The 72,089-nt window shown below is 35.4% G+C and overlaps 1 protein-coding gene across 1 annotated transcript; it reads left to right on the top strand.

Moving 5' to 3' along the window:
- Positions 1-32,301: 32,301 nt before the first annotated feature.
- LOC145242305 (uncharacterized) lies at positions 32,302-45,250 on the top strand. The gene is made up of 2 exons (XM_080105312.1): positions 32,302-32,442; positions 42,154-45,250. Exon 2 carries the CDS (start codon positions 42,826-42,828, stop codon positions 44,068-44,070), a length of 1,245 nt encoding a protein of 414 aa, XP_079961438.1. The 5' UTR covers positions 32,302-32,442; positions 42,154-42,825; the 3' UTR covers positions 44,071-45,250.
- The last annotated feature ends 26,839 nt before the right edge of the window (positions 45,251-72,089 follow it).

The raw sequence follows: 72,089 nt of genomic DNA, 5'->3' as shown, positions 1-72,089 counted from the left end.
TTGTCCAAACTTGTTTTCCACACGCACGCACGTATATACACAACTACGTATATACACCCCAGGCACGCACGCAAGCACACATACGCATTAACCACACATACGTACACACATACGAGCGTGAGGTCACTTCCTTTTTTTTCTCCAAACGCATGCGCAGAAAACCAAGGTCCCACGCGCAGCCCCTTTTTCTTCCTCTTTCATCGGGTGGTTTTTGAGCTGACCAGTCGCACCAGATTTCGCTTCCCGACTACCAGTGGCCACTCCTCGTCAAAACATGTGCGCGGACGGTTAGCGACCTGCATACGTTCGCCCTTTCTTTCTCCCCCGTTTTCATAAAGCAGCAGTCGCTTTATGTGTGCCTTTTCATTTCCTCCTCACGTTTGGATTTTTCATCTTTTGAAATGAACATTAGCTTTTTATTTTTCTACGAAAAATAAACGTGTTCAAATTTATTCAACAAGCGTTTTCATTCCTTCATTTTCTGTTTGTTTCATTGTATATTTTTGCAGCGGTTTGGTGTATTATTATATACTAACCCGTTACACTGCTTTAAATTGCCCCACCCATTTTGGAGAGCCTGGCCCCCACACACATACACATTAAAAACCAAACTCATACAAATGGTCACCCATCTGGTACTGGCAAGCCTCAGCGTTAATAATACATTGAAATTTTCGTCACTGAAAAATACGTTTTTTGGGGGTCTGTTTGGATTTCCATAGTTTGCTTTTTATTAAGTACAAACGTAAACATTGTCTAGATCGACGCGAAGTAACTGGTTGCCTATATGAATAAGTGGAATTATTTCAAATCCAGGTACTTATATTATAATATTTTTGCATATTCTCATAGAAAATCACCCTAAATCTTAGTTAGACAACAAATAAATAAATTAATTCTTTCAAAAACCTTTTTTTTTTTTTTTAATATTTATGTACGTTTTTTGTGCAAGACAAAAAATGGCAATTGTTAACTTTTTGTGAAAATTTAACATTTAAAATTTAATTAAAAATAGTAGAAAAAATTTTACATTATTCTGTTTTCCATATGATAAAATTCAGGGTTTTATCTTTCTGGAAAAAAAAAGTTACTCAGAAATAATGGATTTTAATAAATGTAATTTCGTTTTAGAAAACAACAACAACTTGATTTTTCGGCCATTTTTGGCGGTGTCTATAATAATGTCTTTGCTTAAAATGAAATATTTTTTTAAAAATTGATCTGTTGACCCTATCTTATTCTTAACAAACACAAAATAGAAAAATACAAAAACAAAACTAAAGCTAATATATAACAAATAAATGTTACTAAATGCAAGATACGTTACTCTTTTCTCAAATTGAATAAGTTTTTTTTTAGTGTGTTTGAACTTATTTTAAAGCATTTATTTACTTGAAAATACCATTAGTATCGAGTCTTTAATTAGAACAATAAAAAAAATGGCTGATATTAAACGGTCATCTCAGAAGTTTCGATGATTGCTCAAAAATCGATAATTAAACAAAATACTGGTAGAACATTACATTTTCGTACGATTGGTAACATTTATGGAATGGGTTTCGAAAACAAAAAAGGAGAGAGAGAGAGAGAGAGAAGAAGAAAAACAGCCATAAAATAAAGCCATATGATCCTAAAAAGAAAACTGACGAAACTCCTTTTTCAATAACACCATAATGCGCACTGGCAAATTTCTGTAATCTCGAAAGGAAAACTAACTGGACTCTTCTTCATTCTTAACCACAATTAATTCATAGCAACTCACAGCTTTAATGTTTTCTCTCAGTTTTCAAACACTCTACTCTCTGTCCTCTCCAATTCGTTCTTCTTAAAGCAGCTATTCCTCTCATATGCAAATTCAGGCCAGATATAAAAAGAATCTATGTACAATCTCAAATCCTTTTTCTTTGTCTGATTCCACCTGACAAGACAAACAGATGTGCTGCAACTTATGTGAATAGTGTCCCCCCACCCCTCTTTATATCATTATGGCATAAATAGCAAGGAGATGGTGATCACCATCAACGAGTACTTCAGCATAAGATCAAACGGTAATCTTCCTTGTTTCCAATGTTTTAATTAACATTGTTATCATTATCATCCAATTGTCTCTTCTGGTTTTGAAGGCAAAGTTGCTGTTCTTAATCTAAAGGGTAGTAGAGACTCAGGGTCATCCTTGAATAGTACAGCATTTTCATTATGTTTTTTTGTTGTTGTTTTTTGTTCAGGTGGATGATGCAAAAAAGAAGCAGATATCAGTTACACATGTTATGCTGCCCGGAAACCAACACACAGTTTTCAGTCATAAAGAAGACAAAGAATAGAGAAGTACTACAACCTGCTTGTTATTTTTTTGTACAATGACATTTATTTCCCCCTTCTCTTGTTGTCGCTGTCACATCTCTCACGTATTCATCTTCTTGAATGCCATCTATGCCTCTAAAGTGATCTTGAATGTGCTCCACATCTCTTACACGATCTCTGCTTTTTCTAGTCTCTAAATATGAAGAATATGAGAAATCTTATTCTGAAGTTTAATAAATCCCTTTATTGGTCATCTTTGTTAGTAAGTATTAGGAAGTGGATTGTATAGAGAAAGGGTTGGCCGTTAAAAGTGTTCCTGTGTGGAGACATAGATTAAACATTACACAGGCTTCTTTAATAAGAAAGAAAGTTTGTGTGTGTTGAAGTTATAATCCATAGACATGATGGATTATTTGTCTCCTGGAAGTTAGTAGCAGAAGCATAGATGATTAGAGACAGTATTGTAGAATGAGTTCGTGTGAGGATTGTATGTGGAGATAGATATATTATCCGGTTTGCATTCACCCTAACCCGTGGAATATCATGCATGTGATGCAGCTAAAGATCTCACTGAATTAACATTGAATTTACATAGCATTTAATCAACATAGCATTGAATTAAGGTACATTAAATTAATATAAAATTGAATTAATATAACATTGAATTAACATAACATTAAATAAACATAACATGGAATTAACATAATATTTAATTAACATAATATTTAATTAACATAATATTTAATTAACATAACATTGAATTAACAAAATATTGAATTAACATAACATTGAATTAACATAACATTGAATAAACATAATATTTAATAAACATAATATTAAATTAAAATAATATTGAATAAACATAACATTGAATTAACATAATATTGAATTAACATAATATTGAATAAACATAACATTAAATTAACATAACATTAAATTAACATAAGATTGACTTAACATTAAATTAATATAACATTAAATTAATATACCATTGAATTAACATAACATTGCATTAGCATAATATTAAATTAAAACACATTTAATAAACATAACATTGAATTTACATGAAATTGAATTAACATAACATTAAATTAAAATAACATTAAATTAACATAACATTGAATTAACATAACATTGAATTCCCTTCACATTAAATTAAAATAACATTAAATTAACATAACATTAAATTAACATAACATTGAATTAACTTAACATTGAATTAACATAAAATTAAATTAACATAACATAAAATTTACATAACATTAAATTAACATAACATTAAATAACCATTATATTAAATTAACATAACATTAAATTAACTTAACATTAAATTAACATAACATTGAATTAACATAACATTAAATTAACATAACATTAAATTTACATAACATTAAATAAACATAACATTAAATCACCATTGAATTAACTTAATATAACATACAATTAACATTGAATTAAATTAAAATAACATTAAATTAACATTGAATTAAATCACCATAACATTAGATTAACATAACATTAAATTAACATAACATTAAATTAACATAACATTAAATTAACATAACATTAAATAAACATAACATTAAATAAACATAACATGTAATTAACATAACATTGAATTAACATAACATTAACATAACATTTAATTAACATAATATTGAATTAACATAACATTAAATTAATATAACATTAAATTAATATAACATTGAATTAACATAACATTAAATTAACATAACATTAAATTAACATAACATTGAATAAACATAACATTGAATTAGCATAATATTAAATTAACATAACATTACATAAACATAACATTGAATTTACATAACATTGAATTACCATAACATTAAATTAAAATAACATTAAATTAACATAACATTGAATTAACATAACATTGAATTAACTTTACATTAAATTAACATAACATTAAATTAATATAACATTAAATTAGCATAACATTAAATTAACATAACATTGAATTAACTTAACATTGAATTAACATAAAATTAAATTAACATAACATAAAATTTACATAACATTAAATTAACATAACATTAAATTAACATTATATTAAATTAACATAACATTAAATTAACTTAACATAAAATTAACATAACATTAAATTAACATACCATTAAATTTACATAACATTAAATTTACATAATATTAAATAGACATAACATTAAATTAACATTGAATTAACTTAATATAACATTAAATTAACATTGAATTAAATTAACATAACATTAACATAACATTAAATAAACATAACATTGAATTAACATAACATTAAATTAACATAACATCAAATTGACATAGCATTGAATTAACGTAACATTGAATTAACATAACATTAAATTAAAATAACATTAAATTAACATAACATTAAATAAACATAACATTGAATAAACATAACATTGAATTAACATAACATTAAATTAACATAACATTGAATTAACATAACATTAATATAACATTTAATTAACATAATATTGAATTAACATAACATTAAATCAACATAACATTAAATTAATATAACATTGAATTAACATAATCTTGAATTAACATAACATTGAATTAAAATAACATTGAATAAACATAATATTTAATTAACATAATATTGCATTAACATAACATTAAATTAACATAACATTGAATTAACATAACATTAAACAACCATAACAATGAATTAACATAATATTTAATTAACATAATATTTAATTAACATAACATTGAATTAATATAATATTTACTTAACATAATATTGAATTAACATAACATTGAATTAACATAACATTGAATTAAAATAACATTTAATAAACATAATATTTAATTAACATAATATTAAATTAAAATAATATTGAATAAACATAACATTGAATTAACATAATATTAAATTAACATAACATTAAATTAACATACCATTAAATTAACATAAGATTGATTTCATATAACATTAAATTAATATAACATTGAATTAACATAACATTAAATTAACACAGCATTAAATTAACATAACATTGAATTAACATAACATTGAATTAACGTAATATTAAATTAACATAACATTAAATTAACATACCATTAAATTTACATAACATTGAATTAACATAACATTAAATTAACATAACATTGAATTAACATAACCTTGAATTAACTTCACATTAAAACATAACATTAAATTAACATAAAATTAAATTAACATAACATTAAATTAACATAACATTGAATTAACTTAACATTGAATTAACATAACATTAAATTAACATAACATTAAATTAACATAACATTAAATTAACATAACATTAAATAAACATAACATTAAATTAACATAACATTAAATTAACTTTACATTGAATTAACAAAATATTGAATAAACATAACAGTAAATTAACATTATATTGAATTAACATAATATTGATTTAACATAATATTGAGTAAACATAACATTGAATTAACATAACATTGAATTAACATAACATTTAATTAATATAACATTAAATTAACATAATATTGAATAAACATAACATTAAATTAACATAACATTAAATTAACATAACATTAAATTACCATAACATTGAATTAACATAATATTGAATTAACATAATATTGCATTAACATAACATTAAATTAACATAACATTGAATTAACATAATATTGAATAAACATAATATTGAATTAACATAATATTTAATTAACATAACATTAAATTAACATAACATTAAATTAATATAAAATTGAATTAACATAACATTAAATCAATATATCATTAAATTAACATAACATTAAATTAACATAACATTGAATTAACATAACATTGAATTAACATAACATTAAATTAACATAACATTGAATTAACACAACAGTGAATTAACATAACATTAAATTAACATAACATTAAAATATATAATATCAAATTAACATTACATTAAATTAAGATAACATTAAAATACATAATATGGAATTAACATAATATTGAATTAACATAACATTAAAATACATAATATTAAATTAACATAACATTGAATTAACATAACATTAAATTAACATAACATTAAAATACATAATATTGAATTAACATAATATTGAATTAATATAACATTGAAATAACATCACATTGTGCTCCTTGCTCTCTCCACATAAATTAATAAAGAATGAACTAAACAGATTCACCAAAGTTCCGTTGGTTTATTCTATTTTGACTCGATCTTAGTTTTTGATCGCAAGTTCAAGGCTGCTTCTTGGTCTACAAAAATTGTCAATGAAAGCCATGTTGATATTTTGCTCATTCAATGTTTACACATTTTAACTGTGCATTTCTCGAGATTTGATGGGTAAAATAAATTAACTTTTTACTTGACATGTCTCCTCCTAATAAGGTAACATTTTTAATGCCTCACATCATCTGCAAACCATATTTTGTGACATTACCAATTATCTGAACATTTATTGAATTAAAATAAAGTTAAGGAAATTCTGAAATGAATAAGAATCCTCATTATATCAAAATCGATGACGTTTTAAAATTTATAAATAAATTTACAATTTTGTATTACTTTAGTGTATTTGGTTTTTCTTTTACTTAAAGTTACATGAAAGTTTTACATTTTTGGACCGGGTCTTTTTGAATTGTCTCCCTTTTAAAGGAGTTTTTTAAAAATGAAAACAAAATTATTGCCCCCCCCCCCCCGCAAAAAAAAAAACAGCAATCCGCAGGTGCCGTTTTTTATGTTAAATTTCTCAGCACAAATAGATCATGCAACTGAGTGGGCAAAAAAAAAAAAAAAAAAAAAAAAATGGTTTTGACTCATTTCTCATATATTGTCTTCAAAATAATTTTTGTTACCAATAGTATCGATTATCATTTTAAGTAAAAATTATGGGCATTTTGCAGTATAGAAACAAAACGAAAACAATGTACCACAAAAATAGAATAAATACAAATATTTAACAAATAAATCTTACCAAAGGCAAGATAAGTTACTCTTCTATCTACCTGAATAAGTTTTTTTGTGTTTTAATTTATTTTAAAGCGTTTATTTCCTTTGAGATGTTTTTTTTTTACACAGGCATCACATTATCAAGGCCAAGAGGCCACTCGAGGATAAGGGTTAAAGAGTGTACAGTAGAAATTGGACAATATAGTAATCATTAGTAATGGAAATTCGGTAAATTTGTTAACTTATATGGAACGGCTCATCAAGAACTTATTTACGTTAGACTTGAAGACAACCATATTGTAGTCAGCCGGAAAGCAGGAAAACGGAAGACAATTTCACAGGCGTTCAGTTTTAAGAAAGAAGCTTTGCTCATGGAATCTATGTTTAGGTTTAGGCACAGATAAAGAGTGGGGGGAATTATTGATAGTGTGTACAGCTAGACGAGTGTTTCTTGTGAAAGTTTGGCGAGGGGGGACCATAGATTGGAGCTCAGCCGAACACTTTCCATGAAAATAACTATAAAGCAGAGATAAACTCGCAACATCTCTTCTGTGAGAAAGAGGTTGCAGGGAAGAGAAAAGGACACCTCCTACGAGGCTACAAAGTCTATTTTGAACTCTATCAAGGCAGGACAAGTCCTTTCTATCAGCTCCTGTCCAGATGTGGCAACAGTATTCCATCCTTGGACGTATCTGGCTCTTATATAGATAGAGAATTACATCAGCAGTGAGATATCTACTGGATCGATAAAAAGATCCTACCATTTTTCCAGCGGCCTTGGCAACAGATTTGATGTAAGTTTTCCATTTAAGATCAGTAACGGTCAAGCCCAGAAGCTTGTCAAAACTTGAGGCCTCCTGAAAACGAGAGCCATTCATTTCAATTGATGCCAGATGTGGATCAGAATGTTGATGATGTAAAGAGAGAAGCTTGGTTTTAGATGCATTAAAAGTAACCAGCCACTTCTTTCCCCATTGTACCACATGCTCAAGATCAGAGGAGAGAGAATCGGAGAGAACTTGGTCGTTTACTGTCTTAGATAAATGGTAGTGTCATCAGTATAAATGTCTACAAATGATGTAAGGATGTGATTTGGAAGATCATTAATGTAGATCAGGAAAAGAGTTGGGCCCAGGATGGACCCCTGAGGCACTCCAGAATTAATACTGTGAGCTTCTGATTTTTGCCCCTCAACTACTACTACCTATCAGAAAAAAATGATTTAATAATTGAGAAGACATTTCCAGCTATACCATAGCTAGAGATCTTGTGAAGTAAACCTTTATGCCATACCCTATCAAAGGCCTTAGATATGTCAAGAGCAATTGCCCTAGAAAGGTTGGCTCTATCAAGAGATTTGCTAATCCTATGAGATATAACTGTAAGCACATCTGCTGTAGATCTAGCAGAACGGAAACCATATTGAGTGTCACTAAGAAGGTTATTTTTGTTGAGATGGTTGATTACTTCTGTATTTAACACAGATTCCAGCAACTTACTCCTGACGCACAGGAGACTTATTGGCCTGTACTGAGAGGGGGATGAGCGATCATCTGAATTCTTAAATACAGGGCATACTGATGAAATTTTCCAGGGTGATGGGAAGCTATTCTCCTTAAGACAACGTTTAAGCAGTTTTGTAAGTATGGGCGCTAGTTCAGGTTGAAGTTTTTTGAGTACTATAATTGGAATACCGTCAGAACTGGTTGCTTTACTGGAATCAAGGTTTTTGATTAGCTTGGCAACATCATGTACAGATATATGTATATCACATAGCGTGTTTTCTGATACAGGAGGAAATATTGGGGGTTGGCAGCCTTGGTCGCAAAGGGTAGAATTAGCTGCAAAGTTCTTGACAAAGAGTTTGGCTTTGTCTGATGCTGACGAGATTAACTTAGGTCCATTGATGATAGTTGGGATAGAGCACATGCTTCTCTTCAGGATTCTGTTTGCTATTTGCCAAAACTGGTGGGAACCAAGCCGCTGCTCAGCTGCTCTGGACTTGACGGACTGAGTATACAACTCTCTTGCATTCTTTATTACTTTCTTACAATGGTTGCTGGCAGTCCTGAAAGTGGCTTTAGTTTCCATACATCTATTACGTTGGAAGCAGTGGAAAAAGTGATTTCTTTGTGCAATGGCAGAAGCACATTCTGGAGAGAACCATGGCTGGCTGTTAGGTTTTTGCTGGAACTTTTTCGAGTGTATGAAACGGTCTATACCTACAATTAACCATTCCGTCAGGTCTGATACTATAGAGGATACATCCTTTTTAAAATGGAATGCAGAGGTAGATCCAATATAATTATATTTTTATATAATATATGTCAAGTTCGAACAAAAAACATGTCCGGCAGCAAATGGTCATCTGGCCAATCTGTATAATTACTCAAAAATTGAAAATTAAACAAAAAACTGGTAGAAAGCAACCGAATCATTCATAAATATAATGTTCTATTGGAATATGAACAGAATATCAAACAAAACCATGTATTTAATCCATGTGGATAGCCTGCTCTCATTCTGTCAGCCAGAAAATTGTAATTTACAACTGAATTTTACCAACTACTATACCCACGTGCAACACTCTTTTCATAAAAACAAAAATCAATAATTTCAAGCCTTGTGCCATACTCACAAAATCCTCACTTCACTAATCCTTTATTATGAACTTTCCGCACAAGAAAACATTTATGTTGAAACAATTTAAATTAATATTCCTAACATGCAAATAAGTGTTTTTTATTTTGTATTAATACAGCGATTTCGTGTTCTTTGTTGAGTGGCGTCTTTTCCTGAATTAATTGTTATTTCTTTATCATGGGGTATAAGATGGTAACTCTTTCTATGGAGTGACACCCTGTGTAAATTTACCTGTAATGGTGCCACTAAAATGCATTCCCGAAAATCGATCCCTTACTTTATTTATAGGTTGTCTCGTATATTTATGGGTCATATCGGGGGGGGGGGGCTCAAGTTAAGCAAGCTGCATCCTATTTCGTATGGTGGACGACCTCACTTGTCATTACTCCTCTCATAAATCTATCTCATGTTGGTAGCAAAGGTTTTACCAAGTTGAAGTTTTGTGTTTAAGATTTTTCCAATTTCTGAAATAGCACTCACAAAACATAAAGCTAAAGGAGGACAACAGAAAATCTTGTCTTCATGGTGAGAATTCTGAAAAGAATGCTTTGAAAGACTATTTCAAAACACTTTATTATCAGATTAAACCATATTATTAAATTCAAGGTGGAACGATAAAATTGTCGCCCTAGAAAAAACATGATTCTATTTCCGTTTGATGAAAACCGGTTTTCTTTTTTCTTGTTAGTTGTCCAGTTGTGTACAAATCGCAAGAGTGATAGGAGCCTTCTATCATGTCTGAAAGTGACACAATGTTTAACAAGCGAAATAGGAGATGCATTGCTGTATAACTCATGCTCTCTACCGATCCAAGTTATGACATTAGGACCATTGCCACGACCCTCACAATGCAAATCCAGACGGTCCAAAGCTTGAGGGCGGACATAGGATGATAAAAAAAAAGTGTCCAGTCACGGTTATTGTCTTTGGTATGGTTTCAAATGAGAGCCACATCATACCACCTCACATCTTTGAAGTCGGCTTGAAAGGCAACATGAAAGTGTACCTGGATGTGCTGAAGAGTGTTGTGATCCCCTAGTACAATTAGGTGGCTGTGGGCAGACCCTGGGTGTGACAGCAGGACTTTGCGCCAGCTCACATGTCAAAAAAGACCCAGCTTTGGCTTGAGAAGGAGTGCTACGACTTTGTACCCTTCTCTCTCTGCCCCTCCCTCCTCCCCCAACCTGAACCTGCTAGGCTACACCGTTTGGTAATATGTTTAGAAAATCATCAACATGACCTCCCACAACACCAAAGTAAACCTGATCACTGCCATCCACCAAGTATTCGACGAGCTCCTGTCAGCACATGTGGAAAAGGCATGCCTCCAGTTCTGGACCCGTATCAAGGCAGTGATTGAAACTGAAGGTGGCTACATTGAATAGATTTCAGCTTTACTACGAAATCAAGTTACCCGAATTAATTTTTTCAAGAAAAGGTTTTAAAATAAATCTGTAGTTTTGTTTTCTTTTGGGCGACAGTTTTATCGTTCTACGCTGCATTGTTTTTACAAAAATTACATTTTCTTTCTAGTAAACTGCATCCTACCTAGAAGATTAGATAGCATCACTCATCTCATGAATCTGTCACATGTTGTACTAAGCACCATACTTTGAGAAAATGCTTCAGCTATCAAGCTAAACCATGTATTTGCAGATCACCGGTCATAGCAGAAGAGTTCCAAGAAGAATTTCTATAACAACTTGAAACCTACTCATATTGATATGTCTGGGAGTAGACCCAAAAACTAAATCAAGAGTGGAAACCCTCAGAGCAGCTAAAATGCATTCCCGGAAATCGATCCCATACTTTATTTATAGCTTGTCTCGTATATTTATGGGTCATATCAGGGTGGGGGCTCCGTCAGCCAAGCTGATAGCAAATGTATTGCTCAGCTTTCCTTTGGACCAAATCAGCAAGGCTGAGAGGGGAGTCGTCATATTTGGGCAGTTTAGGATCTTCATACAAATTACAAAAGTTTTAGATCTGAAGTGTCTATTTCAGTGTTGTTGATTGCAGCATCAAAAATCATACAGGAGACAGCAGTTACGAATAATAACTAGGAACAATTAGTGTAACTCAAGCAGTATGGATTGTCTTGCGGACCAATGGCACAGTGGTTAGAGTACTTGGAAAAATCAATTGTAAAAGTGATATACTCCTGAAGATTCAATTCTCAGTGTGGGTGACCAAAAAATACAATTGTGAATTACTTAGGACCCAATCATGGCTGAGGGAACAAGAGCGATTTATCTTACAACTAAGAAAGTCGACACAGGCAAGAAGTAACAGTGATGGCAAAGAAGAGCAGACAAATTAAGATGAATGGCATAAAAATAGAAGTTACGTCATAAATACAAATGGAAATAATGTAAATGAACAAGAAGAAATCGATATCTCTGGAGCAGGAAGGCTGGAAGGACTTGACTGTGAGAAACTAGAAAAAGTTGACAGCAGGAAAAACATTTCTGGGACCTGGACAGAAGGAAGGGCTCGATCAACAGGAGCAGGGAAATGGAAAAAGTGGACAGCAGGAAGAGCATTTTCCGAACCTTAACAAAAAGAAAGGCTGGAAACAGGGAAATTGGATCTTGAACAGCATGGGATTACATCACATTGAGATTGTAGTGAATGTCCCTGTGATTTCTCAGTTAGGTGTGGTCTGTGTGAGCATGGCCAAGGGCTTGATCTCCAGGAACAAGGAACAGGAACTGCAATGGTTGCATGAATGAGTTGAAGACTGATGCAGGAAATGCTGGAAGGAGCTGGAGTAGCAACTGCTGAAAAATGTTGAAGCAGCAACTACTGGCAGGAGCTTGTGGTATAGGAGCCAATGGAAAGAGCTGGTGTACATACTGCAGGAATAGGCTGGAAACAGATTATCTGAAAGTAGCTGAAGCAGGAACTGCTGGAAAGAGTTGAAGCTGATGGAAAGAAGCAGGAGCAGGATCCACTGGCAATGATCATGGAGCCAGTGCTGCAAGGAGGAGCATGAAGCAGGGACTGCTGGAAGGAGCTGGAGTAGAAGACACTGGAAGGAGCTGGAACTAGAGGGAGGAACAGGTGCAGGAGTTATTTGAAAGGCACTAAAGCAAGAGCTGTTGGAATCAGAGTAGGAACTGGAGTTGCAGGAGAAGGAACGAGCAAGAACTGGAGAGTCAACTGAAGTTAGATGGAATAGTAAGATGTGAAAGTTTGATCGCAAATTTGAGCTGCTCTGAAAAGTGCATTTTGATTGCTGATACTGCTGGTGTCTTCTTCTATCAAAGCAACTATTGTTGTTACTTGAAGTTGTCAACTCATTTCACAATCCGCTTAATCTCTGATAAACTCTTTCGCGGAATACTAAACTGCAAACTGTGTTAAACAACTCTGATTACTAGTTATATTAACTTTTGACTAGAAATCCTTAACACATGTGTGATAGTATGAACAGTTACCTCCCTTTAGCGAACTCTCTAAGGAACAGAGTTCTAAATATAGAACCACTTCCGTTTAGGCGGGTTTTTCAGAATAATAAAAAATGGAGCTCATATCATGACTCCTATGACTGCATCTCATGCGTTGTCGTCCTTCCTTCCATAAACATGATAATATTTCATGGTGGCAGCAATGGTTATTTTTGCGATGCCCTGCTGAACAGATGAATGTGTTTAAAACACGAGCGACCTAAAAAAAAAATAAACCAGAATAAAAAAAAAAAACAATACGAACAGCGCTATGCTACAAACTGTGAGTAAACTTTATTTTCGTCTTTCAAATGTAAAACTTTTGTGAGAGGATAAAAAAAAAAATTAAACTAAAAAAATATATATAACTAACACCGTGAAATAAAAATTAAAAAAATTGGATTAATATCGTTGGGATCTAAACATAAAAACAATGGCTACAAACAAGCCGTCTATGTGTCGGACATCCGCGGACCTAACTGAAACATTTAGATTATTTAAGTAGCATTGTAACCTTTATTTCTCAGTCAAAAATATCCCGTTGGAAAAACAGGTTGACCACATTCGGGAGAAGGCCTTAAAAGGTACAACATTTGGTCATTCAATAACGAGGCTGACAGAAATAATCCAGAAATAATTTGAAAACAAATTCGAAGAAAGACTGCAGCCACAATTAAATTTACACATTGCTTGTTTTTATCTGCGTCAGTATAAACAATGGAAGTCAGAAAGTTTTGATGATTTTCGAGCTCGATGTAAATTGCACGCATTAAAGTGCAAATTCAGGCATAGCCAGGAAAAAGATGAACAACTCATCGAGCAGGTCATATCTTGAACAAAGCACCCAGATCTCCAAAAACAACTTCTCGCGAAGGGTGAAAATCTAACACTGCAGGAAGCTATAAACTGTGGCAGGACACATGAAGCTTCCATAGACCATATGAGACAGCTAGCTGAACTAGACGAATGGAAAAAGCAAGAAATAGATACAGTGCAATGCCAGCGTTGTAAACGATGCGGAGGCTCTCACCCAAGCAGAAAATGTCCGGCATAGGGTACCATATGTTCAGCTTGTAGGTGAAAAACTCATTGGGCCAAAGTCTGCATGAAAAAAAAAAATGAAAATACAGCAAGATATGTGCCGACACGAACAACATGGAAAGAAAAAATAATAAACCAGGACGCACAGAAGTACAAAAGAACCAGTACAAGCACCAGAACCACAACAACCAGATGCACTCGGTAAATGCCTCTCAGAGGGACAATGAAGGGATGTTTAACAAGTTTGAACAAATGTCTTTTGACTATCCAAGAACAAAGCAACAATCGAACAGAGATTTTCACACACCTTGTAATTAAGCTTCCCAACCTCCCAGGCAATCATTTTCTTAAATCTAAGGTTGATAGAGGAGCTGAAGGCAACATACTTGCATTACATACTTTCCGGAAGATGTTCCAACACCTGATAAGTGCAGCAGGATAGCTACTCTCTGGTGCAACAAAGGATGAACCAACTATTTTAACAGCATATAATGGTTCTCACATTACACAGCATTTTAAAATATTAAAATATTAATTAAAATATATTGTTCACACAAAGGAAAATGGAAGACCCTCAGGTTCTTTATTGTGACGACAGAAGGGCCTACTATCATAGGGCTACCTTCGACATCTTAAACTGGTAACTCTACACTGTGTGATCCAGAAAACTCCAGTTTCAATAAGATCAATACAGGATCTGGTAAATATGTACCCAGACTGTTTTGACAATATCGGCAATTTTGAGGGTGAATATCATATTGTCCTGAAACCAGACAACCACCCTGTTATACATGCACAGAAGAAATGTCCCATACATATAAGAGAAGAAATCCAGACAGAGTTGGAGAATATGGTGAAACAAGGTGTTATACAAAAAGTAACTGAACTAACAGAATGGCTCAGCAGCTTGGTCTATGTACATAAGGGCAATGGAAAACTCTGTCTGTGTTTAGATCCGAAAGATTTAAACAAGGCTATAATGAGATGCCATTACAAGACCCCTATAATGGAAGAACTTGCACATAAACTCTCTGGTGCCAAATATTTTTCTAAATTGAATGTTAAAAATAGATATTGGTCCATTAAACTTGATGCAACCTCACAACTGCTGACTACCTTCAACTCCCCTTTTGGAAGATTTTTTTCCAACGGATGCCTTTTTGTCTAGTGATGTCTCAGAATGTGTTTATGGATATGATCCTGAAAAAAGTGTCCTGGAACTCTAGGACTGATTGATGATGCCATTGTCTTTGGAAAAACCCAACAAGAGCATGACAAAAACCTTCACAACTTAATGAGAATTGCACAGAAGGAAGGACTTTGTTTCAACCGTGGAAAGTGTGCCATCAATGAGAGACAGATTCAATGTTTTGGTGCAATCTACGACCAGAATGGTATGCACTCTGATCCCGGCAAGGTAACAGAAATAAAAATGTTACCTAGTCCATTGAACACCACTGACCTGCAGAGGGTGCTGGGAATAATCACATACATGGCACCTTTCGTTCCACACCTGTCAGATCTCACAGCACCTTTAAGAGATCTCCTAACAAAAGAAGTGGAGTACCAGTGGACAGAAAGTCACTAGAAATCCCTCAAGCAAATCAAGGATCTCATTTGCAAAGATATGCTGCTCTCATACTTTGACCTTTCAAAGCAAACTGTTATCCGAGTCGATGCATCAAGTAGAGGACTTGGTGCCGCTGTCCTTCAAAAAGGTAAACCTATAGCATTTTCATCCAAATCTTTAACAGAGACTGAGCAACGCTATGCCAACATAGAGCGGGAGCTCCTTGCAGTTGTTTTTGGCTGTGAACGATCCCGGACTTATATCTATGGAAGTGCATTCCAGGTGGAAAGTGATCATAAGCCTCTGGAATTGATCAACTTAAAAAATTTGGTTGCAGCTCCACCTCACCTCCAACGCATGCTGTTATGTTTGCAGGGATATGACATGACAATCGTATATCGTCCTGGGAAAGATATGGCACTGGTGGATGGATTCTCAAGGCTACCAAAAAAAAAAAAAAAGCTAAAGAAGCTATTAACTTGGACTTGAGGGTAGAGTTTGTTCAATTTTCAATCCAAAAACTGGCTCAGTTAAACCAACCAACAAATGAGGATGCCACACTATGTGAATTGAGGGAGATTATTTTAAGAGGCTGGCTTGATACACTCAGAGGTGGGCAAAAATATGAGACCTTATTGGCTCTATTGGGATGAATTGTCCATTGAAAATGGCATATTATTAAAATCAAACCAAATAATAATACCAAATTAATGCAACAAGAGGTATTACAGAAAATACATTATGGACACCGGGGGATGGAGAAATGTAAACTCTGAGTAAAAAAGTTTTATTTTCTGGCACAACATTAACAAAGACATAGACAACATGGTACAACAATGTACCATTTGTCAGCGGCACCAAAAAGCGCAGAGTGGTGAACCCCTGATGCCCAACGAGATACCGGTGAGGCCAGGGCAGATAGTGGCCACTGACTTATTTCACATTGACAGTCTTAACTTTATGCTCATTGTGGACTATTATTCCAAGTTTCCATTTGTGAGATTGTTAAAGGAGTTCTCCAGTCATGAAGTCATCAAACATACAAAGCAAATATTTGAAGAACAAGGAATTCCGAAGAGATAAGTGACAATGGTCCACACTTCATCTCTATTTCAAGCAATTCGCAAAAGAATGGGGCTTTGAACATCACATGTCTTCACCCAGGTTTCCGCAATCAAATAGCTTTGCAGAGCGTTGTGTCCAGGCAGTAAAATCTGCATTCAAAAAAGTTGCTTCAAGTGGTTGTGACTTGGATATGGTATTACTATGCCTGCGTTCGACTCCCCTAGATCATGCCATTCCATCACCAGGGGAACTCCTATACCAAAGGAAGCTAGCTGGGAACATCCCAGTGAAAGGCACCAACCAGAACGCTAACAAGAAGAAGATAATGGCATGACTGTATCAGAGGCAAGAAAATCAGATGTACCACAATCAACATGCAAAAGATCTGCAGAGACTGCACATCAGACAACCTGTACGTGTGTTAAATAAAGAAGCAGATGAGTGGTCCCCTACACTTGTCACACAAATAGGCCGAGAACCAAGGTCGTACATAGTACAGACCCCTTCCGTAAAAACTCTGTGTCGAAATCGTCAGCACCTTTGAGTAGACCCCTCCGGAAACACATCACGTCCAGAAGTACACTCCACTGAGGTTTCTCAGGAGCCTGCTATAGACTGTTCATTCAGTATAGAAACAAACAGCACACAAAGGCAACAGTCACCTATTAAACAAATACCCTATGGGGTAACAGACTCAGACAACCATACAACCAACAGATCTGAACGTATTATCACACCCCCAAAAAGATTTAGAGATGAAACAATTACTGATTGACTTTTCTTATTTATCTTTGATTTTTTCTCATCGGTTTATAATGATTTTCCTTTTTCTATCTTTTTATCGAATTATTGAAAGAAGGGGGATATGTTATAGTTTTAACAGTTATCTCCCCTTAACAAACTCTCTATGGAACAGAGTTTTAAATATAGAACCACTTCCGTTTAGGCGGTTTTTTTCAGAAGAATAAAAAATGGAACTCATATTATGACTCCTATAACTGCATCTCATGCGTTGTCGTCCTTCCTTCCATAAAAATGATAATATTTCAGCATAGGCTTTGTCTCAAAATGACTGATAAGCAAAAATGGCTCACCTTCTCAGCCACTCCCAGCTGACTACTCATCTAGCAATTACCTTTTCATTTTGGAGAATCATTTCTTCAATTTTCTGAGGTCTTGGCTCTGGGGACTCTAGAACAATTTATGGTATTACAGAGGTAACAGCCAAGAAATCAACTTATACAAAAAATAACTTTTAACAAATATAATAAAAGTTAATTTTTCGGTATTTCTGCATTATGTGGGCAGCCACTATGTTTTTTTTGGTACGTTTTACTAAACTATCAGCAGAGGTAGCGCCCTTGGGTCAAAGAACAGGGGATGATAATTCGTATTTTGGGTGAATTTCATTTAAATTATTAATTTGTTATTGGCACTTCAAAGTTGCTTTAATTCTAAAAAATGTTTTATTTAAATTATTTGTTAAAGTTATAAGTCTTCAAATTGCATATTCTCAAGAGATTCTTTATCAAGAAACACATAAGACTGGTTATTGTAGGCACCTTCCCTATGTTTTTAGATAGAGTGATCTGGTTCTCGATTGATTAACTGTCGGATATATACTCGAGAGTCAAAACAATGATAAGAATATTCTCTTGTCATAGTCCTACATATATATATATATATATATATATATATATATATATATATATATATATATATATTTATTTTTTTTACTATAATAATTAATTAAATACCTACAGACACTAGTGTTTCATCCTTTCGGGATTCTTCAGCGCAGGGTGTCACGATTACTACCAGTCGAACAATTTGAACCCCGCGACACGAGACATCTCTGGCTCGATTAGCGGAGGCCGTATCCATTCGGCTACCATTAACCATGTGAAATAGCGTTGAATTTTAAACATTTTAATTTAAATGTTCATTACGTCAGACAGACAGTGATCAAATCGTTATACGATGATCTACGCATCAGAGCTAAATTGACCGACTTTTAATTCAACTGAAAGTGCTCAACGATAAGAAACGAATTTCTTAAAGGGGCTGTCATAATTATTTTTTTTACTATAATAATTAATTAAATACCTACAGACACTAGTGTTTCATCCTTTCGGGATTCTTCAGTGCAGGGTGTCACGATTACTACCAGTCGAACAATTCGAACCCCGCGACACGAGACATCTCTGGCTCGATTAGCGGAGGCCGTATCCATTCGGCTACCATTAACCGTGTGAAATAGCGTTGAATTTTAAACATTTTAATTTAAATGTTCATTACGTCAGACAGACAGTGATCAAATCGTTATACGATGATCTACGCATAAGAGCTAAATTGACCGACTTTTAATTCAACTGAAAGTGCTCAACGATAAGAAACGAATTTCTTAAAGGGGCTGTCATAATTATTTTTTTTACTATAATAATTAATTAAATACCTACAGACACTAGTGTTTCATCCTTTCGGGATTCTTCAGTGCAGGGTGTCACGATTACTACCAGTCGAACGATTCGAACCCCGCGACACGAGACATCTCTGGCTCGATTAGCGGAGGCCGTATCGATTCGGCTACCATTAACCGTGTGAAATAGCGTTGAATTTTAAACATTTTACATATGTATATACATATATATATATACATATATATATATATATATATACATATATATACATATATATACATATATACATATATATACATATACATATATATATATATATATATATACATATATATATACATATACATATATACATATATATACACATATATACATATATATATACATATATATATATACATATATATATACATATATATATATACATATATATATACATTTTTTTTTTTTTTTTTTTTTTTTACACAGTGATCACCACTTATCAAGGCCCGGAAGCCACTCAGGGATAAGGGTTATTGCAAGTACATTACGTTAGTGTGGAGATTTGATGGAGTGTTTACTTAAGGGGGCGGTTCATTAGGAATTTGTTAACATTAGACTTGAAGACATCCAAGTTGTAGTCCGGAGGGAAGCAGGCAGACGGAACAGAGTTCCACAGGCGTGCAGTTCCAAGAAAGAAGCTTTGTTCATGGAATCCGCGTTTTGATTTAGGCACAGATATAGAGTGGGAGAAATTTTTCACAGTGGATTCAGCTAGACGGGTGTTTTTCGTGAAAGATTGGCGAGGGGGGACCAGGGATTGGAGTTCAGACGAGCACCTGCCATGAAAATAACGATAAAACAAGGATAGGCTCGCAACATCTCTTCTGTGGGAGAGGGGTTGCAGGGTAGAGAAAAGGGCATCCCCCACTAAGCCATGAAGTCTATTTTGTACTCTGTCAAGGCATGATAGGCTGTTTTTGGCAGCTCCTTCCCAGATATGGCAACAGTATTCTATCCTTGGACGTACTTGGCTTTTATATAGATAGAGAATTGCATCAGTAGTGAGATATCTTCTGGAGCGGTAGAAGGATCCCACCATCTTTCCAGCGACCTTGGCAATAGACTTGATGTACGTGTTCCATTTCAGATCAGGAGCAAAGGTCAAACCCAGAAGCTTGTCAAAACACGGGGCCTCACCCAGACGTGAGCCATCCATCACAATTGATGCCAGATGGGGATCAGCGCGTTGATGATGTAAGGATAGGAGTTTGGTTTTGGATGCATTAAAGGTAACTAGCCACATCTTCCCCCACTGAACCACGCACTCGAGATCAGAGGAGAGAGAATCAGAGAGAACTTTGTCATTTACAGCCTTTGATGTGTTGCCGTAGATGGTCGTGTCATCAGCATAGATGTCAACGAATGATTTAAGTATGTGTTTAGGGAGGTCATTGATGTAGATCAGAAAGAGAGTTGGGCCTAGGATTGACCCCTGAGGGACCCCAGCATTTATATTGCAGGCCTCCGATTTTTGTCCATCTACCACTACTCTTATGAGCCTATCGGAGAGAAATGATTTAATGATTGAGAAAACATTTCCAGTTATACCGTAGCTGGAAATCTTGTGAAGTAGACCCTTATGCCATACCTTGTCGAAGGTCTTTGATATGTCAAGAGCAATTGCCCTAGAAAGGGAGCCTTTGTCAAGAGATTCACTAATCCTGTGGGATATAACTGTCAGCACATCTGCGGTAGATCTTGCAGAGCGGAAACCATATTGTGTGTCACTAAGAAGGTTATTCCTGCTGAGGTGGTTGACTATTTCTCTATTTAATATTGATTCCAGCAACTTACTCATAACACAGAGGAGACTTATTGGTCTGTACTGAGAGGGAGATGACTTATCACCTGAATTCTTAAATACAGGGCAAACTGATGAGGTCTTCCAGGGGGTCGGAAAGCACTTCTCCTTAAGGCAGCGCTTAAATAGTTTCGTAAGTATGGGAGCAAGTTCTGGTTGAAGCTTTTTTAACATTATAATTGGGATGCCATCAGGGCCAGTTGCTTTACTGGAATCTAGGTTTTTTATTAGCTTGGCGACCTCATGCACGGATATTTGTATGTTACCTAGCTTGTTCTGTGTTATAGGAGGAAATATGGGGAGTTGATGGCCTTCGTCGTATAGGGTAGAATTAGCTGCAAAGTTCTTTGCAAATAGTTTGGCCTTGTCTGACGCTGACGAGATGACCTCTGGTCCATTGATAATGGTTGGGATAGAACGCACACTTCTGTTCAGGATCCTATTTGTTATTTGCCAAAACTGGTGGGAACCAAGCCGCTGATCAGCTACCTTGGATTTAACAGACTGGGCATATAGCTCTCTTGCATTTTTTATTACTCTTTTACAGTGGTTGCTAGCAGTCCTGAAAGCAGCTTTAGTCTCAGTGCATCTATTACGTTGGTAGCTATGGAAAAAGTGATTTCTGTGCGCGATAGCAGCAGCACATTCTGGGGAGAACCATGGCTGGCTGTTATGTTTTTTGTTGGAATTTTTTAGATGGTATGAATATATATATATATATACATATACATATATATACATATATATACACACACATATATATATATATATATATAGCGGCCAAAAACATGGTTCCATGAAAGAGTGTTAAAAAGGCCAAATTTACCCTTAAGACCAATCTGTCAAACCTTAAAAAGGCCAAAATTTAAATATGGCGGCTTCGAATGTCGTACATTTAGTTTTGAAAAAAATAATGAAAATGAAATTGTTTTTCTGGTTTTATTTCAGCCTTTGCGTCTAATAATGTGTTTTACATAAGAATAAATAGTTTGTTTTTGTCTATCAAATAATTTACGCCGCTAACTACACATTTACCCATTTTAATATATTTTGGATTGTCTTCCCTTTTCGCCAGTATCACTTTTCCGTAAAAAAAAAAAAAAAAAAAAAAATACTTTACGTACACTTGTACCGGACTTTTTTTCTTTCTTTTTTTTTTTTTTTTTAAATAACAATACGTTTCAATAAATTCGTTAGTTTCAAATAATAGTTGGGTAAAATATGTCGCCTCATCTGAAATCGAAAAGTACAAACCGGTGTTGATATCCCCACCCACGGAACGAAAACTATTGCTCATTAATTTTTAGGCCGCATTTTTTTTTTTTTTTTTTTTTGCAGGGAGGGATAAATAATAATTTGCATTCAACATGTTGAATTAACACTACTCTTTATAAATGGACTTTTTAAAATTTTGTAAATATTTTTTACAAATAATGAAATTAAACTTTTTTTTGTGCTTATTTGGTTCTCCACGGGAGCAAAATGTGACACAAGCTCATTTTTAAAGGGGGGTGCCAGTTATCCCCAAAAAAGGGGTATTCAGGCACTCAGGCAGTAGGCAAAAATACAAATTGCCTTAGAATAGAAGGGTTTTTTTTTATATTGACTAAGGACAATTGGAATGTTTTTCTTTTAATTAAAAAAAAAAAAGTTCACTGTTTACAATGTAATAAAATATTACTAACAAATAAAACTTTCTATACTTGATGTTTTATTGTAATTTAATTGTTATTAATCAAAAACAATTAAATTACAATGGAATAAGCGATTACTAACAAATAATACGTTCAAACTGTTTCTTTATTATTAATAAAAATTCTCCAAAGCGGCTTAAAATAATTGGAGATATTTTTATTTCATTTTATTTTTTATTTATGTTTATTTTTTAATTAACATCAACTTGCAATTTTCGATTTCAGTTACGGTGGCCCTGATGAAGTGGACATTTTCTATTTTAGTGATATTTGCAACAAAATATGACGAAAGCTACTAAAGAATTTACATATAATCACTTTGGCTACCTCTCCTTGACCTTTTGGCTAGGAGCAAAGCGTAGTCTCTGCTATGATTCTATACTCCTTCTGTTCTCTCCACGATCAGTGAGGAAGAAATCTTCACAAACTGAGGCAATTTACGTTTTTTGTTCCAACCCAGGATGCCACTCTTTAGACAGTCTTGCAGTTAAGTCCCGACAATGTTTGACAACTCTAGAAAGGTCAAATCAGTATTTTACATCGTCAAATCGCGAATACGGATTATTAGTTTTGAAATAAAAATTTTGGGTTTGTATTACTGTACACATAGATTCAAAAAAGTTGTCAAAAAATAAATATATAACAAATAAATGTTATCAAAGGCAAGATAAGTTACTTTTCTACCAAACTGGATATATTTTTCGTGTTTTTATTCAATGTAACATGTTTATTCTGCTCGAAAATCATACAGTGTTTACCGATGTATTGGAACATTCAAGATGGCGTCTGATTCTCTCTTTAACACGGTAAGTTTGGGAAAAGGTGTTATAGGACCTAGGAATTTAGGTCTCGGTTTCCACGTGAGTCCTTAACACGTTTTTGTTTTATTTATTTAGTCGGGCGATTATTTCTGCACGTGCTGATAATCCCCCTGTTTACTAATTGTTATATTTCTCAGGAAATTCCATTCATTGTTTTTGTTCGCCGTAGAATGCCGTGCAAAATATGCGAATTCCAGTAACCTGATTTCTCGTTTTGTCAACAATTACGATCGTTCGACTTTTTCTATTTACACTGCGAATTCTTTATTTTCTTTAATTCATACTAGTGGACTATCGACATTCGATGTCCACCTTTCAAGTTAATAAAAAGGGATTTTATTTTAACCTTTATGTATCGGTTGGTCCTAGCCAACCGCTACATAACATATTATTGTCTTAACAGAAAAACGAACAAAATAAAATCTGAAATAATGAACCACGTAACAAAAAATAAATTTATATATAAAATAAAGCAACTTTGAAAATTAAACATTTCTTAAAAAGTGTATTGTTGTCTTATGCTTTTAATAATTCGTGGAAATGCGTGTCCTTTCTCACGCCGTCTCCACAACTCTTCCATTAGATGGGAATGGAACAAATTTTCATATTTTTTTAATATTAATTATATGGTAATCTGGAAGAAAGAGAGAGCCTATTTCCTACATTTAACTATAGGTGGCGTTACTGTCTGTCCACCCAGTTATGGAAGCACAAAATGTATATAATGGCATGCTTGAAATAAAAATAACTGTTTTTGTTATATTTTAATTTTAAACATGTTTTTTGAGGGGGGGGGGAAACATATTTAAGTATTATTTTTTTTTCAAACATATTTACGTTTTTTTGTTTGTTTTTGCAAGCATATTTAAGTTTTATTTTTCCAAACATTTACGTTTTGTTGCTTGTTTATTTTCAAACATTTACTTTTTTTTTGTATTTACGTTTTTTCTGGGTTTTTTTTTTTTGCAAACATGAACTAAATGTTTTTGCTATATTTTTCTTTTAAACATATTTATAGGATTATCAGACAATTATGTTACATGTATACGTATTTGTTTATTAGTCACATGTGTACTTATCGCAGTTTCTGTTTCTGTTATTTTCAGATCTTGATCATTGTTTAATCAACGAATAAAGATTGACAAGTAGAGCAGATTCTTATTTATGATCAAGATACAGTGACAATCGCAACGATGCCTGCAGTACGGTGTCCAATCCCTGATTGTGATTGCATCACTGACGACCTGGATCTAGCTATCGTCACAGCACTCATCACAGCCCACAGTGCCATTCACAGATCTGCTCCGACTGTTACTGCAACAATGGAGAAAGTCAAGCAACCCACTGTAACCGCCGCTGGCACAAGCGAGGACTAGGCATACTTTCTATCCCGCTGGACAGAATACATGACTGCAACAAAACTGAATGGTCAAAACAAAGTTATACAGCTGCTCCAGTGTTGTGATGAACCTCTTCGCAAAGACCTCACCAAGACAACAGGTGGCAAACTAGCTGAAAAATCGATGGACGATATCTTGGCTGCCATTCGTAAGCTGGCTGTTCGTGAAGAAAACACAATAGTAGCCCGTGTAACATTGCATAATATGTGACAAGACCGTGACGAGTCAGTCAGAAACTTTGGCGCACGTCTCAGGGGACAAGCGGACATTTGTAAATTTGTTATTGACTATCCTAACTGTGATGCAAAAGTGAATTACACAGACGTAATTATGCGGGACGTTCTCACACGAGGTGTTGTAGACCCTGACATTCAATTAGACCTGCTTGGTGATAAGAATCAAAACATGTCCCTAGAGGAAGTATTCCAGTTCATCGAAGCTAAGGAAGCAGGAAAACGATCAGCATCAAGGCTACTTGATTCACATTCGGTTGAGGTGGCTTGTTCATTTAGAAAATCAAAGCCACCGCCAAGCACAGACAATCAAGTAACGTGATCTTGCTGTGGTAAACATGGCCATGGCGAGATAAGTGTTGCACAAATCTGTAAGACTCGGTGTCCTGCTTATGGTCATTGGTGTGAACTTTGCCATCGAGAACATCACCTTGAAAGTGTCTGCTGCAGCAAGAACTACCCAAAACGTTAAGCACAACCAAAGCCATGAAACTATGACAAAGAAAGTGCAGTGATTGACTCATTGTGCACGTTAAACTCTTCTAAGTCACAGAATGACAACACGAACACTACTGACACTCACAAGCAGAAGAGACAACAGCAAAGTGTCCCACTAGATCATCACGTTTACGACAGCATGACAGACACATGGGTATGAAGAAACTCAAAGCCTCAACCATTTGTGAACATCACTGTGCAAGCCCTTCCTGAGGACTATTCAGCCTTCAGAATTGAGCTGTCAGCTCTGTCAGTGTCTGCAAATATACCTGCTATGGCAGACACAGGATGCCAGAGCTGCCTCACCGGTCTGGAAGTGGTTCATCGCCTTGGATTGTCTGAATCGGACCTTATTCCAGTGACAATGCGTATGTGCATAGCAAATAATGATGGAATCAAGATCTTCGGAGCCATGATACTGAGATATTCATACACAGTCAATGGTACTAAAGTGGAGACAAGGCAAATGACCTATGAAACAGACTCGTCAGACAAACACTGTTTCTTAGCAGAGAAGCTTGTGTGAATCTTAGAATCATTGGCAACAACTTTCCTAGAGTATGGCTTCCACAACACCATGCAGCAGCCGTGCAAGGAGAGAACAAAGCACGATGTGGTTGTCCTCTTCGCCAATGACCACCCCCTCCTCCGAGTGCTCCACCATTCCCACCAATAGAAGAGAATCGCTGAAAACTACAAGAGTACCTGCTTGATTACTACAGGTCTAGCACATTCAACACATGTGAACATCAGCCGCTGCCTCTGATGGATGGACCACCAATAAAACTTATGGTCGACCCCAACTCTGAGCCTCTCGTTTACTATACACCAGTGCCTGTCCCGCTACACTGGCGAGACGCAGTTAAAAAAGGCCTCGATCAAGATGTACGATTAGGTGTTCTGGAACGAGTCCCCATCGGAGAACCTGTCACATGGTGTCATCGATTGGTGATATGTGCAAAAAAGAATGGCCAGCCTAGACGTACAGTGGACTTTCAGGCGCTCAATGCTCATGCCACCCGTGAGACAGATCACATACCGTCCCCATTTTTTTAAGCTCGATCGGTGCCTAATTGCAAGAAAAAGACAGTCTTTGATGCTTGGAATGGCTACCACAGTGTCCCTCTATGCAAAGAAGATCGACATCTGACTACATTCATAACACCATGGGAGAGATACCGATACAAAACGGCGCCACAGGGTTACATAGCTTCAGGTGATGGCTACACAAGATGGTATGACGAGATCATGACTGATGTTCCAAACAAGACAAAGTGTGTTGATGATGCCTTACTGTGGGCTGACGACCTACAGGAGAGCTTCTATCAAGCCGTGAACTGGCTTGATGTTTGCGGAAGAAATGGGATAACGCTCAACCCAAAAAAGTTTTTCTTTGGAGCAGATGTGGTTGAATTCGCAAGCTTTGAAATCACTCTCAATGACGTCAGACCCTGTTGTAGATATTTACAAGCCATCATGGACTTCCCAACCCCGAAGGACATCACTGATGTGCGATCATGGTTTGGCTTAGTGAACCAAGTCTCATACGCATTCAGCATGGCAGAGCACATGTTACCGTTTCGTGATCTTCTGAAGCCAGGCACTCCCTTCCAATGGAACGAACACCTCCAAACACTATTCGATGAGTCAAAAGCTCAGATTGTGGAAGAAATTGAAGAAGGTGTCTACATCTTTGACCCCGATAGAACCACATGTTTGGCAACAGACTGGTCCAAATCGGGAATAGGATTCTGGCTACTACAAAAACACTGTGCATGTATCAAGAGTGAACCATTCTGCTGCCCAACTGGATGGAAGATAACACTCGTGGGCTGCAGATTCACCCACCCAGCCGAGTCCCGCTATGCACCTATTGAGGATGAAGCACTGGCAGTGGCAGATTCCCTAGACAAAGCTAAGTATTTTGTGCTAAGCTGCAGAGACTTGATCATCGCTGTTGACCATAAACCTCTACTCAGGATATTTAGTGATCGATCTCTTGAAGACATCTCAAACACCCGCCTGAGAAATTTGAAAGAAAAGACACTAAGGTACAGATTCCGAATGATCCCCATACCTGGAGTCAAACATTGTGCCACAGACTGTCTCTCACACCATCCAACATGTGACGCAGAGAAGCTTGTCCTACCCGATGATATAGCACAAGTTCACAATCACAAACATGCCGGGAACAGTCATCAGACTGAACCCAACCTCCAGCACCACCAGATAAGCGGCATAGATGAAGGCGTAGTCTCAGCTGCAGTCACATCCCTGAACGCACTCGACCTAAAAGTCAGTGACCTGGGATAGAGTCCGTACAGCCACAGCCAGCGACCCAGGTATGCTGCAGCTGAGTAACCTCATAGAGCAAGGCATACAGGAGCACCACCATGAGGTACCAGAACCACTGAGGTAGTACTTCCAGTACCGTGAGGGCTTATCAACTGTTGATGGGGTCATCTTGTACAAGGATCGTGTAGTGATCCCTCCTTCACTCAGGCAAGAAATACTAGATGCCCTGCATTCTGCTCATCAGGGAGTCATATCCATGACAGCTAGAGCCGAAACATCTGTATTCTGGCCAGGAATCACTCCGGACATATCTACTCTTCGTTCAAGCTGCCAACAATGCAACCGTAATGCGCCATCAAATCCAAGTGCTCCACCAGTTCCATCAATGAGCCCGGATTATCCATTCCAGTGCATTTGTGCAGATTTTTTCACCTACAAGGGGCATCATTACCTGGTAGTTGTGGACAGATATTCAAATTGGCCAATTGTGGAATAATCAGCTGTTGGAGCCAGTGGACTCGTGACCTGCCTCAGATGGATCTTTGTGACGTACGGAATTCCTGATGAACTCGCATCTGATGGCGGCCCGGAATTCACAGCCACAACCACATGACAGTTCCTCAGTGACTGGGGTGTGCATCACAGACTATCTTCAGTAGCATTTCCTCACAGCAACTGCAGAGCAGAGGTAGGCGTCAAGACAGTAAAGCGCCTTCTGATGAACAACACAACTTCGTCTGGTAACATTGACACCGACTCGTTCCAAGTACAGGAATACATCAGATAGAGACACAAAACTCTCTCCAGCCATGTGCATATTTGGCCGACCAATTAGGGATTTCATCTCTATTTCACCTGGGAGATACAAGCCTCATCCAACATGGCAAAGCACATCTCTTGCTCGTGAAGATGCATTACGAAACTGGCATATGCAAAGTGCTGAGAGATTATCTGAGTACACCCACAAACTACCGCCATTGTCGGTCGGAGACCATGTTCACCTCCAAAACCAAATTGGGCCATTTCCCTGCAAGTGGGGCAAGACAGGGGTGGTTGTCGATGTTCGTCAGTTCGTGCACATTGATGGTTCGAGATGGGTTACTCTGCGGAACAGGAAATTCTTACGCAAATATATTCCAATGCAGGTTAAACTAAAGAGACTCACCATAGACTCAGATGTAGGACTACGCCAACCATCAGCTTACATGCCACAACTGCTGTAGTTCCGGGCACAGCTCCAAGACCTAGCATATCTACGCCTGTGAAACATGTCAGTAGGCTACCCAACAGGCCACCTCTGCCTGCAAACTCTCCAACCATGGCACCATCGTGTGAGACGCCTTCTTTTTTTTTTTTTTTTACACAGTGATCACCACTTATCAAGGCCCGGAAGCCACTCAGGGATAAGGGTTATTGCAAGTACATTACGTTAGTGTGAATATTTGATGAAGTGTTTACTTAAGGGGGCGGTTCATTAGGAATTTGAAAACGTTGGACTTGAAGATATTCAAGTTGTAGTCCGGTGGGAAGCAGGCAGACGGAACAGAGTTCCACAGGCGTGCAGTTCTAAGAAAGAAGCTTTGTTCATGGAATCCACGTTTTGATTTAGGCATAGATATAGAATGGGGGAAATTTTTCACAGTGGATTCAGCTAGACGGGTGTTTTTCGTGAAAGATTGACGAGGGGGGACCAGAGATTGGAATTCAGACGAGCACCTGCCATGGAAATAACGATAAAACAAGGATAGGCTCACAACGTCTCTTCTGTGGGAGAGAAGTTGCAGGGTAGAGAAAAGGACATACCTCACTAAGCCACGAAGTCTATTTTGTACTCTGTCAAGGCAGGATAGGCTGTTTTTAGCAGCTCCTGCCCAGATATGGCAACAGTATTCCATCCTTGGATGTACTTGGCTTTTATATAGATAGAGAATTGCATCAGTAGTGAGATATCTTCTGGAGCGGTAGAAGGATCCCACCATCTTTCCAGCGACCTTAGCAACAGACTTGATGTACGTGTTCCATTTCAGATCAGGAGTAAAGGTCAAACCCAGAAGCTTGTCAAAACATGGGTCCTCACCCAGACGAGAGCCATCCATCCCAATTGATGCCAGATGGGGATCAGAGCGTTGATGATATAAGGATAGGAGTTTGGTTTTGGATGCATTAAAGGTAACCAGCCACGACTTCCCCCACTGAACCACGCGCTCGAGATCAGAGGAGAGAAAATCAGAGAGAACTTTGTCATTTACAGCCTTTGATGTGTTGCCGTAGATGGTCGTGTGATCAGCATAGATGTGAACAAATGATTTAAGTATGTGTTTAGGGAGGTCATTGATGTAGATCAGGAAGAGAGGTGGGCCCAGGATTGACTCCTGCACATATGGAGGTCATTGATGTAGATCAGGAAAAGAGTTGGGCCGAGGATTGACCTCTGCACATATTCCGATGCGCCAGAGTAACCGTCTACTTACATACACAGAGCCAGAAACCCCAGATGTCAGGCCACTAGACCTTCCTCTTGAACCCCCTCGGGTTGAAACGATCATGTCCCATCATCAACAGTTGAGGCTACACCTACTCCGCCGAGACGCTCCAGCCGTGTGAAACATGCCCCAGAGTGGCAAAAGGACTTTGTTATGTGAAAAAACACATAAATGACATCCATGCACTCTTAGTGCACATCAGTTGATTCCTAAGTGCAGTGGAATCAACCAGGACTTCCTATTATCTACCCATTTACACTATACCCAACATTTCCATATGTTTCTTTGTTTTCAAGTTTTATATAAGTCTTTTTCAATCAGTAAGTCTAGCATATCACACCAACATACATATGGCTTCCTTACTAAAAGACTTGGAGGGGAGATATAGGATCATCAGACAATTATGGTACATGTATACATATTTGTATATTAGTCACATGTGTACTTATCGCAGTTTCTGTTTCTGTTATTTTCAGATATTGATCATTGTTTAATCAACGAATGAAGATTGACAAATAGAGCAGACTCTTATTTAATATTTAGCCGTTTTTCTGGAGTATTTTGTACGCTCTTATAATAAAAAAAAATCAAGGTTTTTTTCTTTTATCTTTTTTTATGGACCCCCCTTTTTTTTCTTAATTTTTCTGCACTTATTTTACCTTCTCCACGAGTATTTATATATATATATATATATATATATATATATATTTATATATATATATATATATATATATATATATATATATTTATATATATATATATATATATATATATATATATATATATATATATATATATATATATATTTATATATATATATATATATATTTATATATATATATATATATATATATATATATATATATATATATATATATATATATATGCGCGTGATCAAAGAAAGAGCCCACACACACAAAAAAACGTAAATATGTTTGAAAAAAAAAAACTTAAATATGTTTGCAAAGACAAACAAAAAACAACGTAAATATGTTTTAAAAAAAAATAAAACTCAAATATGTTTGCAAAAACAAAACAAAAACGTAAATATGTTTGAAAAAAAAAAAAAACTTAAATATTTTTGCAAAAACAGACAATGTTTGCACCCCCCCAAAAAAAAAACATGTTTAAAATTAAAATATAACAAAAACAGTTATTTTTATTTCAAGGGTGCCATTATATACATTTTGTGCTTCCATAACTGGGTGGACAGACAGTAACGCCACCTATAGTTAAACGGAGGAAACAGGCTCTCTCTTTCTTCCAGATTACCAATTATATAATATATTTTATATTAATTACATATTTTTTTATTTTAAAACTTTAAGAAATTTTATTTTAAAACTAATAATTCGTAATATTAGTGATTTTGATGGTGTAAAATACTGCGATGTGACCCTTCTAGTGTTGTCGAACTTTGCCGGGACTTAACTGCAAGACTGTCACTCTTTATATAGTTGGATTTTTATTCAGGTACTGCGTCAACCGTGACCTTTACATAAAGGTCACGGTATAACTCAACCTTTTGGGGAGACAAGTAAATGGTTACTTAATTTATATAATCGATTATCTCCCTTGTCTTTATACAAAATTATCTCCCTTGTTTATTCTTCCCTTATCACAAAAACGCAGTAGAATTTATCTCTTGACGCCTAAACTTAAAATCCTAACTTCACTTAACATCTGATTAGTTTAATTTTATTATTGCAAAGAAAACAAATAGGACGGAAGAAATACGTAAAGGTAAGTCCAATCATTACCGAAGTTGTGTTTAGTGTTTTTTTTTTAATGACTAAATTTTAAGTTTAAGTTTTAATAAGCATTTCGTTGTAAATACAATCTCAGAATAGCAACGATAGCTTAACGTCAGAAAACATAAGGCGATAAATAAAAATGTAATGGCTTTAAAATAGTTGTATGCATTTTGTTTTCATATTATTGAATGAAGAACGATTTGGAGTTAAAATCAATATATTATTACGCAGTAAAGAGAAAAAAAGGTACTAATACGTTTTTCGTCGAAAACTGAAAATGGCTGTATAAAACAAAGTAAAATCTTGTATTAAATTATAAAAATAATTTATTTACAAAATTTCTTTATTTCACAATTTGTATTATCTCAATAAAAACGTTGGTACTCATGCACTTATTGATCCGTGCGGCTGAAATAATAACGTTATTAATTAAAAAAAGCCTCCTTAATATGGGGAGGGGAGGGTGTTTTGTACCTATTCTGTACTTTAACCTTACAATTGAATAAAAAAAAAAACATATAATAAAACTTTAATTAAACTTGTAAATACGATTTAAAAAATAGCGCGGATCAGCCAAAACATTAAACAAATTATGTTCTTGTGCAGAATACGGAGCGTGCTGAAATAATGATGTTATAATTTAGGAACTTATTTTTAACATTTGCAGAAGGGAGTTTTTGTCAACTATTCTATACTTTCACCTAAAACTTTAATAAACAAAAGATACTGTAAAAATTGAATTTCACTCGAAACTTCGATATTTATGTAGCGAAGGTACCTTATTTTCGTTGGCAACGACCGGCAGAACCCATAAGCAGCCGGAAGATGCTGAACCAAAATATCGTGAAAACGGTGACAAAATTGAAACGTTCAGTCCCTATCCCTCCTATACAAAAAACAAATGTAATTTTTAATAGATAATTTTTTAAATCTCTCAAGAAGAAAGGAATAAAAACCATTGAACCTATGGTAATTTTCAAGAATAACTAATAATTTAAATGTTTTTAGCGATAATACAAAAAAAAACAAAAAAAAAACAAATATGATAGCACTAAATATCAAAGACTGTTTTTGTTTTTTTTTATGAATTTGGTCTTTTTCACAAATTTTCATTTTTTTATTTTACTTTCTTTCCACCTTGACACTCACTTTTAAAATGACGATTTTATGAAGTTTCGGGTATGCTGAAAATGAATATCACATTTAAATTTTGTGCAGATAAGTAGTTTACTGGATATTAAGACCTTTATTATCCAATGTAATTTCATGGGTGGCCATGTTTTTCCCAGCTGAAAAGTATGGTACTTATGCACTTATGTTACCGTAACATACTGAAATAATAACATTATTATTTAAAAAGCCATTCTTAACATGAGGAGGGGGTGTTTGTAACTATTCTATACTTTCACCGAACGATTTAATAAACAAATATATAATAAAACTTTAATTTAGCTTGAAAATACTATTAAAAAAAAAAATAGCATGTTAAGCACCAAAAGTAATAAGGCGTATGCATTGTTTAATAACCCCTCCTCCCCATGTTAAGAATGGCAAACGCCATTGACATTTATTAATGCAGTGGAAAATAATGTCTTAATATACAGAAAATTACTTGTCTGCACAAAATTTAAATGTGATATTCGTTTTCAGAATACCTAAAAACCTTTAAAAGTCGTAATTTTCAGGGTGATTGTTAAACTGGAAAGTAAAAATTTATCCAAATTTTATTGCGAATATTAAAAATGAGGTAAAAAAAAAAAATGATCAGAAATTGTTTGTGAGATGAAAGTTTATATTTTTGGTTTAGTGTAATTTTCCCGATATTTATGCAAAGAAAGTACCGTGCTGAAATAATGATATTATTATTTAGAAATCCATTCTTAACATGAGGAGGGGGAGAATGTTTTGTAACTCTTCTATACTTTCACCTAACAAGGTACTTATGTCAAGAAGGTACTATGTTTTTGTCAGCAATGTCTGATTTTGTCAACAAACTGATTTAATTTGTTGTATCTGTTTACTTGAATTTCATTAGCTAAATGGTTTGGATTATCCTGGCGGTTTACAATATCTGCTGAAAATGCCAATGAAACTTCGGCTTCAGAAGGCTACCTTCTCTGCATAAGTAAATCCTATCGGAAAATAGCACAATTCATATTCTGCATAAATACCAAACAATTAAATTATGTATGAAAATATGGTGAAAGTGCACTGGGGGACCACCCGAAGACTTACTTTTAAGAAGTTGATTACGGGGAGGTTGAAAATAAAAAATATCTTTTAGAATAAACATCCGCCAACCTCCCGCTATTAAGAATGGCTTTCAGACCCCCTCCCCAACCTCCGCATGTTAAGAACAGCTTTCAGAATAAACACCCTGTGGAGGTTGGACAACCAGTGCACATTGACCAAAATTATTTCTTTCACAAGACTCTTTTATAAATAATTTCTATAAAAACAAATAACTTTTATTTTAATAATTCTTGTGTAATTTTGTAACTTATTTAAATTGTTTTCATCACTTAATTTGCATATTTCAACACATTAAGATCAACTGATTAAACTGAATCATAAGTTTTCCAAAAAAATGTAATTAGATATATTTTTGTTTGTCTTGTCATTTTGTTAATATGAAACGCAAGAGGAGGATCAGCCAATCATTAAAAAAATTAAGAATAAAAGATTGACACATTATTTGTGCAGTAGAAGAAAGGGGTGGAGAAGCAAAAACAAATAGATAACAAATAACTGTTACTAAACACAATAAAATTTACTTTTCTACTTGATTGTATAATTTTCACATGTGTTTATTGATTGTAAGATTTATTATTTATGCGTTTTTGTTCTTCTTAAAAATTCCTTTATATTAAAACAAAAGTTCAAAAAGCAATCAGCATATAGCTGTGGCGAAACAAAAATATGTTACAAATCTATATATAGAAAAGGCAAAATGTGTGTGACCATTTCGTGTATGTCTCGCAAAGGCTTCTTTCGCACATGCTCCCGGGGCAGGGGGGGGGTTATGATCGCTTAGAACTGTTTATATACCCGCTAGATGATAATATCTAGGATTTGGGAATGCGGGTCGCCTCGACATTTATTTACGTCGACTTTTATGAGATTCGAGCTATTTCTCTGTCGCCTGTTTGTCCTGCTTTTTAGTATAAATAAAGTGAAACTAAATTCAAACCGTTCGTTCTCGGCATCACGCCAGGAAACATCCAGAAGCAATCAGCTTTGATCAATGTGGGGACAAATCCCTCTCATATCAGACAATTGCTAATCAATCCGGACAATGGGGAGCTGCTTTCCCCCTCCCCAACAGATGTTGGGGAAAAAAAAACAGTCAAAGTTGGGTAAACAAACCCAAGTTAACTGCATGACTTTTATTTGACCTCAATAATGAGGTCAAATAGAAGCAGCAGAGTTAACTTTTATTGCTGCCACCTGTCAATAGTTAAATAAATAAATAAATTCATACATGTCTCCGTGGCCCAGTGGTTAACGTCGTACATCTTTTTTTCACACTTTAATTTCCAACTTTGCCTCAAAGGTTCGGGTTCGATCCTCATACTCACCTACCCCTGCCCCGGAGTTTTGATTTACCCAAAACCACACACACCTCAAAACACCCGGGCATTGCCGGGTACCCCCTCCCCACTAGTATCATATACATTGATAAAATACATAGTTTAATTTTTAAAGAAAAAAATCAAATTTTATGAGTAGCCAAAGAATGGGTGTCTTGTCCAACACTTTGAAAACAATCTAAAAAATAACAAAGAGGAGACAACTCAACATAATTCAAACTTGCGAGATTTATGTTGTAGAATTCCGATTAATTGCTTAAAAATGAATTTCTTTATAAAAACGTAGAACTACTTGATCACTTTATGTAATTTTTGGAATACGATATTTTCGTTTAGTCATGCGTCATCACACATATTTTTTGGTCCCCCCCCCCAACAAAAAGAGTGTAAACCTGTAAATTCACCCTCGTTTTTTTTTTTAATATAGGGAATTCTGGACAAGAGCCTGCATTTATTATCATCAGTTTTAATCTCTCTGTCAGCTCATCTGTAAGAATTTCTCTGACACTACAGGTAGTAGGTAGATCAGATTTGAGTCAAGCTTGCGAAATATTGCTGAATTGCGACCTTCTAACTTTGTCAGGAGTCAAATAACACAAGACTATTAATTACTATGAATATAAACCTGTGTGCATGAACTCCTGTATAGATAACAAGAAGGTTCTTTAGAAGCATAACCGTCATCAGAACTTTCTCAAAGACACTCGTAGTAGGAAGTAATGCTCTTAAATAACCAGTAACTTCCTTCCAGTATTGAGTATAAAAGTAAAGCCAGGAACGTCACTAGGTTTTGCAAAGTCACAAGTGAAACCGACCCTCCACTGATCTCCAGCTGCCTCATGTAAGTTGTTTAACTGATTTTTCTTGCACATCTTCAAACATGGCATCCGATATTTTAGAAACTGCTTGCAGGCTTAAAAGATACTTTAAAGAGGGTAGTGGACTTGTAAGCCTACGTCAGAGAGTGGTTGCCAATTGGATTGGGGAAAGCATTTGATTTTGTTTTTGCTATTCTTTTAAGCTTGCAATTAACAAGCGGCTGCCAAAAGAATTACCACATTCTAGGATGATGCATTTAATGGAAGATTAAAAATTATAGCAAAATAATAAATTTTATAATCAGTAAACGTGTAAAAAATATATAAAGATAAAATATTTTTTTGCATTTAGTAATGTTTATTTTCTGTCAATTAGTTTTATTTTTTCAGCCTTTTGACCTTGTTAACTATACTGCATAATTTCCTTATTTCTGTATAATTTTGAAGGGTTATAATAAAACAGAATAACAAAAAGAAATATACAGTGGAGATGAATTTTATTGACTGACTCTTGCAGAAGTGCAGTATTTTTGTGTTTTTATATTTTAAAACCAGTTCTGTAAATCAGGCAATGTTTAATGACCCAAGGGAGGTAATTTAGCTTATTTCACATCCTTCTTTCATGCCCCAAATTCATAATGACAGTGTATAGGGCAATCAAACTTTTCTACCACTCTGTATATGTTAGTTTGGGACATTGTAAGTTAGAAGGCAGGTATCCTGGTACACAATTGGATAGTCATACACCATTCACTATGACTTTGCAATGCCTACAGCTACATACCTAGAAAACGGAGCAATAAAACCTGACATAGTGATATAGAATAATAAAGAGAGAAAAGCAGTCTTAAAAGTTAATGTCCCCAATGATGCTGAGAGGGAAAAGATTGCAAAATACCGAGGATGTATGGCATGAAAAAAACCCCTGGAATTTAAGGAAGATCTCTATCATTTCAGTAATTAATGACGCAACTGAACTAATGCAAAAGAATTTCAAAAACTAGCAAATATACCAGGTGAACAAAGTGCAAGAGACATTCAAACAATTGCACTTAAAGGGATGGTCATAATCTTAAGAAGATTTCTCAGTTGAAATATCTGAGTTAGTGAATGTTTGGTATCCAGTAGGTTGCCCCCTCCCCAGCTTTAACAAACTGATAAAAGTTAAAAGCCATATTCTTGGGAAACGCTGGTTAATTTGTTAAAATTGTTTTATTATATTTTAAAGAGTTCAGTAAAAGAAAGAATGTTTAACTATCCAAGAGAGATAATTTAGATTATTCCACATTTTTATACCTAGATTGACTGAATGCATCTTATTTGAGATGTGTTCAAGCATTTCTTTGAGGCGTTCTGTTCATCAGTCTGCCATCCATCATTATTATACTGAATGCGATTTCACCAACGCTTCTTCTTCTCAGGCTTTTTCTCTATTTTATTAACACAAAGCACATGCTAAAATATACTTTAGATAAAAGAATGTGTTATGTTTTGTTCTAATTGGCCTTAATTTAAAATTAACTTAAATCACCCACCTCTCTATATTAGCTATCTGTGTATTTCATTTGCTCCCTTCACTCTATGGTTATTGAACCACTCTCAAGTGGTCATCTCAATAGTTCTGTTTGAACCACTCTTAAGTATCAGGTCATATTATAAGTTCTGTTTGAATTTATGAATAAAAAAAAGTGACCAAAAATTCAATCATCAATATACTTTCCCTGATTACCTATGACTTCCTTCCATCTATTAACAAGCTTATTAATTTCCTCACTGTAAAATCCTTTTAGCTTTCATTTGAAGAACTTACAAATGTCAGTTTCAACATCTTTCTGTGTTCTCTGTTCCTTCCAAATGATTTTGTAAGCTACAAAACAAATGGTAGTCTGAAGAAGCAAGGTCAGGAGAATAGAGTGGACGAGTTTTTCCAACCAAGTTCTTCAATGTTTTGTGAGGTGATTCTTGTTGTGTGTGGTCGGGCATTGTCCTGATGAAACCTCACCCCCTTTTTATTTACTAAAGCAGGTTTCCCCCCTCAAAGGTTGGTTCAAACGCTCTAACTGCTGACAGTAGATTTGAGTATTAATTGTTGCATTAGGTGGTAACAATTCAAAGTGGGTTATTCCTTGGCAATCCCATCATATTGAAAGAAGAACCATATTGCCATGAAGTTCTCTTTTTGGCTGTGGCTGGGGTCTTTCACCTTTTACCAAGCTATTGTCTACAATGCTTAACATTTCAATAAAAGATCCATTTTTCATCACCAGTCATGAGTCTATCCAAAAAAGGTGAAACAAGTTGGCGAGAATGGAGAGAAGAGCAGATGTCATCTCGGGATTTGAGATTCTTTACAGACAATTCATGAGACACCTATTTTCCAAGTTTAGAAACTTTTCCAAGTTGTTGAAGATGACGATGAACAGTTGTATGGTTTGAACTCAATTATATTGCCAATTTTTCAACTGATAAAACAGGATTTTCTTCAAGAGCTGCTTCAAGAAACTTATCATCAAACTCAACTGGACATCTGGTTTGATTTTCATCTTCAAGAAATCTCCACTTCTGAATTTTGCAAACCATCTGCAAGTTCTTTCATTCACACATTCCTTTCCATAAACTAGTGAATATTTCTAGCCGCTTTGGCTGCTGAGTTTCCTTTCTTAAACTCATAAAGCATTATATGCTTCGAATGATTCTTGGGCGTTTCCATGTTAGTAGGGTTGTAATCAAGCAAATTTAAATTTTATCATTCTGTAAAAAATGAAATGTAATCAGTTAAAAATGCATCTAGATATAAAAATGTAAAAAATTACACAATATGCACAATGTTTTTTAAGTTTCATTCAATTTAAAAACAAAGATAAAAATTCGGACAGAACTTATGGGATTACCTGATATTTCTTAATGTGAGTAGAAGCATTTAGAGAAAAAATCGCTCGTTTTTTTTTTAGAGTGGCAATCTAACTTACACATGTATATCTGTATATGCAGCAAGCATATATCGAAATTAGATGGAAAAATCGTAAGTCTATTTAATTCTGAAAGTATTTTTCAATTTTTTCTTTTGCATTGTGAAAAATTACTAACAGAATATATTTATTTAGGGTGAGTAATATCTTTTCACATCAAGCATTTATACCTAGATTGACTGAATACATCTTATTTGATATGTGTTCAAGCATTTCTTTGAGGCGCTCTGTTCATCAGTCTGCCATCCATCATTATACTGAATGCGATTTCACCAACGTTTCTTCCAAGGCTTTTTCTCTATTTTATTAACACAAAGCACATGCTAAAATATACTTTAGATTAAAGATTGTGTTATGTTTTGTTCTAATTGGCCTTAATTTAAAATTAACTTAAACACCCACCTCTCTATATTAGCTATCTGTGTATTTCTTTTGCTCTCTTCACTCTATGGTTATTGAACCACTCTCAAGTGGTCATCTCAATAGTTCTGTTTGAACCACTCTCAAGTGGTCATCTCATAAGTTCTGTTTGAATTTATGAATAAAAAAAAGTGACCAAAAATTCAATCATCAATATACTTTCCCTGATTACCTATGACTTCCTTCCATCTATTAACAAGCTTATTAATTTCCTCACTGTAAAATCCTTTTAGCTTTCATTTGAAGAACTCACAAATGTCAGTTTCAACATCTTTCTGTGTTATTCTGTATTCATAAGAAAATGTGCATAAATGTTAGATAGAAACATTCATTGAAAGAACGATAGAAAAACTATTGAAAGTGAATTAATTAATGTCTTTTTTTTTAAAACTATGTCGCTACTTTCAGAATTTACAAGAGGCTGAAGTAGTCCTTTAAAAAGACAGTTAAAATTAATGTGCCATAGAAGCTGATTGGTCCTTGTATGACAAAATCACTTCACAGGGACTGCTCTCTATTATGAAATAAATCGTTGATGTTGCTATATATATATGATGATGATTGCAACGTCTTGTCAGACGAGTGCCACTCCCTCAGACATTATAAATCCATGAGCCCAAATGCCTGAGGGAGTATCTATACAAAGATGATGTTACAGAGTCTTAGCTTTGTACGACAGCTAAGTCTCTCTCTCGGTTCAAAATGTTGAGATCCAGCAACAAGCAAGAGCAAGATAGCCAGAAACAAATTAAACTGCCGACCAGCTTAATGCGGGTACTGATCTCCCGCTTTATGGTTTTTTTAAATCAGAGATTTGATTCTCTTAGAAAGGTTGCCTTCACCACGGCTTACGGGAGCCCTCTCCACCCCAATATACATATACACACACAAAAAAATATACACGGTGCTAGTTGGCTGTTGACCCAGAAAAAGGGTTCATTCGCCCTTTGGAAGGTCTTGCTTTTAATCCTTCAGGGAGACTAGCCGCCCTCCTCACCAAACAAGTCTGGTGGGGAACCAGTTTAGTCGCCGGTGACCCGACCATGAGGCAGGTAGTACTGGGTTACATAGTACCAGTAGCATTTGACAATACCTGATACACACATATATATATATATACACACACACACACTAGCCGCCCTCCTCACCAAACAAGTCTGGTGGGGAACCAGTTTAGTCGCCAGTGACCCGACCATGAGGCAGGTAGTACTGGGTTACATGGTACCAGTAGCATTTGACATGACTTGACATACACATATATATATACACACACACACACTAGCCGCCCTCCTCACCAAACAAGTCTGGTGGGGAACCAGTTTAGTTGCCGGTGACCCGACCATGAGGCAGGTAGTACTGGGTTACATGGTACCAGTAGCATTTGACATGACCTGACATATATATATATATATATATATATATATATATATATATATATATATATATACACACACACACTAGCTGCCCTGAGCGGGTGTTACCTGAAAGTATTTCTCAATTTTTTCTTTTGCATTACTTGTGATAACTAACAGAATATATTTATTTATGGTAAGTCATATCTTTTTACATCAAACATTTATGCACGATATAAAAAAATGTGCATAATCTCTAAATAAAAACATCCATTGAAAGAACAATAGAAAAAAATTATTGAAACCGAATTAATGTCTTTTCCAAATAAATATGCATGTTACTTAGCCTTTCTAACATGCAGATCAATGACTGAGTATAAAGGAAAAAGGAAATTTTCTTTTTAATCTCAATCTATGCAATAAAAAACATGCATGAAAAATATTGAACACGGCCTATGATAGAAATATTTCTGTAATGAATGTTTGTCTGCTTTAATTTATGTTTTAATTAATGTATGACTTGTTAAAAAAGGATATTTTATCATTCACAGGGAACAGCAACAATGGAGAAAAATCAAATATTTGAAATAGAAATTGTATTCTGAAATGTGCAGATAAACTCTTTCAAATCGTTGGTTACAAACAGCTGGCAACCATTGTTTAAGAAAAATCTTTGTTTGACACATGAACGTCAATTCATTGAAAATACATCACATTTAAATACAGATATGCACATACACTGGAGATAAAATATATTCCTGTGCACGCGTCATTTACAATATCTACAACAATAATGATACATATGCAATCCAACAGTAAGGAGAGATTTTGAATGCTAAGCAGTAGACTTGAGTATCTTTAGACTTTCTCATCTCTGAGATGTTACCACATTAAAAATGGAGCAAAAAGAGAGGCTTTATTCTTGTGAACTATGACTCGTCTTTTACAATGATGTGTACAATGTCAATTAGAATGATGATGCATATGCAATACAAAAGCATGGAGGCATTTTGAATGCTTACTAGAGAGTAACCATGATTATCTTTGGTGAGAACTTACAGAAATAAAAGTGGACCAAAAAGAGAGGCCTTATTCAATTATTAAATATTTGAAACAGAAGTTGTATTCTGAAATGTGCTGATAAACTCTTCCAAATTGTTAATTACTAACGGTAGTGAATCATTATTTAAGAAAACCTTGGCGAGAACTTAAGCTTATAAAAAATGGAGCAAAAACTGAGGCCTTATTCTTGTGAGCTATGCGACTCTGCATTCACACTGATATCGTCTTTAAAGTTGCATATGCGATCGCACACTGGCGAGAGGCCATATCCTTGCGAAGTGTGCGGTGCCTCATTTACAACTTCGTTCAAGTTAAAGTTGCACATACGAACCCACACAGGTGAGAAGCCATATTTCTGCAAAACTTGTGGCTCGGCATCGACGAGCAAATCAGACTTGAACAAACACATGCGAACACACACAGGGGAGAAACCGTATTCGTGTGACGTGTGTCACTCGTCATTCACCAGAAAGTTTGGCCTAAAAGTGCACATGCGCATCCACACCGGCGAGCGTCCACATTCTTGCGGTGTATGTGGCTCGTCGTTTACAATGTCGTCGACTTTGCGAATACATATGAGAACGCACAGTGGAGAGAAGCCTTACTCGTGCGAACTGTGCAGCTCGTCGTTTAAAACACGATCAGACGTAAACATACACATGCGATCACACACTGGGTATAAACCTTATTCCTGTGAAGTGTGTAATTCGTCATTCACGACGCGGTCCTACCTGATGATCCACAGGCGCATACATACAGGGGAGAAACCACACAGTTGCGTTGAGTGTGGTGCATTGTTTGCAAGAAAATTTCATCTAAAGATGCACATGAGAACTCACACTGGTGAGCGTCCTTATTCTTGTGAAACTTGTGGCGCCTCCTTTGCAACATCGTCTAATTTAAAGATGCACGTGCAAACACACAGTGGAGAGAAACCATATTCTTGTAAGATCTGTGACATATCCTTCAAAAACAAATCCGACATAAACAAACACATGCAGACTCACACCGAGGCGGAAAATCATTTTTGTAAAGTATGCAGCACGTCTTTCGCATCACCGGCACTTTTGAAGAAACACATGGAGACATACACAGGGGAGAAACCTCACACTTGCGTTGTCTGTGGATCGGCGTTTACAAGAAATTCGCACCTGCAGATACACATGCGACTTCACACTGGAGAGAGACCTCATTCCTGCGAGGTTTGTGGCTCATCATTTCGGAATTCGTCAAATCTAAAAATCCATATTCGATCACACACTGGTGAGAAGCCTTATTCTTGTGAAGTCTGTGGATCTGCATTCACACAAAACTCTCAGTTAAAGTTACACATCCGAACCCACCATAAGACACAACCTCTAGTAAAAGAAGCTGTTACAAAGTTCGAGTACCAGCTCCAAAACTAATGACAGCAATCTTTTAAAGAGCACCTGTAAGAAAATAGAACAACCTTATTCAGTTAAATCAAAAAATTCACTATGCAAAGTTAAGATGCCGGAAGTTGATATCATTTAGCTACAATATACAATCGAACAGAAGTCATTAAAGCTGAAATGAAATATGCAATCATATGGAAAAAATTATTTCCATAAAAATTTAAAAAAATTATTTTCGTTTTAACTCTTGTGCTATCATGAAACAATAAAAAAAACAATAATAAATTTCAGTTGAAGTTAGCTACTTTGTTTTATGAGACATTATTTATGACAAAATTATTTGATAAAATTTATGAAAAACATTTTATCTAAGAATTAAAGGAATATATATTACAGAAAACTTTCTTTCCAGAAATGTAAAGAAATAATTTTTTTTAATTATTTCCATATGAATGTTTTGAATATAAAGAATATTCATAGAAAGTTTAAATTAAATATTCACAAAAGCTTAAATTACTCTTCTGAAATAAAATATTACCATATGAATAGATTTTAAATATAAATGTTTTTTATAGAAATGTAAAAAAAAAAAAATTTTTATCGTTTCATCATAAAACAAGAAGTGGTTCCATATGGTTTCGTATTTCATTTCATGCTTCATGACATACGTTCTATATTTAGCTTCTGGCGTCTTAACTTTGTGTACTAAATTGTTGGATTTAACCTGTTATTCTACTGAAATCTATGGTTCATCATTAATCTAAGGTCAATATGCATTTCCTGTTTTTGCGATAATCATTTTTTGTTCTTAGCTCCTTACATCAAAAGGATTCACACCTTCTCTTGAATGATTTCTTTAAAAAAAATATCAATTGTTTTTCTGGTATTTAATAAACACATGCAAACCCACAGTACACAATCTCTAGTAAACAAAGCCATAGCAAAGTTCAGGTAGCAACTCTGAAAGTGACTACAGCAATCTTCAAAAGAAAAGCAAGAGAAATAGAATAACTCATCATTATTCTAAGGTGAATATGCATCTACTGTCTCTGCAAGTAATTAGAGCAGTCTTTAAAAGAGCTTCCTTTAAGAAAAAATAGAATAACTGAAATTAATGGTGTATCATTAATCTAAACTCGATATGTGTCTCTTGTTTTTGCAATAATCATCATTCATTCATGTTAGCTCCTTACATCAAGTGGCTTTACACCTTGTCTGGATCTATTATCATTAAAAAATAATCTGTTTTTTGTAATTTTGTAAACATTGGAAAGAGATTGCACTTTCTGCCAGTATGTAGATACAACCTTTTATTAAACACATTCTTCATATGTCCATATGTTTATTGCACATTACAAATTATAATAGTGTTATGGTTAAAATGTTCAACAACTTCCTGTTGTGACAATTAAATAGCAATTCTAAAAGAGATGTTCAATTTTTTAAAAGTTTTAGTCCTAGAAAATTTCATTTATATATTCTATAATTATCTAATATATTCATATTGGTGCATTGTCTCTGTTCTTAAGGAAGGTCTAATGTAGTAAAATCACAACCGCATAAAATGTGGACATTCAAACACATACTTTTTGTCTGCCACCTTCAGCCACAGTAATCATGTACAAGGAAGTCATTCCACAGTCGTCTCCAGAGTGAATTCTTGCTGAAATATAAAATAGATGCAACAAAATGCCACTTATTTTAAGGGCAGAATATTAACCTGAATACATGTCTTTGAAACATGTTGCTTCATACATGCCACCCCCATTTAAGCAGCATGCACAAAACATCTCTTGTTTTAGTATTCTCAGTGAATTAGAGCGGTCCCACTGGAAGTCACATGATTTGCATAAATTCCATCTGATGACACTCTCTGACCTCTATGCTTCAATATTTAATACCAGTATGACTACCACTATTTAAAACTATGTCTACAGAATGCGCATAAAACTATTAGGTTGGTGCAAAATAATGTTGTATATATATATATATATATATATATATATATATATATATATATATTTGAACGTTAAACAAACGACATTACTTTTTGCACAAACCTAATATTAATACCTTTCCTGTATTTAGTATGTAGTGGTTCATGCTGTATTGTTCCAAGAAAATAATTCTATTCTGAAAGAATTAAAGATTTTATAGAATAGACAAATCAATTTTGTTGTAGAGCCTTGAAATTTGATGTATACAAAAAAAATAGAAAATTGCATTTATTATACATACATAATGCAGATGCTTTCAATGAGAGATATTTAAATTACATTCAACTGAGAAAATTTTCTGTGGAAATATTAAGCAGTTTATGAAGATATAAATACAACTTTAAAAAAAGATGTCTTCTCTTGGATTGATCATACCAGACATAAATTAGCATATTTTTTCCAGAATTCATTTTGGCTTGAGGTATTTCCGGAATTTTGTAATAATGTTTACAGTAAAACACATGGGATGTAGTAAGTGATGAAAAACAAACACATGAACATAGTAAAAATAAGTAAATTTAATGATGAAACTAAAACGTGATGTGCCATGGATGTTTTCTCCATCTTTCATCGGTTTAGTTCTGGCTGTGTCATCGTCTTGTTCACACTGGCCACTGTCGATGGGGAGCACACATGTTCAAAAGTAGAAAAATCAAATAAAACACAAGAAAAACAAACACTGATGCTTCACGTATATGTTGATTGAACTATGGGTGTGTATGTCTACATGATAAAGTTCACATCTACATCCTGTTGAGGCTTGCTTTATCTGTTGCCATCAGTTCATTTCCCCATCTCCAAAAGCTTTCCCGACCCAAGCCATGATCTGTTTCCAGCCTGAACTGCCATAAGCGTCCAACTTAACTCTGAATGGGCCATTGTTAAGTCCAACTTTGTCACAGTCAATCATTTCTATTGTCACTGACTCATTGCCACTCCACAATCCTCATAAAAACTAAATATGTCTATTCAGTGTTTGGTACTGCTATTTGTCTAATCCTAACTGACAATCTCATGTACAGTTTCTTTTGTCTATCTTCCTACTTATTGTCTACTGATAAACCCTATTCTCTATTTCTTTTTTAAGCTACCCTTTTCTTTTGTTCTACTTACTAGCATTTGACAGGGGTTGATTATAATATCACACATTTACATTTGTCAACAGTTCAAAGTCCAGTATTTATTTATCTGTTTACATATCTCGGCCACAATAAATAAGCAATGCATGCGTGGCAAAGTTCATCTTACAGGACCTATTTTTTTTCTTCATATTTTTTTGCTCATAACGTGCTAAAAAACTTTCTTCACAGTTCAAACACAATCTACATTTTTGTCTCATTTTCTTCCAGCCCCAACTACTGTCTACTCGCCCTAATATCAAGACCCTTTTGTCTCTTCCCTTCTTTTGCACACCTTTGCCTTCTCTCCTCCTCCTACTGTTCTGTAAATCTATGGCAAGTTAAAAGAAAAAAACAAACAACGAAGCCATTGCATGGTCTCTTCTTTCTCACTCTTTCCTGCCTGCATTATGACATTGTTAAAAAGAAAAACAGAAACAAGCAGTGAGCATAATTTATGTTGCTCCTTTGGTCCCTCGTTATATTCAAAGTTCTTTTTGCTTTTTTATCATTTTGCTGTTTCAAACCCAATTGCTCAATATCTGTTTTTATTCATTAGTATTTACATGCATATCACATGACTGGTTTTAGATTGCAGAGTGATAATATATTTTTGTCTTGTGAAAATCAAATTAATAATCACCAAGTAGTAACCTCCTCTCGATGATTACTTTCGCTACTGGAATGAAAGGATTAAATAAGTGAGAAATATTTCCTGTCATGTAAGTACAACATTATCTACTACAGTGCAACATATAAATTACCACAGTGTAAACAAATTCAACAATTTCTAAATGTTATTTTTTAGAAATATAATATTTCTTATAAATCCTACATTGCCAAATATAGATTTCTATCTGCATTTAAGTTTTTTTTTTTTTTTTTTTAAGTAATTCTAGTCTGAAAGGAATTTCAGGCAAATAAATTTTTTACAGTAGAACACCGGGATACGGTGGCCCTAGGATATGTTTTTTTTAAGATTACAACATGGAATATAATGCTTTTCTAGGCCCTGGTTACAGTATTTGTCCCACCTTATGGAGTTATAATATTTGATTACATACATGCATATTATATACTGTACTGTATTTTGTTACTAATTTTTAATGCCGTATCCCAGGGTTCTACTGTATTTATTTTTATGGTTCATGAATTTTATATATACATAAAATCTAATGGAAATAGTGTTTATGTAGGGCATAGATGTTTTTTATAAAAGATATTTAAATCACTTTTGAACTAAATGAGAAACCACACAAAAAAAACGCATCTTCAAAAATTGAGTATCCTTGAAAATATTTTTCCAGAAGTCCAATAAGCCTTGAGAAATTAATTATTAATTTGAGAGAAGTTGAACCCAAAAGTGTAATGATTATCTCTAAAAATGTTTCTTCTGCAGGAAAGCTATTTTGTGTAACTCATCTATTTTTACTGTTGTTCATTTCTCTCAGTTGCTGATGTAGCTTTGAATGATGATAAATCAGACAACACAAGTGTATTTGCACAAGTGCACATTAGTGTGTTACCAAAAGACTGTATTTTTCCTCTACACATAATGTCTAGAAGAGTCCATATGATTATTAAATAGGGTAAATTACCATTACACTATAATATCCTCTTTTTAGCCTTGCTCTGTATGAAGTCAGTATTTTATACTAAATTTGAATAAATATTAGACATCTAAATTATTAGTGCGTAATTTGAACAATTTGAAATCGTTATAGCATTTGCTAACTATGCCAGTAATAGTGTAGTCTTCGTCTTCTTTCCTTGTGAGACTCGTGCATTTCCATTTTTTGTGAAAAAAGATATTTTAGACCTAACAAGTTATTGAATAATTGTACCATTTCGACAAATGTAAGGTTGCTGTTTTTTGGACGAATTTGGTATATTCAACTGCAACCAACTTAATAGCAAACGAATCTTTTAAAAAAACAATCTAATCCATAATCAATATTATAAAATATGCATATTGTTTTAAGTATAAAGTAAATATGATTTAATTTTGGGGGTCCAAAAATTATCACTAGCATTGCAAATAGCGTTTTATAAAAGTTATTTTCATCTTCAACATTTTGACTCTATTCAATAATTCATTTAATTTTTTCATTTGCTTTGATTGTTTTTCTTCACATTTCTCTTGTTTTCTGGAAAATTCTCATATTAACAACACTTTTTTTCCATTTTTCTTTCGAAATTCTATTTTTTGCCCTTAGAATTTCTCTTTTAGTCAAAGTTGTTATTCTTGCTTGTGTGTAATGTCAAACATGGCATATTTAAATTCTGATTTTTTTTCACTGCAAGATAAACTTTTTTCACTTTTTAGTGAGAGAAAACAGTAAGCATGTCCAAACTTATTTACTCAATAAACAAGAAAAATACGCTAAAAATTGACAGATTTCATTTTTTTTTTACCAAACAACTGAAATTTCAAAACATCATCTTTAGCATTTTAGGAATGACTTGAAATGTTTGTCAAACTCTCCAAGAACGGAAATTATTATTCTACTCATACTTTCTGACATTTCAGATTTTCCTTTCAAAGATTTGGTTCAACTTGTGTGTTAAAAATCAAATATGGTTTTTAACTGTGATTAACTGCCTTAAGAATTTCGTACAAACCTGTTCTCTCAGCATCCACTAGTGAGTGGTGCAGACAAAGAATGAAGGAAAAAAATGGCTGCCGCTTCTCTTTATATGCTGGTGAGCTTATCACCTCATATGCAAATAAGATGCTTCCAGTTTAAATATAAAATGTCTGATTTTTTATTTTTAGAGACTGTGTGGATTTTGGAGTTGGATATTGAAGCAGTAAATTTTAACAGCAGTGTGTCGCATTTAATCTGGAAATTATTAATTGGAATTGTGGTATAGTTAATAGTTAATCATTTAACTTCATTAACTTCTTGCTGTTACTGTTGTACCATTCATAATTTTTAGATCGCACCACTGATGATTTTTTCGAAAATCCAATATTGTTTGTTATAATAATAACTATATTGGATCTGATATATGTTTAAACTCTTGTTGCCAGTGCTGCATATGACATGAGTTCAGTTTATGTTGTGTCCCAATCCATTAGAGTTCTTTGTCATCAATGTTGTGATCAATAAGGGTCAAGACAAAATGATGGTATATTTACAAGGGTGTGTAGTTTAGAGAAGCACAGAATAGTATGGTACAGAAAGCTTGGTCTTCATTGTAGGTTTCTCTAAACAATGTCTTGATGAATTCATATAGTCATGAAATAGGCTAGATCATCATTATAGTATAACAAGTAGATGGAGTTCCTTTGATAGTTCCTGTCAGCATGTTAAACACAAGGTTTGTTCCAAAAGTAAAACCTTTTTTACTCAAAAAGTTATAAAGACAAATGGTACCATTAAAATGAGCGATCTTTTATGTTCCAGAATTTAGTTTTTTACATAGAATCATTCACAATGCCCATTTGCTAGGACTTTAATAAGATCTCTCTGCTACTGACATACGTTCATGACAGGGGTTGCTTTCTTAGTCTCACACATTCAATATCGGCAACAAAGAAATAAAACTTTCAAGTCGTGAATGCATAGGGTCAGTCATCGTGACGATACAATTTGCAATAATCTCTGATCCATTCAGGTGGAATAAAACACAGGATGCATAACTTTGGAGTGCCCCTCATATATGTGTGTATATATCACATTTACTACAATCCGATGTAACATGACTAGTTCAAGTTAAAAAAATTTCCACATGTAAATATTATATAGAAACAGGGCTGATCATAAGTGTCACTGAAGACGATGATAATATTCAACATAGAGAGAGCTTATAATGGGAATAATGATTTTCCAATAAACGATAATGCTGCAGTACATATGAAATATTCTCAGCTACGACACCTAAAATATCAAGATGACATCAGTAGAAATCATCATAATCATACTGACATTTGTTGGACAGCTTATAGAAAAATTAAACTATTTCCTTTCAGGTCATTATTTACATTACATAACCTAAAATACATGTTCTTTGAAAGTCATTTCTTTAATTAATGCCAGATTTTATAGGGCGGATTCCATTCCTAACATCACTCAGTGATGTGATAATAACTAGTGTTTTGATAAAACACAGCCAACACAAAAGGGCAAAGAGCACTTCACTTATGTGAGAACAACATGCAAGATTCCTCCCTCTGGATATTCAATTTATTTAGATCTATCCTCTATTGTTATGACAGAAAGTGCTTCACACCAAGATCAGCATTCTTCACATATAACAGCATTGTAGTTCAGCTTGGCTTTGATGATACTAAGTGGCATTCTATCAATGCCTTCATCTTGAGGTTTGATGAACATTCCCTGGATTTTTCCAATCCTTCTTAGAAAATCAATCTCTATTCTACCCTCTGTGTCTATATCCTTAATGACTTCACTAACGTACAAAGCTGCTGACTTTTTTGCCTTAATACTGACACGGCATAAAATCTCCAGATCTCACACTGGCTATACTGCCCATAATCAGTTCTCGATCTTCATCTTTGTTACTTTCACTACTATAGTCATTGGACTTGTCATCAACAAGAGTCAATGTTCATATCATTGTTGTCATCCTTCTTGATGAGGACAGTTTTGGCTAGGCGGCTTGGTTGTCACTTCCCTTTTTTGTTTTGGTTTTTCATCATTTTTGATTGAAACTTTTCAGCCAGTTTCTCAAGCTATTCTGGTGAAGTAGCAATTACGCATTTGCTTCTCTTACGACCTCTCCTGTTTTTTGTTCTTTGGGAAATCCTTTGAACCGAGATGGGGAAACAAAAGAGGGTGACGTTGCTTCTTTGCCAGGGTCACAGCTTTTTCCAGTTGGTGTAGTTCGGATAGATGTTGCTGCTGCTACAAAGTTGTACAGACTCCAGATGTCGAAAATTCTGGAGAATAAGGTGCTTGAACTGTTGTGGGTAGGGGGTTGGTTGGGGGAAGTTGAGACATCATGTTGGGAGGAGGAGGAGAGAGTGTTTGCAGGAACAATACGATTGGTGACATCAGATGGGGCAAAAAATAGGAAAGATGTGCCTCTCCAGGGTTCAGATGCCATTTTGCCTGGAAACTGACGGTGATGTTTGCTGAGGTTACCCCTAGAGTCCAAGCATAGTTAATCAGCTCAGTCATGTTGTAGATGGTGATGATCATCCCAGTTTTGCTTATTATCCATGAAGTGGCCCTGTCATTGAAGGAAGATTTCACTGGCCCATAGATAGTGTGATCCAGAGGCTGCATTTTGTTTCTGGTATGAGGGACGAGAGTGATGATGTGCACAAAGTTTTCTTTTGCATATGACTCTCATGACTATCCGACACCAAGACGACAGGGTTTTTCTCAGAAGACTTCACGTTTTACAAAATGCCCAATTACTGATAAAAACTTCTCTGATGTCATCCACCCATTGTCTGTAATAAAGCCCAAGGTTCATTCAGGGGTAGTGTTCATCACATACTGCTGAAACTTCTTTCTGGAGAATATGAACACTGGCGGCAAGGCACACCTGTTTGTGACACTATCCTGAAGACAGTCATGAAATCCATCTAATCCAGATTGAAAATTTGTGGTCTTTCGACATTCAAACTCTTGTATTTCTTCTCTAACAAGTGAAAAAACTGATGTTGTGTTTGTTTAAGGCTGTTACATGGGAAAGAAAAGTGACGTCAGGTTTCCAAATTGAAAGTTGAGTGTGTCGTCTGAGAAATCCAATAAGCCATTTTTTCCAGCCTATTTGCATGCCTCTCATAAAGCAGGATTTTTTTTACCATTAACTACATCCATTTCATGTAACAGTTCTTCTACAGTATTTGAACCGAGTCAAATTTGTTGTTCTGTCTTTTCTGATTTAGTTTCAATAGTTTAATTTCAACACGCTGTCTTCCTACTTGCCAGTGGTTTCTTTTCCTTTCCTCTTTTATACCCGTTCAACAAATTCCCTCGCCTCTAATTTGCATATCTCACACGTAAATTTGCATGATTGTTATACATATAAATGCGACGTCGGGATTTTAACTTTTTTTTCTTAGAGGAAAAAACACGAAACTCATGCTATTCAGGTAAGTAACAGTTTTCCCCACATCCCCCGCCCCTGATCTCATGATCACAAACAGGGCAGGGTGGTAGTATCTGTCTCTCTCGGATACTTCTTCGAAGAGGAATAACGTAGACCTGACTTTTGTGTGTACGCTCGTCTATGGGTGGGCTTTCAGTAGACATCTCATCAGTTGGGAGGTTGCTAGCATTAGAATCATTCTCAAGCGGATCTGAATTAAAATAGATTAGCTGCTCACTGTCCTCAGAATCACTTTCGTCACTTGATAAGTGTGTCTGGGTTACTGGTCGAAGGTCTTTACCCCATCAACTTTCACAGACTGCAGGCTGATCACTTCAGTAACCTGACAGTGTTATATTTTGTTGTGTACCTGCTACATGGATTTTAAACCCAAACGATGTCTCCTTTTTTATACTTCCCTTCAGTCACTTCTGGTTTGGGCAGTGGGTTAACTTTGATTCATATATGGTATCTATGTAGCACGTCCCCTGGTGTAGTGGAAGATGAAACATCATCCTTTGGGGTAACGTTGTGCCAGTAGACCACCTCCAGTATTGAACAGTTCTTTCTGGCTGCGATGGTCTTAATGGTTCTATGGCTTCGCTCTACAATACCATTTCCACTTGGTGAGTACGCACATCGAAATCGCTGATGTATGTCCCAATCTTTTGCAAATGACTGGAACTCCTTACTGGTGAAAGCAGTAGCATTGTCGGTTAGTATTTCCGTCAATGGGCCTCGATCGAGGAAAATACTCTCCAACTGTCAGATTACAGTGGTCGTATCTGTCTGATGCAGCGGTCGCCAGATTGTAAATCTAGAGGGGCCACAGCCGATAATAGTGAAAAAAATTCTTACCATTATGGTGGGTTACATCCATTACCAGTCTGTCCCAGTTGTTCTTTTTTTTCTAATTTTCCTTTTTTCCAGCGCACAGGTGCTGGATCTATTGATTGACAGGTATTGCATGCTTTCACAACAGATTTCTTTGGACATTTGCGGGTCCACCATCCTGGCAAAATATAGAGTTTGGTTTACTCCTGGATGCCCACTTTGATGATGGCTATCAGCCACCTGGTTCCCATCCAATTGTCTTACTGCTGCGCCACTCCCAAGCATCGGCTCTCTTCCTTCCTTGAGTAGATCCATCCACCTGCATGGCACGTTTGATTGCATGGTCCTGAAATATGATCGCATCTATTATACAGACTTCATAATAAGTGGCGCTACATTCAGCCCGAATCACAACCATGTGAGATAAAAGTGCTGGCCCCTGAAAATAACTGTTTGAAATGGCCATAATGCTTTGTTAATGTGAATTTGAATATATGCATTCTGCAGATCCATAAGTGACACATTAACTTCTTGTTGCCGCCACTCTCTTAGTTTCTGTGTGCACACTTCTGCATTGGCAGTGAAGGCATCCACCAATTCGTTCAATTTCCATTAATCAAGAACTGGACGTACCTTGTGCTTCTGCTCCTGTACGACTGCCATTACGGGAATTAGGCCTTTTGGTGGGCCAAGTTCTTCTGAATATGGCACCAGACATCCATTCTGCTGCCACCGTTGAATTTATTTCTCATGTGCATCTCTGGCATGACAAGGCATCTTGTATTCTTGCACACTGTTATTCAATTTACTGGGAGAGCAACCATTTGCCCATTTCCATGATGCAGTCCATTCTTTATTAATGCAATCATAAGTCACGCTAAAGTCTGGTTCGTCGATAGAGATGGCAGCACATTTATTTAAGCTTCCAAAACGTGCTTCACAAGATTCCGCGAAATGAACTCCGAGTTTTCTGATGGCAAAAATTCCTAGCAGTTATGGTTTTCCCCACAGTTCTTTTGCTGCCCTTGCCGTCATTGTGGAACATTTTTGTAGATAGTTTGCCAATTCTTTCTCCTTTGCACTAGAAAAGATCTGTGCTTTTTGTTTTCTCTCACGAGGACAGTATTTCAATGGAGAGTTGTTCTGGGAACTCCTGTGCCTTTAAATACAACTTTTGCAGATTCTCAATCCAGAATTTTGGTCACGACTGCCCATAAGACATCCTCTGGAATCAGCCCCTCCTCTGTTTTCCAGCAATATCGGCAAGGCATTGTGGATTCTCCAAAGATGATCTGCAAACAGAACAAAGTATGATCATTTTCTTCTTTCCCGTCATGTTGTATTCTGTGGAAAGAAAGATTTTATTAGTAAAGAACAAGCCAGATGCGTTTTGAACAGCCTGTACAGTAAAACGAACAAACATCTTTAAGAAATTTAAGCAACAAAGTAATTTATGGTAAGAGATGCTTTTGGTGAGAGGTGTTTGAGTTAATAATTACGATGTATAGACATTCTAATACAAAGAAATTTATGAAAAACTATCACAAATTCATTCAGAACCCAGTAGTGTGTAGATATAAAACCAGTATGAGCAATTTGGAAAGGTGGTCACATGTGGGGAGAGTTGACCAACCTGTGGCCAACTCTCCTCACAAGGAATAAATGAACACAAAAACACAAAAAATCAGTAAAAATTAACAATGACTGCCACGTTTTAAGAAATATGCTGAAATGTAGGCTAAATGGACACTCTTTACAGATGAAAAAGAAAACAAACAAAACACTGGCAGTGTCATCATATTTTGGGTTCGAAGGTAAAACTGAAAAATTGAAAATATTACCTCCAAGATGAGTTTGTGCCTTCTCTCAGCCTCGTATCAAGAAGTTATCAACAGTGAGCCAGTTCTTCCTCCCGACTGAAGAGCTCATCAGAAACAAAGCTAAGAATTAATTTCATATTCGAGTTTAAATTAGACATAGGAGTGGCCAAGTTTCCCTATATAAATATATTAAAAATCCAGAAATAAAAAGCAGCCCCTAACAAAATCTTGCCCAGTTGACCCTCAGAAAAGGAATGTTTTATTTTCTTAATTTAATATATACATCTGGGGTCATACTGGTGAAGACATTACCGACTTTGTGGTGACCCATTTTATATTTTTTTTTACTTTTGGCTGGACATACAAACACAGATATTTGGCCAACTCTATCTTATATAATAAACTAGCAGTACTATAACTTCTATCCTTCTGCTTTTCCACATTTTCCCCTCTCACGTCTCTTCTTTATCCAACCCATTCCTCTCTATGGACATACACATATGTTACTCGAGTTAGTGTAAAGGAAATAACTGAAAAAAAAACAGTTACTTTCTTTTCCATGATAACATTAAAAGATGCATGTACATCTTGATAACAATAACTGATATTCGATTTACAGTATTTGGTTTCTTTAAAATTTTAGATATTTTTCTGGTATTATGCCAATTAAAAAATACTAACGTTAACAGGAAGGCGGGCGTTGTGTATGTAAGCTTTTGCTGGGCATATAAACATGCATACACAGAGATAACTACCCTTTATATAATAGATGACTGAAGATGAAAGTAAACATTTTCATTTAAGCATGTTTTTTAATCACTATGAAAATATATTATTTGGATCACGTCTCTGACTTTCATCACATCACCATCAGGATTTTTGATAATGACTGGAAGAGGAGAAATGCCTTCTTTGTTTCCATCCACCTTATTTGTGACTGTTATTCAGTGATTTTTGCCATAGTCACAACGCAAGTGACTACAGTTTGATAATGCTATTTCCCTCTAGGTAGATATCCATTTGAACATGCGATATTATGCACTTCTATATATTTTTTAAGTAAGCAAAAATGTAGTCACAAAGAAACGGTTTATTTCAGTGGCAGAAAGTTGAACAGTGTTAAATGTTTTTGACTCCTGATGGGGGGAGGTATGACACCAATGATTTCGATGATCGTTTTTATAACCACAAGTCATGGTGAGCAACCAATGAAAAGCTTCCAAAGTTACCATAAAAATTATCGAATTTTGGATTCAATCAGTTCGCCGCCATCTTTTGTTACTGGCAATTACACTCAGGATCGTACTGCACTGCTTCTTCACCGCCATCTCTGTTCAACATAATGTCTCAACACTTTACAGACAGTGTCCACGAAAAGAAATAAAGACTTGAGTTTGTTGCGGACCAGAGTATAATACCCTAGCTCGCCACAAGATAATAATGAAACGCATGGAATTGAAGGAAACAAAGACTCAATTGATGGATAAGATAAACGTCGTTTATTTGCTGTTGAAAGAATGAAAGTTTTAGTTATAACATGTGTTCATGTCCGCGCGTGTGTAACCAATGTTCGTTGCGGGACTGGTGTTGTAGCAAGAATAGGAAATGTGTTGTCATCTCAAGTTCGGGTCACTATCGTTTGTCCGCGCGTGGGAAAATAAATGAGTGTTGTAGTGAAAATTGAGAATGATAGTCCAGCGTGTAGACAAAAAAGTGGATAGAAAGTTGATATCAGTTAGTAGCTACGCTAAGGTGTTCTCAGGGACCAGTAGTAGATAGAGAGAGAAAGAGTGGGAATGTGTACATACAGTCTGTTAGCTCGTGCCCCATACATTGTTGCAGGGGTGTTGACGCGCGCGAGCATGCCTCCCGAAAGGGAGGCGGCTGGTTAGCCCAACCTCTCTTGTTGAGAGTTGGTCCTAAAAAGGATTAGAAACAGCTTGTCTCTTTATTTTATACTCTTTTCCGGTGGTGTTTTGCGCATGTATATTTCCTTAGAAAGCGGAAGTGACGTCGTCCATGTGTGCGTTCATGTGCACGTGTGTGAGTACATATGTGAGCATATATACACGTGAATGTGAGTGTATGTACACGAACGTGAATATGTGTACATGTGTGGACGTGGGCGTGTATGTTTGTGTGCGCGTATGTATATGACATAGCTTGAAATGTGAATGTGTGTTTTTGTGTGAGGCTTGAAAAAGGCTCGTACAAGTTCTTTAGAATCACAGTTGGCCAGCAGAGCATGGAGTTCTTTGAAAATGTAGATAAGCCAGCAATTATATTCAGTGAAGATAATTAATGATGGAACACTCAATTAACAGCGACAGAAGAGAGAGAGAAGGGATGTTTTTCTTTCACGCTACTTGGGGTCTCTCTGCTGGCCAGCTGTGATTTCCAAAGGGACTATAGAACTTCCTTAGGAAACATGAAATTAATGTGCCTTGCAAGCTGATTGGTCAGTGTATGAAACATTATGTAAAAGAATACCAAAACATGGGATTCATTTATGAGAAGCGGAATACGGTCTCCATTTTTTATTGAATTGCAGTTCCGTGTTTAATGGAAATGAAGGTATATCCGAGACTTCTTTACTGAAGAGTTCTTTAAGGGGAGGTAATGGTTCATACTATCACATCCCTCTTCTTTCAATAATTGAAATGGAAAGAGAAAAAAAAGGAATTTATTTACAATGATAAGATAAAAAAGAAAATAAAAAGTCAGTTAGTAACTGTCTCATCTCTGAATTTTTTTTTTTGGGGAGGGGGTGACACGTACAGATCTGGTGGTTTGAACTGTCGTATGGTTGCTATAGATGACCGTGTCTGGCACTCCATGGGGTGTATGTTTGAAAGGTGCCTGTTGACATTGTGTACTGTCCGTCTCTATACTCGATGAACCGTCCCTGGTAGGTTCCTGAGGAATTTCAGTGGAGTGCATCTCTGGATGTGCTATGCTTCTGGAGGGGATTACTCTAAGATGCTGTGTAGGCTCGGTTACTTTCCGTATGATGCCTTGGTTTGTCATATTTTCCAATTCGGTCTGGATTTCCTCCCTCATATGTATAGGACATTTTCTTTGTGCATGTATGACAGAGGTGTTGTCTGGGTTCAGGACAATGTGATATTCACCCTCAAAATTGCCGATATTGCCAAAACGGTTTGGGTACATATTTACCAGATCCTGTGTTGAACGTACTGAGACTGGTGTTTCCTAGATTGCACAGTGTAACGTTACCAGTCTCAGGTCTCTGATTGAAGGTAGTCCTATGATGCTAGGCCCTTCTGTTGTCACTACAAATATTTGATGGTCTTCCATATTCCTTTGTGTGAACAAGCTATTTTAACGGATCCATGTTGAGTAATATGAGAACCATTATAGGCTATTAGAACAGTTGGTTCGTCCTTTGTTGCACCGGGGAGTAGCTGTCCTGCTGCACTCATTAGGTATGGAAACATTTTCCGGAAGGTACGTAATGAAAGTATGTTGCCTTCGACTCCTGTGTCAACCTTAGCTTTCCGAAAATGAGTGCCTGGGAGGTTGGGAAGCTTGATTACAAGGTCTGTGATAACCTCTGTGAAGTGAATAGTATCAGTAAGTAAAGAATTGCCTTTTAGAAAGGTTTTATTAACTGTAAAATACACGTACGCTCTTGAAAGGATCGAGCGGGAAAATGAAACAGAGGGCGCTTTTATTATGAATGTCAATCCCAAGGGGGATAACTCTTAACAACAAATTAAATCATAACATTTTCCCCGTCCTAAAGTATTCAAGTAAGGGGTAATTAATTATAGACAAATTTTTTTTTTTTTTTTTTTTTTTTTTTTTACAATCACATAAGAATCATTTTATTTACAAATAACATATGAACCCAAACTGCAGTTTTTTCAGTATTTAGTCACAAAATCCTTATATTTACTAGGGAATTGTCGAACTCGGGACGACCTCCGCACAGATTGGCAGGAATGCTGATTTTCAGTATTATTTTTTAGTGAAATCTGATTTTCTTCAAGATCAGACGATTGATTTTTGCCTTCCTCATGACCAATGTTTTCATTAGTAGAAGGTTCAAATAAAGTCTCTGAAGTAGTAGGATTATTATTAGAGTTTTCTTCATTTGATGAGTTTGGAGCTAAGTCTCGAACGTTGACAGTGGTTTCAGTACCAGAAGGTAGTTGAACATAAGCGTAGTGGGGGTTGACATCTATTAGGGTGGCAGGCGTTACAGGAGGGTCATGTTTACTTGTTTTAGTGTGGTTTCTAATATATATTGGGCCTGGTTTAACCCAAGAAGGAATTGAAATTCCGGAAGCAGATTTACGACTATATTTAAATAGTCTATCATGGGGAGTCATATTAGTGGCAGTACAAAGTAATGATCTAATTGAATGAAGTGCGTCCGGTAGTATGTCTTCCCGATAAGGTAGTTTCATTTGATTAGAATGTAATGTTGTTTAAATGGCCTTCCATAAGGTACCGTTGAGTTTTTCAATCTGTCCATTACCTTCAGGATGATACCTACTTGTTTTAGAAGAAGCAATTCCTTTTTTGTGTAAAAAATCCTTTATTTCTCTTGCTAAGAAATCAGAAGCACGGTCAGTATGTATCATGTCAGGCAAACCAAAAATTGAAAAGAGTTTGTTTAGACAGTGGATAATGGTTTTGCTTTTCATATCTCTGCAAGGAAAAGCGAAAGGAAAACGGGAATACTCATCAATTAGAGTAAGTAGATATTTGTTGCCATGTATAGAAGTAGGTAGAGGGCCTTTAAAATCAAGATTTAATCGTTGAAAAGGTAATATGGCTTGAATGAGAGTCCCTCCATTGGTATTGGCGAATTTGGGTTTCAGTAATTGACAGGATGAGCAAGAGTCAGTAATATTCTTAATTTGATCCAAAGTAAAAGGGAGGTTCCTCGTTCTTATAAAATGGCTTAGTCTTGAAACACCAGGATGACATAATTGTTTATGTAAATCACGAAGATCTTGTAGATTGTAAGTAAGAGCAGAGATGCGAGAGAATGTGTCAGCAGCAATATTTTCAGGTCCAGGTCGATAAACTATAGTGAAATTGTATTGGGATAATTCTATACGCCAACGACATATTTTGTCATTCTTAATTTTTGATTTTCTTTTATTGTCGAATATGAAGCTGATGCTCTTCTGATCTGTGATGACTTTAAAGTGCCTGCCGAGTAGAAAATGTCGCCACTTACGGAGAGCTTCTACAATAGCGGCAGCCTCTTTTTCTACTGCATGGTGCTTAATTTCGTTAGTATTGAGAGTTCTTGAAAAAAATGCAATAGGACGACCTTCTTGATTTAGTGTTGCAGCAATGCAATAGTTACTAGCGTCCGTTTCTACTTCAAATTCTTTATTTGGATCTACCGTTATTAAAGTGGCGTCTTTTAGATCATTTTTCAATGTTTGAAAAGATTTTAATACAGATGGAGGTAGTGGAAATTCTTTGTTTTGATTTAGTAATAAAATTTTATCAGAAATTTTTTTAATGAATTTGCAGTAATAGGAAAACATTCCAACTATTCTTTTTTGAGATTTAAGATTCAGCGGAGGTGGCATTTCGAGTAATGGTTTTAGTCTTTGATAATCGGGAGCTATTTGATTATTTTCTATGGTGTAGCCGAGTAGAGTAATAGAACTAGAAGAAATTATGCTTTTATTTTCATTTAAAGTGATGTTATATTGTTTAGCAATTTTGTAGAATTTTTGAAGATTGTAATCGTGTTCTTCTTGATTTTTTCCGCATATAGTTACGTTATCAACATACACAAAGGTATCGGTTAGATTTTCTTTTTCTATAATATAGTCTATGCTCCTCTGGAAAGCACTTACTCCATTGGTGACGCCAAAAGGAAGACGAGTAAATTGAAAAAGTTTGCCACTTACTTCAAACGCAGTGAATTTACGATCAGCATGATTTATAGGTATTTGGTGATAAGCAGATTTTAGGTCGAGAGTAGAGAAGATGTTATATTGAGCGATGTCGTCTACCATCTTATTGATATTAGGCATTGGGTAAGCGTCTAGTTCCGTGAATCTATTAATGGTATCGCTGTAGTCGACTACCATTCTTTTCTTATGATTCTCATTCGAAGTTACAAGAACTTGCGCTCGCCACGGAGATATCGAAGGTTCAATTATGCCTTCTTTCAACATTCTAGCAGTCTCTTCTTTTATGAATTTGTTGGCGGCAAAAGTGTAACATCGGGATTTTGTCGCAATAGGAGTAGTATGAGGAGAAAGATTAGAAAAGAGAGGAGGGGGTGGAACGTTTATGGTAGGAAAAAAATTATTCGTGTTTATAGCTCCAATTATAAGTTTGTCTCTAGGACCGTCGAATTTAAGTGTTACTTTTTTATATTTTTTTAAAATATCTTTTCCGATTATTAAATCAATGAAAAGGTTTTCAATGATTTCAATTGTTATTCCAGAATGGGTTTTATCTTTCAGTATTAAATCCACGACAGCTTCGCCAGTTATTTTAGCATGTTGATCGGAAGCAGCCAGAGCTATAGTTTTGTTTTTAGGTATTGTGAAGAGTTTAAGTTTTTTAGCAGTATTTTCATTAATGAATGTTTTTACACTGCCGGAGTCCACCATAGCGTTCACGAAGTGCCCGTTAATTTGGCATTGAGTGAATGTGACATCTTTGGAGTTAGTTCCTAGTCAGGATAGAGAAGGTGAGGGGTAGTCAGAGTCGTCATAAAGAACTGCAGTATGAGTGTTAGAAATAGAAGATTTACACACTTTAGCCCAATGACCATTTTTTTTGCATTTTTTACATTCGGCGTTTCGTGCAGGACATAAATATCGAGGATGACGTGATTTTCCACAGAAAAAACAAACCCCTTTTGGATGCATATTTTCTTTAGTCACAGCTATACGATTGTAGCCCGAAGGATTATTTGTAGCTGCTACAGTAAAGTTATTTGCGTAGCTTATCGAATGCTTTTCTGCTTGTTCAAGAGATCTGGCCGTGGCATATGTGTCTTGTAAAGTCAGGATGGGTTTTTCTAACAGTCGTTGTCGGATGGACGAAGAAGAAATTCCACCGATGAAAGCTTCCCGAATGTATTGATTTTTGTTTTCTTCAGCAGAAACCGCTTCGAAGTTACATGTTTTGGCAAGCATTTCCAATTGTAGTATGAAGGCATCTATATTTTGTGTTGTTTGTTGCTTCGTCGTCATCAATCGATATCTATTATAAACAATATTTTCAGGTTTTAAATAAGCGGCGTCCAATGTTCTTAATGCACTATCGTAGTCGGTTTTATCGCTTATTAAATCGAAAACAGAGGCTGAAATACAATTGATCAAGGCAAAGAAATTATCTGAAGTGTTTTCGATTAATCCGTTATTATGTGAGCGGATATAATTCTGGAGGGTTAATTTCCAATGCCTATAGGATTTTTCGGAATTAGGGCATGTAGGTTCCACCTCGAATCTGTCGGGACGTAAGATTCGATCCATTATTTTTTATTTATTTATTTTTTTTTTACAGTTAATAAAATTGAAGTGAATAGTATCAGTAAGTAAAGAATTGCCTTTTAGAAAGGTTTTATTAACTGTAAAATACACGTACGCTCTTGAAAGGATCGAGCGGGAAAATGAAACAGAGGGCGCTTTAATTATGAATGTCAATCCCAAGGGGGATAACTCTTAACAACAAATTAAATCATAACACTCTGTCCAACTGTCGCCTTGTTCTTGAATAGAGTCGAAAGACATTTTTTCAAACTTGTTATAAATCCCTTCATTGTCCCTCTGAGAGGTATTTACCGAGTGCATACGGTTGCCGTGTGTCCAGTGTTTGTACTGGTCCCTTTGTGCTTCTCCATGTCCTGGTTTATTACCTCCATCTTTCCATGTTGTGCATGTCAGAAAACGTCCTGCTGTGTTTTTATTTTTGCTTGCGCAGACCTTAGCCCAATGATTTTGTTGTCCACACGCGGAACATATGGTACCCCATGCTGGACATGTTTGCCTTGGATGGGAGTCTCCACATCTGTTACACTGTTTGTACTTGATTGCATCTATTTCATGCTTATTCTGCTCTAGTTCAGCCAACTGTCTCATGTGGGTTATGGAAACTTCATGTGTCCTACCACAGTTTATAGCTTCCGGCAGTGTCAATTGTTCGCTAGAAGCTGCTTTTGGAGTACTTTGGTACTTTGCTCCTGATATAACCTGCTCGATGAGACGTTCCTCCATTTCCTGGATATCCCGGAACTTGCATTTCAATGCCTGCGATTTACACCGGGCCAGAAAGTCATCGAAATTCTCTGATTCCTTTTGATTATACTGGCACAGGTAAAAACGAGCGATTCGGAAGTTTAATTGCGGCTGCAGTCTTTCCTCAAATTTTTCCCAAATTATTTCTGGATTATTACTGTCGGCCTTTTAATAAACTAACAGAAAAAATGTATATGCGTTTTCCGTAGAAAACTTAAACGTCTGAGAACTTATACAGATACTTCCTAATATATATATATATATATATATATATATATATATATATATATATATATATATATATATATATATATATATATATTCGTTGCATTTGAAACACGAAACATGAAAAACAATGCTTACTCAGTTTGAAGCTTGGCGCCAAGTATTAATTTTTCCCATGCGGTCTGAACGTGGCCAAATTTATTTATTTATTTTTTTATATTTCTTTTATTGTAGTGTGTATATAATAGGGACGACCTGTTCATAAGGTTTCCCAAATGGGAAACACCACCGCTTGCCACCATGAAAAAGAATACCAAAGCATGAGATTGATTTATGAGAAGCTGAATACGGTCTCCATTTTTTATTCAACCCTAGTTCCGTATCAAACGGAAGTGAAGGTATATTCGAGACTTCTTTACTGAAGAGTTCTTTAAGGGGAAGTAATGGTTCATACTATCACATCGACTGGCAACAGACATTAGACTTTCTCCTTTAATCAGCCTCCTTCGTCCCGACAACTGCTGGCAGCAGCCATGTGTGGACTTAGCTGTTCTCTCCTCAACAAGTCAGCAATATATTAAACCTATCTTTACACAAGAACACTTCCACCTACTAATCAGTTTCTCTTTTGTACACGTTACTAACGAAAATGACAAATAGAGTTGCTTATTAATATAGAATGAAACTCCATTTCGTTGTCTCTTATTCTTTAGGTAAGACTCTGGCACAATTACAAATGTTTAAAATAACAATTTTTATGAACCAGAAGAAAATAATTTTTTTAGTGCTAGAGGTCAAAGTCAGAGTTGTTCTTGAATGTCATCTGTCTCCCCACATGGAGGAAATTAAAAAGATTGGAGTCTGTTATCACACGGCATGAGGCAAAGATTTTAAGTGAGAAAAGAATATTACTTAATTGTGAATGCATGACTGATAGTTTTTTTAAGTGATTGAAGAAATCCTTCGAGACTGAGGAAGGTATCAAGTTAGCATAATTTAACAAAGAATACTTTACAGATGTTGAATACTGTGGAGAAATAGTTTGTAAGCGTAGAATCTGTTGCTGGTATTAGCTTCCTTAATGAGAAACAGAATATTCCGTTCATTTGCAGTTTTTATCCGACACTTTAATTCGTGCTGATTTGGGTACGAGCAGTTGACTATGCATGGTGATAAATTTGAGTCGGTTATTTAGTCTGCAGAAGACTGTCAGTAGATCAGGAAATCATTGCTGAGACTTGCAGAATGACTGTCTGAATTTAGCAGTCCTTAACTGTCTTTCAGAATTACATAACAGCAGCATTACAGGCGGCGGTGATAGTGTTTTGATAGAACTCTGGCTGGTGTAGCAGTTATCTTCTCCTCCCCAGCAATAACTGCACCAACCAGCCAGCAGGTGTCGCAAAAAGCGACCTGGTTATCTGCCCTCGGGAGATATAAAAGGAGACGCCCGGATAATTCTTCCTCTCTTCCAGCCTTTTCTTTCAAGAGACATTAGCTCTACCGTTCGACACCCATACGTACGCGGACTGAAATTCCTCTCCTCACACACACACACACACACACACACACACACACACACACACACACACACACACACGCACAATAACGTTTTCATTCTCTCAGGCGCACGCGAGAAATAAAACTTCTATTTAAACTTTTCTCTATTTGTTTGTTATAGTTATTCTGTCTCACTGCATGCGACAAGTTTGTTGCTTACGAACACGTGTTTAATTGGGGGCGCAACACCCAACTGCACCCCCCCCCCCACACACACACTGGTCTTTGGTATTCGTGGCGATGTTCTTTTACGTCTAAATAGACCCATTGAAAGTAGAAATAGTTACTTGTGGGAATTCTTTCTAGACTGTTTAAAGTTTGGTGGGCTTGTGCTTATATACGAGTTTTCTCAAACATTCTAACCTGTTTACTGTATTCCTACGCAGAGGGATAAAAATGTAGTCCCATGAGTTTGTGTAGGATATGTATCGATTCTGTGCTTCCATACCTAAATTGAGAGATACAGGTGCCAACTTCCGGTGTGTTCAAAAGTTATTGTCTCGTTTTATGCACCATTACCATTCACCACGAACCAAATGTTTCTGGTTTTTGGATAATTCAGGCTACTTTTCTCTACCTGAGTGTTAGTCTGAATAATCCAAATTAAAGAAATTACCAGTCGTCATCTTAAAAAATTAAAGCCAAATGTTTGTTACATAATTTGCTACCAAATAGAATATAAAATGAACTTATTTGTTCTCTTTGCATTTTGATAAAAAGTTATGCGTATCTTAACAATTGTGGGCCCTATTTTCAAACAAACAATATGGCCGCCAAAGTGTAAAGTGACTTGGGAAATACAAAATGCAACCCCCGGAAACATGAAACAAAATATGTTTTTAATGGTTTTTGCCTCTTGCCTCAATTTTGACTTATCTGCTTTTCGATTACAAAACTGATACGTAACAATTTTTGACATTAACATTTTTTTTATAAAGTAGTCGCAACTTCCTTTTATTTGATTTTTTTTTTTAGGTTTAACATTTATTTAAAAAAAAAAAAGAAAAAAGAATCTATCACAAATCTCTTATTAAAATGGAGTTATTCCCATTTTTTGCCTAAGAGCAAAAGAAAATGTAGCTGTAACGAATTCTTGATAACAATCAAACCATTACCTTCAAGCAAGATCGCAGTGTAGTATATGTTCTGATGCTACAATTCACCTTTTCTGTCCTCAGTCAGTGGAAAAGAAATCCCCCATGACTGATACAATTTTTATTTTTGTTTCTATCCAGAATGCCCCTTTTTTAGGGAGCTGGATTTTCCTCACATTAAAAACCGATCTTGTGTCTAACTCTGCCTTCGTAGGGAGGCAAGTAAATAGAAACAATCAAACCATTAAAAAATACTTGTATTAAATGAACGAACGAATTTCTAACTTAAATTATTAAAAATTATTTTTTTAAATCGGAAAAAAAGATGCAAAAACTATTAAAATGTATTTCATGTTTTCAGGGGTCACATTTTGCATTTTACATATTCCTAAGTCACATGACATTTTGGCAGCCATGTTGTCTATGTTTCGAAACAGGACCTACAATTATCAAAATTGACCAAGTGATATTTATTTTATTTTAAAATTATAATAACTAATTAATGGCATTATGGACATTCCTATGTAATTTATGTTGTACAATAAAGTAATGAATTTACATCTTCTGCATATCTGGTGAAGGGAGGGTGTTTTTATTTTACAAGATTATGTAAATGTGCAAACATCACATGACCTGCAAAAGTCACGTGATGCTTTTTGCTACATGACTAGAATAAGCGTTTTTGCTGCATCTTTTTCTTCTCTACTTTTTCTCTCTTAGAGCATCCTTTTCAGATACTTTTTTACGATCAGCATGATAATTTTCCACTTGACACAGGCAACCATTTGCTTTTTACAACAGTTGAACAAAATTTTAAAAGCACTTAAAAAATAACAATACAGATAGCTGACAAATGTGTAGCAGTCGAAACTTGCTACAATCACTGGCAGGAGCTAATTCTCACGGTTCGAGATTTGGAATCTATTTTATCCCTGGCTTGTCCAATCACAAGCCAGCTCTCAATCACATGACGGAGTACAGATAGTTGACAAATGGCTAATGAAAGCATGTACAAAATTCATGATAATACAATAACACATGATTGTAGTAAGAGTAGACATATTCACATGATGAGGAGTATAACAAAACGAAGCTTTCATTTACAAAATGTACATGTGAAAATGAAGTATTAGGTGTACTTGGTGCAACATACAGTAGTCATAATAGGAGCAACTGGGCTTATGAAAAAGAACTTTAAAAAGTATATAGCAAGCATACCCGGCGAAGCAAGTGCAAGTGAAATACAAACGATTGCACTGAAAGGGACGGCTAGAATCCTGAAAAGATCTCTTGGTTGGACTCACTAAAATAGGGGTAAATGTCAGACATCTGGTTAGATATCCCATCCCCTAGAAGAAAAAGTTTAAGAAAAAAGGAATTGGAAATAAGTCATACATTATCCACTATGACTACAAAATCCCTACGGCTACATACCTAGAAAATGGAGCTATTAAGCCTGACATAGTGATATGGGACAAGAGGGAGAAAGTGGCAACCCTCGTTGAAGTAAGCGTCTCTAATGATGCTGGCCTTAATAGAGCAGAGAGGGAGAAAATAACAAAATACCAAGGACTTATGTACAACATGAAAAGAAACTGGAATCTTAAGAAGATATCAATCATACCAGTCATTATAGGAGAAACCAAGCTTTTAAAAAAGAATTTCAAAAACTCTGGCGAATATATCCAGTGAACCAAGTGCAAGAGAAATACAAACAGTAGCACTCTAAGGGACGGTTAGAATCTTAAAAAGATATCTTGGTTGGAGTAGCTAAACTAATGGGAGAATGTTTGGCATCCGGTAGAATGCCCCATCCTCAGCAAAAACAAAGTGATAATAAAAGTAAAACAAAAAATTAAATATAAAAAAAAAAAAAATAATAATAATAAAGATTTATGAGCAGTGGTAACAGAGTAAAATATTTAACAAAGCCCTCCTTCATATTTGGATTCTTCAGACTATTGTTCTCATCTGGAATGTTATTTTCACAATATTTTGGTCAATATAACCTCCAACCTTCTTCAGGTGTATCTTGTCAAACTTGGGGGTCTGCAGGTACAGATGCCGTAGTGGATAAAGGTCTTGGTAAATTTCAGTAGTAACTTATATATTTTCTAGAGGGTGAAGGGGCAGTGGGGGCAAGACTCAAAATATTACATTTGCAAAGTCTAAGCCCCGTGGATTAAATAAAAGTTTGTTTGAAATTTAATTTGACAGAAAGATTTTTGAGTTCAACAGACAGATTTCTGAGTTTGACAAGATACACCTGAAAAAGGTCGAAGGTTACATCACCTCAAACATTGTGAAAATTATTTCTCAAGATGAGAAGAGTGGTCCGAAGAATCCAAATATGAATAATCAATCCTCATCTCCAAAATTCAGAAACATAATAGAAATTAACCCTTATCCTCGAGTGGTCTCTGGGCCTTAATAAGTGGTGATTCCCATGTAAAAAAAAATCTCTTCATTTAGGAGAAAAGCTTTTCTAAAGAAATCTGGGGTCAAATAACAAATTATGTATTTTTATGTGATGGCTAAAGGTTTATCATGGCTGAGAGTAAATTGATAATACTGTAATAGAAGAAACTACTCACAAACGTAGCAGCACATCTGTTGACCATTTTGGGTGCAAGGAAAGAAAATAAATAAAGAACATGTGTTTGTAGTTGGAATTGTTTATTTGTGGCATTAATTTGCATATGATGGGAATAGCTGCTTTATCGGGGACCAATTGGAGAGGATAGGTAGTTTTGTGTTTGACAGCTGAGAGAAACCATCACGGCTGAGACTTGTTAATGTCAATTGTGGTGTTTGTGAAAAGTACTGATGTCAGTTTTCTTTTTAGGATTACAAATACCAATTCATTTATCTATCAATTCTTTATTAATTGATATATTAGACACCACGTTGTTGATAGGGGATGACTTCTTTAAGATTTCAAATCAATAAACATTCCATTATTCGTCAGAGTTTCAAGAGTAAAAGTGAGCTAATATCCACAAATGCATGTAACAACATTTTTGCATAATGTACAGGGAGTAATAAGCGTACTGGAACTAGCCATAATGATTCAGTGGACATTAGAAATAGACGAAGTCCTTTTCACAAATTAATACAAAATTAAACTATTCAAAATTATCCTCTTTTGCTGTTTCCTTCTTTAAAAGAATACTATTTATTTCATTTTTTTAACATTTATTTTCTGGAAGAGAAAAAAAAAGACATAAACCGAAATCTAATTTAGATGAGATCTTTAGGGCTTGTATGCTTTTAGGGCACGCTCTAAGAAAATAAACAATTCAATACAAGCCTCTGAAATGACGAACACAACAACTTCATAAAAGGTAACACAGCAAAGGTTTATTAATGAGAATATAATATGTTCCTCGTCAAAAGCTGGACTCCGGCTACCTGGTGGTGTCGTGGTAGTTATTCTTCGTGGAATCGGCGATACCGTTAGAAATCACTGAGGTGGAGAGAGAGAGAAGAAAAGGGAGGTCCGTTCTGTTTGGCGTCTCTCTCAGTAAGGACGAGTTGTTCTTCTTCCAACCGGATGCTGGCCAATTTCCTTTGGGGATAGGAAGGATCAATGCACCGCATCCCTGATTAGTTGTATGTAGCCAAATAGCACAGGGGAGAGGCATTGATTCGAGGAAGAAAAAAGTCCCATTTGTTACTGCTACAAATCTCTATTATATCGTTTGTATCTTGTCTAATACCGAATGCTATTTTGAAATTTCTTAGAAATGATGAGTCACAAAAGAACAAGGTTTATCTCTTTTACGATTCATTTTACTTCAATCGAAGTTCTCAAAAATCAAATTCTCAAAAATCAAATTCTTAAAAATCAAATTCTCAAAAATCAAATTCTTAAAAATCAAATTCTCAAAAATCAAATTCTCAAAAATCAAATTCTTAAAAATCAAATTCTCAAAAATCAAATTCTCAAAAATCAACTGTTAGCATCAGGAAAGGGGCCTTTCTGGCGCTAACCCTTGATCTCTGTACGAGACACATAGATATTCAAATATTCCTTTATAGTTCTCTTTTATCTGTCAAAAACTGAGCAAAGAATTTGCGAACATAATTTTCCTCTTTCCCTCAATTGATCATTTAAATATGTTATTGTATATGTTTTTTGTCATTTCTTGGTCTTACTGGATTCCAGAACAAGAAATCATCTAATCTGGTGGAGTATCAAGCTTAGTTTTGTTACTACAGGCAACATCACGTAGAGAAGGTGCATACATCATGAGTCATACACTGACTTCAAATAGAACTGCTACACTCTCATACCCTCTCGTTCCATATCACTATGTCACGTTTAACAACTCAATTTTCTACGTATGTAGCTGAAGGAGTTACATAGTTATATTTTCCTTCAATAATTATAAGAAACCTTCTCTACCAGCAATAGCAATGGCCAAGAACACATTACTCAAAAGTACTTCCTTTAAACTCCTCAGCCTACCATTTACAGGGAACATGAACTGGAATATAGATTGAGAACATTGCTAAGGCTGCTGTGGAGAAGGTGGGCTCTCTCTACTGTGCTAGAAAACTACTTACACCTGAAAGTATCCTGTACCTCTATAAGGCCACCATTCGCCCATGTATGGAGTATTGTTGTCATATTTGGGCTAGAGCATCTGCTACTTGTCTCTCACTCCTGGAAAAGTTTCAAAAGAGAGTCACCAACCGGATAGGTCCTGAACTGTTATCTAAGCTTCAGCCTCTGACTCATCAACGAAATGTTGCATCCCTCTGCCTGTTCTACAAGTAGTTTAATGGTGAATGCTCTGACAAAGTACAAGCACGTACCCCCTCAACATGAATACCCAACACGCAGCTAAATCCCACCCCTTCACAGTAGAGATCCCTAGGTGTAAGAAGGCCTTCTACTCCAATAGTTTCTTCCCCCAGAACTGCTAGACTTTGGAAATTCCTTCCGGGATTCTGCTTTCCCAACTGTACTGACATGCAGAAGTTCAAGTGTAATGTGAACAGACATCTTGCTGCTTATCCCCTGCAACTTATGTCCCCGATAGTAGTCCCCTACTTCAAAGTGGCACTGTGCCTT

The sequence above is a fragment of the Euprymna scolopes genome, chromosome 21, assembly GCF_053919585.1.
Source record: "Euprymna scolopes isolate OS-2025 chromosome 21, ASM5391958v1, whole genome shotgun sequence".
Lineage (NCBI taxonomy): Eukaryota > Metazoa > Mollusca > Cephalopoda > Sepiida > Sepiolidae > Euprymna > Euprymna scolopes.
Note: the sequence above shows the minus strand (reverse complement) of the source record. Positions and strands in the feature narration are given on the sequence as shown.

Bases quoted from the DNA above. Each gene is read 5' to 3' on its own strand.
- LOC145242305 (XM_080105312.1), top strand. From the start codon at position 42,826: ATGGAGCAAAAACTGAGGCCTTATTCTTGTGAGCTATGCGACTCTGCA.